Consider the following 72,089-nt stretch of genomic DNA (forward strand, 5'->3'; position numbering starts at 1 on the left):
TATTATCAGATGGTGAGATAAGGGCAAAAAAGACAAAAATAAGGTAAGGAAATCATTGGTAGAATAATAGTTGTTATATGGTATAGCCAGATTTCACAGAAAAAAAATACAAGACTCTAAACTAAATTTGATTTTCAAATAAATAATAAATATTTTTTAGTGTAAGTATGGCATATTGCATTAAAAATTCTTTGTTGTTTATGTGAAATGTAAATTCGACTGGGCATTCTATATTTTTATCTGGCACCCTCAAGAGGGGTGAGGATCTGAAAATGAAACTTTATTTTTTTCCCAGCGTTAAGTATATGTGACAGATAGAATTGTAGTATTTTTAAAGTATACAATGTGATGATTTGATATGTGTGTACTTTGTGAAATGCTTCCTACAATCAAGTTAATTAACACAAAGTCAATTCCAATACCTCATATAGTTATTATTAACTATAGTCACAATTCATGCATTAGATCCTCAGAACTTATTCATCTTACAAGTGCAAGTTTATAGATATTTTAATACAGGTCTGCCTTTTATCTTGTTTTAGTGTGGGAGTTGAGGGGTGCACTTCAGCCCTCAGGATTATTCCCTTGCTCACATGTAAGGATGTCGATACTGTGCTGTCGTCACACAGATCCAGTCCTATTTTTTCCCTTAATAGCATAAAGTGTAGAGAATGTTCCTATATTATCAGCCAACAAGCACAGAGGCCACGTCTCCCTATACTGAAAAAACAGCACGCCACTGAAAGAAACATCCATTCAAAGTTTAGTGTGAAGATTTCTATGAAGATTTTCTTTTCTTTGTCTGCAATAACATTAGTTTATGGAAGTAGCCTATTTAGAAGCCACTGCTGGTCATAACAGACTTAAAGCTACGATGTTTGGTATGTTTGAGTCGGGTGTTTCCGTGGCTTATGGATTAAACAAACTTGTAGCGAAATAAATGGATATAGCATCAACTTGGGGTTGAGTCCTGAACGCTCATCCCCCGCCCCCTACAGTCAGTTGGGTTCATGACTGCAGTGAATGCTGGAGTCCATACGCACCAAATGCCGGGGGCGGGGAAGCCCGAACAAGCTCAATCCACTGACACGTGGAATAGGACCAGATTTGCATGACCATGGCCTGAAATCTATGCTTCTGAATATGGAGAAGAAGCCAGTTGAAGAGGTTGACAGGCAGGAACTGCAATCAAATTGGCACCACTGTAGTTGGAGAGTTTGAGGGGTTTTTGTCTCCTTCCTTAATTTTCCAAGAGAAGTACTTCCATATGAATGTTTTTGACTTGAGGAGATGGAGGCTCTTTTGAGGAGGCTCTTTTGACTTGCTGGGCCTCTTGTAGGGTACAGGAGGTGGGGAGAGAGAAAGAAAAGAAAGGAGAGGGTGGAAGAGGAGGGAAGGAAAGAAGGAATGAAAGAAGAGAAATAAAAAATTGTGGAAAAAGGAAGGAATTTATTTATTATTTATAAAGAAATTACCTATGTCCCCTGTGTTAAAATATTGAAAATGAGACTGTTAATAATGTATATGAAATTGTAATTTTCTCTCCTAGTAGGGAACAGGAGGACAAGGGAGGGCAAAAGAAGAAATCAAAAGTGGTGTCTAGGGACAGGTGAGGGGAATTTCCAGGCAAAGTTTACATACTGCTTTATTTTGTTTAATATAAATAATTCCCTTTGGGAATTCAAGCATTTTATTTTTACACCAGCTTCTAGAAACTACTTCTCCATGTTACAATCTTTTTTATTTTATTTTTGAATGGAAATGAATTCTGATGGCTTTCCTTTTGAAAGGAATACATTTACATATTTTTGCCAGTGTCTCATATCTTTCCCATTTATATTCATGTATTCAGATGTTTTCAAAAAATAATTAATTTTTCCTGCCTCCTGCAATAGTCTTCTCATCATCTCTAAATTTCACCGTCGTCCTCATTCATAATTGCCATCCCCCTCCTCAGCACCCAGTCTTACTCTCAAGCCCCCATCTGCCGCAGGTCACTGTGACGGGAAGTATGTGGTGGAGCTCCTTGGCTGAGTGGATGACCCCACGGCCACTTTCTCCCCCAAGACGGGCCTTTGTATTACATCTTTCAGGCTGACCATGAGGAGACGGAATTGATCAGTTGTTACTGTTAACACATAGAAACTGGCTTTCTTCCTCAGGCTAGAACCTAGGTTGATTTCAAGAACTCTTTACAACATCACGACTTTGTGACAGGAAAGCCTGTTTTCCAGCAGCCTCTGGCCTTTACTTATTTCTTTCACTCCCACCAATTTATCTTCGCAGTTCTAGGGAATGTTGCCAAGTCCCCTCTAGATGGGGGTAAGCACTGTAAATCCCTAATTCCCAAACTAATCTTATAGCAGGGGACATGTTCTGGGCAGCCTTCCCATTCTGCTAACACCACACGTACTTTTTTCTTCCTGAAGTGTGTTCTATATCCTGCAAGCTTCCTTATCCAAAAGTTAATTATCAAATTTACTGCATATTTAAAAAAAAAAAAAACCCGGAACACCTGAACCTGGGACAGCACACATTATTTTTACTATACAAACTGAGAAATCAGCTTGAATTTTTATTTAACAAGTTCAGTCTAAGTTTCCCTAAACTGGAGACCATTGGAAAGAGTTGAGTTTAGTGTATTCGAAGACAAAAGAGTCCCCGTAGATCATTCAGCAGATCTTATGAATGGGTGCCAACCTTCAGTTATTCAGGAATAGATGATCCAGGATTTTCCCTTTTTAGAATTTTCTTCTGTGTCTAGGTGTTTTACTTTTGACCACTTGCTGTTTGTTATAGTCTCTATCAAAAAAAAAAAAAAAGGAGAAAAATAAGGTAATATTAAAATCCCAGTATGTTGCCATGTGATCTACCAGCCAGTACTTGTAGAAACAAAGAGCAAATTTTTATATAATTTGAACAAGAAGTTTAAGCAAATAATAATAATAAAGTTTAAAAGGCTGTGAAATTTTAATGGACTCTGAAAAAGTATGGTCTTATCACTATGTATATATATATTTCAAGTTTTTATGCAGAAATTGTTTTCTTTTAACTCTTTGAATATACTTTCTTTAAAATAACTTGTATAATTTAGTAAGCATTGATCACATTTGGCTGATTTTACAAATATGTTTTTAATACTGCGGTTGTCATAATGAATATTTTCTGGCATTCTACAATAGGAATTTTAATTTTTTAATTGCCATTAAGAACAACAATTAGGTTTATATTTTAGAAATTTTATTTTAAGTGGTATTTGGCAATAACATGAGGCATGTCACAATAATTTGGAAATGACACGATCTTCTGAGAATTAAACTTTAATGGACTGGAGCAGAGCTATGTAAAGTCATTTAAAGATGGAGGAAGAGAAGAGGGAGGAAAAGAGGAAGAAAAAGAAGGAAAAGGAGAAGAAGAGAACGGTTTCTGGGCTAGAGGGGCTAGAGCGATAGACAGTAACCTGCTGTCCCCGAAAAGAGGGGATGTCAATAGCAATATTGTATAGCAATAATATGCAAATAGCCTTAAGAAAATATTAAGAACAGAAGTAAACAACTAAATGGAATAAAACGTTATAGAGCTTGAACATGTACTTCCACACAAGTAAATACAAATAGTCACTAACATTTTGGAAATATTCCAATTTGACTAAAAATCAAAGAAATGCATTAAAGTAAACAATGAAATATCCTATTTTACCCATCAGATTGGAAAAAATTAATACCCAGTGATAACAAAAGTGTAGTGAAATTATGTTTATGATTCAACTATCAAAATGAGTAATGTAGTTCTATTTTATAGACATACAAAAATATGGAATGAAATAAAAATAGGTTATAAATCAGTATGTACGATATAGATGCTTTATCATAAGGTTTCTATCAGGCTTTGTATCTGTCTATCCATGTATCTGTAACACAGGTAGATAGCCATGTTTACATGCCTAGATTAGGAGGAGAAGTCTAGATAGATGGTTTTTTTCCCCTAAATTTACTTGTGTTTATTTCTCAGAGAAAGGATTTTTGTGTATTTTTATTTTCTCTTTTAACTTGTGTCTGTTGTGCAAATTTTTACATAAGCACACATTTTTCTAAAGTATGATTTTAAAATATAAATTAAAAGTAAATATACATACAGTAATACATGGGTGGAGGGTGAGGAACATGAGCCTCTTTCAAGGAGAAACTGATTTGGTGTTCTTCACTTTCTGTGAGACTCAGATTATCCCTGGATGTCATTAGTGTGAAAGAATAGTCTCCTATTCCCCAAAGTATGGTTTTATATTTGCTATTTTTTGTCATATGAGTGTCTTCTTTTGTGATGCTCTGGTCCAGGAGAAATTCTCAAATCACCCTCTTTAGAGATGGACTCCTGGTAAGCTTGAGTTAGTGAAAATTACCTTTAAAAGCTTATAAAACTTTAACTTCTATTTTAAACAAATAAAACTTAACATATGTTGGAATTAGGCTAGTTTGTTTTAGAAAAAAAAGAAATATGACATTTTTCTGAATTATTTGTTGACAATAAAGGTAACTATATGTGCAGCCATGAATTACGAATTTAGTTTCATTTTGGTAGACCAAGTCTCTTGTCTACAGATAATTGTTTGAAGGGAGAATTGCAATTAACCAAATTGACCTAATAGAATTAGTCCTACAATGCCTTCCCCAACACAAATCTGTTTTATGTGTTAGGTCAACCTTACAATGAGAGTTAATATATCTTTCATTCTTTTCTTTCTCAGGAGGAGTAGTCCAAAAACTTAAGCCACTGGAAACTCTTCCTATTGGCAGACTTTCTGTTAAGCTTCCTGGTTGCATTATTTCATCCCCACATGCTCTGAAGACTTTCTCAGGGCCCATGTTTTCTTCAGTCAGCACTCCAAGCAAGCAGGTGCTAGCCTTTTGCATCTTCCATGGGGAACAGGCTAGACAGAGCCAACCAACGGAAGAGCTCTACTGGGAAATTCATATGGCCAGCAGCTGTGGAATGGCCATCAGCTGTAATGTGCATTTTCTTTCAGCGCTGTCCTGAAGGGAGTGGTGAGTGGCCACTTTCCCAGATGGTCTGCATTCTAAGATGACACCATAGCTACATGACACCTCTGCTCTGAAGATGGGACATTTGGCCTTTGGATAAATATCATTCCCAGAACTTTGAACAGACTAAACTACTTTTTACCACATGGAATGTTTTCCTTATCTGTAGTTAGGCAAGAACAAAAGAGGCTTGACCATACTTTTTAAAGCAGCACTCACTTAAACATCCCTGTCAGAATAAACTGTTTTCAAATCATATCATTTCAAATACCGCTTCTAATATTGTGTAAGTCTGATGTAGGAGGTGGGGAGATAAAAAGGAAGCAGGGTAGGAAGCAGATAAAGAGAAGAGAATGCATTAAAAAAGAAAAGAAAAACGTTAAGAATTATATGTCGTTGTAATGTTGTGGTACTTCATATATTGAATGTCTAACATGTTCCCTTTTTTGCCAGTCCCTAATCACTCTATGTCATCCTCGAAATTCTCTAAGGATTCGAAGTCAGGACATTGGTGGTTGAAACATTGTTTTGGACTTTTGTAATTCCGTGCTTATTGCTCATTGCTTTTTGTTTTGTTTTTTTCAGGCGACTGGCCATGCTTCCCTATCAGCAGGGTCCCAGAGACGTCTCTGCTATCGGTTGGAATTCTCACCTCTATCTCAGAACTCGGCAGTTGCTACATAGTTATGGATTATAAAACTTCCCATCAAGTTCATATAAATATTACACTCAAATTCGGGTTTATATGCTATAGATTACTCAGTCCTCAAACTCCTTTACTCATTCAATAAAATTTTTTGAATACCTACCACGTGTCAGGTGGGGGACACTTGTGGGGATATAATGATGATGCTTGGTAGGGTTATCCCCTGTTCTCTTCTTAACATCTCATAAGATCTTTTTTCTCAAATTCCTGACTAGGTTGTGTGTATTTTATATTATTTTATATTATTATGTATTTTATATTATTTTCTGGGGATTTATTAGAATATGTAACTTTTTGTCCCAACCTAGTTTTTAATATTTCCGTAATGCTTAATATCTTATTAGACACACAGGAAATATTTGACAAAAACATATTAAAGAGAGAAAAGTTCTTAATTGGGTGTCATCATTGAAAATAGGTTTGTATGAAAAGTTTAAACAAGGAAGAGAAGATAAAACAATTGTCATATTGTATGTGTCTAGTGTTGAGCCAAAATCTATTTTAGCAATATTTCAGGTCTTATCTTAAAAATGAGCACAGGGGCGCCTGGGTGGCTCAGTCGTTGAGCGTCTGCCTTCGGCTCAGGTCATGGTCCCAGGGTCCTGGGATCAAGCCCCTCATCGGGATCCCTGCTCCATGGGGAGCCTGCTTCTCCCTCTGCCTCTTCCACTCCCCCTGCTTGTGTTCCCTCTCTCGCTGTGTCTCTCCCTGTCAAATAAATAAACAAAATCTTTAAAAAAAAAAAAGAGCACATATAAAGATTTATATCAGCGAAAGTCAGACATAGGGAATCAGTAAAACTTGCCCGATAACCTTTTTCTCATTTGCTCATTAATAGAAATTGGCCAAGGGCTTTCCTTGGGGAGTTTTGTCACCTATTCCAAGCTTATGTCTGTGTTTTTATAGTACCAAACATTTGGATTAAAAAGTGAGAAATTGCACAGATCTCTTGCTCAAACATTTGGGTAATTGATACTCTCAGATCATGGACTAGCCTTTTTCTTTTTCCTTTAGATTATAGGCCTCAGCTAACCTAAAAATACCTTGGGACTAGTAGGAATTGGAGGGACTTCCATGAAAATACACTCGTAGAGTGATCCCTTTTAAACTCTTGCGAGAAGAGGAAAGAGATATTTTTAGTTAGAAAATAATGTATGAATGTATAATCTAGTTTCTTAATATATAGCTCTTCAGGCAATAGAGGAAAACTAAGTTTCACTTGAGCCACTTTAATAAGACTTCTTAGCTACATATTTTGTTTCTAAACAGTCTGCTCTTTTGGGAAACATGCTTTAAAATTTTCATGAAATGGAAATTTCATTGTGATAGCGTCCTTGCCAAATTTCTAGAAAGTAATGCATACATAAAACTCTTTATTGCTGCCAAATTCTCCTGCTGAATTAGGAAAAAATATATTATTGCAAATAAAATATCCTCTTGATTATAACAACAATGGTCTATACTTGCATAAATACACCTTACTTACACTAGGCAATATGCACTATCCCTTACTTGCTATTGGCTGGTATTTTGACTTTTAAAGCAATTTCAGAGCCTCAAATAAGTGTTCGGTTTTTTCTTTCCCTAAACTGTGTAATACCCAGGATGTGACAAGGTTTCCCTTGGAAATTTGTTGAGTGTTATGTGAACTAATTTTTTTTTCTAACCAAATCTCTTTAACATGGTCCATTAACAGGATTCAAAGTGATTACTTTTGCTTTGGGTTAGTTTTTGTTTTAGGTTTATTTTGGTTTGGTAAATCTTTTGGTGGAAAACTACTTGGCAGTGAAATTCTCAAAAATGTAGCAGGAAGAAAAAAAAGAAAGTAAAAAGAAAGAGAAGGCAGGGGCCTGTTTAATTTTCAAATTTAATAATAGTCTGTGGATAATTGAGAGTTGGCAGATAAAATGTTTCCAGTCAACCTTGCCATCTAGAGAAAACGATTTCATAACTGCACCATATACAGAACACAGACGAACACTGTGCAGGGATGCTGCATGGAATTCATCTGTTTCCAGGATTTCAAAAGTACATAAATCCATAGTGTTTTGAATGGCTGTGTTTGTATTGAATTTTCCCTCCCCCCCTTTTTTTTTCTTTTTTTCTGGAGGAAAGTCAATCAACCTTATCCTTATCTTTTACTGCCACTTGTGGCTAAAGTATGAGTCAAAACAAAATTACGCACTTAAGTAATTATCTGTGATCTCAGAATATATTTATTTTAAGTTTCAAAAGAGAAAACATTAAAAATTAGAAAAAAGATAAAGTTAGAAGTGGAAAATGGAAACAGTCCCTTGTGAATAATGAAAGGCTTTCTGCTCACTGGAGATGCTTTAGATTACAACCCTTCTATGAATAATTGTTAACAATCACCCTTAACTGAGTAAATATTACTCTCATAACATTTATTCAGCAAAGAATATTGTATACCCAGCACTATGCACAGTGAGTTTGTGTTATTCTCACACTGACTTTAAACATGATAGGCATGGCAGTTGTACCTAACTTTAAAGTTCTTTAAAGGAAAAAATGAAAAAATCACTTTTGTAAATTGTTTTGCGCAGTTGCTACTTGTAGTAAAGAGCTCAATAATGTTAGTTTAAAATATCTTATAAAATCAAGAGTCTTGATTATTTTGTGCTCGTACAATAAAATTGTACTTTCAAGTAGGTCAAAGTTGCCCACTATGATCAGATTGTACATACTCTGTATGTTATTGTTCTTTTTGGGGTGTTCTATGCTGCATTTTTGATATCGCTGAATAAAAAAGAAAAATGGTTTTTAATAAATATTATATATTTGAAAACATGAAAGAAATAGTGTTATACTATAAGCATTATATCACAACAATAATTAAATTGACACACATACCTATTCATCATATTATAATATAAACAAGGTACAATGCATATTTAAATTTCCAACACGTGCATTTTTTTATGTTAACAATATGCGAATTTTGTTTTGCTTCGATACAACAAAAGCCTGATGATATCCCATAAAACAAATGGAAAAATATATTGAAAATGTTTCAAGATGCAGTTATTTTGTGTCTTTCTGTTGGTTGTTTTTTTGGTTGTTTATTAGTTTTTTAGAAGAGAGATACTTTGGTTCAGTGTCTGATTGCCAAATCAATTATCTTTGGTTAATAATTAAATATCCAAATTTCATTTTCTCAATCCCTTAAAAGAGGAATATTTAAGGTAAACCTTTATTTCTTTGGTTCTGCCTATTTTGAATTTTCAGGAATGTATTAACTGTTCCCCACCAAGAGGACTGCCTGGCCATGGTTTCTTCTTGGGTGTCTCCTCATTATCAGCTTTAGGAAGGCCTTGTTATTTTGGTTTTACTCTGAAGACATTTATCTGAGTTTTCCTTTCCATCCATACTCACATTTGGCATTTTGGATTTTGTTTTTTTATTCCTCCAGGGTAACATTGACTTACAGCTGCTTCAAATTTTTATTATGCTATTTTTAAAGTGGAAGAATGTAATTTCTTTTTCAGAGAAGAGATAAGTGCCTCTCTCACTGGCATTGAGAGAAAGTACCACTGTGAGAATCTGATTGGCAATTGGAGAAACTATCCCACAGTTCTACAGGACGCTCACCCCGTTGATGTGCAACCTTTCCATATATGGGCCCCTTCTAATGGCATTGTGTCTCAAGTGGCTTTTCCCGTAAGTGTCATGGGTGCCCCCGTAGCTTATCATACAACAGCATGGGGAACAGCAAGCACAATGCAATGCACGGGCTTTTCGTCATCCCATGATTGATTGCAGTGCTTAGAGGTCAGCATCCTAACATTTGGTACACAGCAATGCATTCAAAATATATTAGATCAATTGTAGAGCCAGCAATAACTGGATGACTAGGCATACAAACATGGTTAGAATGTCAGCACCATGATCACAACATGCTACTACTCAAACTAATAGTACACTATATGTTAACTAACCAGAATTTAACTAAAAATTTAAAAAAGAAAAAAAAAAGGCAGCACTATGAAGCTATACTATTCTCAGTTGTAATGAGTTTTATAGGCGTAGCTTTAGACATCATTTCACGTTATTTAACATTTAACTACATTTAACAGCTTAATAATTTGGAAGAGGGATTACCTGTTACGTTAAGGTGCGTAGCGCTATAATCTAAAGAGTGATTACATATCAATGTATAGAAGCCATATAACAGTAAAAGCATGTGGAATTTAGATGTGGTATGAAAAAAAAGTTACACTAAACCCTCAGGAGGAAAGATGTGAACAATTGTGAAATCTTACAGAAAGATTAGAACAAAATCATGTTTTATTTACCTTACTTTGTGTGCTCTGTAAAAGTAAATGATATGAATGAATGTTAGTTTGTGGACCATCTTGATTCTAATAAGACCATGCTAAAACGACTACAGTATTATGAGTTCATTTTTTTTTTTTAAAGAAGCAACCAGTTGATGGAACACTTGAGGAAAAACCGTGAACAATTAAGGCAATGTGACAGCACTGAAATATTAGACAAAATTCAAGCAAACAAGTTTCTTCAGGCAATCAAATATGAATTGTCAGGCCTCACAAAAAATAGATCACATTTTCCAGCAAAGAAACCAGGACCAAAATAGCAACAACACTTAGTACATCCTGTATAATTAAGCACATTTGCAAACTAAGGTTGAAACTGCTGACAAAAGTGTCTTGTGGTGCCTGTGTCTATATGCAGCTTGTTTCCTGAAGAATGACTAGGGGAAGAAATAATTGATAAACTAAATATCTAATATATAAACATATCATTTAAAATGTTTCTGCTTCCTGATTTATCAGCAAGGGTCCCAAGGAGGGGAGGGAAAGGCTAAGCTCCCATTGTTTACAGTGGACTTAAAATTACACAGTAAGAGGAAACAAAGGATAGTCTTGGAATACTCTGTTAAAAAAGTTTTCAATGAGAATTCCAGAGAAGCCATGATATTAAACAGATGTATTATTTTCCGGACTTTAAGAATGAACAACAATCATTGTACATATACACAGAATACTTTGTCTTAATATTTATTGTTTTCCCAATATAAATAGCGATAAAGCAGTGTGGTAACACTGTGTTTGAGATGATAGAATGGTCAGCGGTTTATCAAACTTTAAATCTTGAGTTCTGATTGAATTTTTCAATTCAACCTTTTTTAAAATGTCATTTTCAGAATAAATTTGGAAATGACGTTATTTTCAGAATAAATTTGGAAATGATGTCATTTTCAGAATAAATTTGGAAATGACAATTTCTAATAAATTGTTCACTAGTCAAACTAAAAGCAAATCTCCCTTCAAAATCCATTTCTTTTCATCGAGGTCATATAAGTCTCTTTGGGTTTCAATATTGTCTCTGAATTAGCTAACCTACACAGCAACCTACAGCATTGTAATTTCAAAATAGGATGAGTATGGGAGTGCAGACATCACTTTGAGATTCTGAGTTTAATTCTTTTGGATATATATATACGCAGAAATGGGATTTCTGGATCATATGGTAATTCCACTTTTAAATTTTGAGGAATCTCCGTACTGGTTTCCATGGAGGCTGCACCATTTTACAACAACCATGAAAATGTACCCTAGCCTGATTTCCCCCAGGCTGTTTGTTTTAAAGAACTGTCACATTGGCCCATTCTTCGCTCTGAGATTTGCTAACTATATTGAATAAGCATCCACCAGCTTTGATTTCGTTACTCTCAAATTCCCTTTTCCCCCATGTTGCCAGTTTTCTGATGATTTTCACGCAGTCTGTTACTTTTATGATGGTGGAAAAGGGGAGTGGCCCTGCTGTTGGGAAGGGCAGCCTGGAGAAGGGGGATTTGCATTTTAGGCCTCTGCCATGTCCTAAATGACTTGTTGCCCCCTGGGCTTGCTCTTCTTTTTATTTTGTTGACACCTTGAAAATCACTGCCAAAACCTTGCAAATTTTATCAGGGGCTGAGTTTTCTCTTTCTGGTTGCCATTTGCCTTCTCTCCCACCGCGGTGTCTACCTTCCATCCTGACTGCCATTCAATATCGTGCTCTGCGCCTGGAGGAAGCCCACCCAGTTGAACCCGTCTACAATGCAGACCTATTAAAATTCTGTTTACTGTCCTAACACCAGAGAAATGTTCCTAAAAGAATTTTTGAATTGTGGATGTGTTCATTTATTCCCTTTAACAACTTTAGACACAAAAGAGATCCAAGCTGTTGGTAGCTAGTGTTTAAATTGCCAGATAAAATAAGAACAATTAAATGAAGACAAGTAGCTTGAAATACGAAGCAAAGCCTCAGACTTACAGAAAATGCAGTTTGGCAAGGAAGGTGACTTAGGTCACCTCTGCACGTCTAAACTCAATTTTGCCACACAGTCTCAATCTGGACTCTCACTGTACATAGCAACAACACTGGAAAAAATAGTTTAGAACAAGTTACTCTTAAAGAAAACCTTTCTGTGTTTCTAAACAAATGTCTGCCTTTAGTAAGGGCTGCAAATTACCTTTTTTAAGTACATTTATTTAAAAAGATTCAGTTACAGTGTAATCCATTTCTCTCCAGCAGAAATGCAAAGTGGCCTTCTTGGTGTAGTTCTCTTTTTGTTGATTTTGTCATTTATGATCCATATGCTTGTAATGATCACCAGTTATTGTCAGGTGATTAAGTTCCACAGACAGAAATAAGATTTGCTGTTGAAAAATACCTGATTATCTATTGTGTATGGGAGATAAATAGACACATAGAGATGGTATTGCTGAGATTCATGAAAATTAAAAGATAAAATTGCTCACTTTGTAGATCTCATATTTGCCTTGAGGATGAAGCTAAATAATATTATAGGAAGAATTAATTACAAGCCTGCATAGTTAATGCTTAAGAAAACGGAAGCAATGGAAATTCTTCTGATGTATCTCATTCCATTCTCATTATTGGATTTAAAAAAAAGGAAATTAAAGTTTTACTGCTTGGTTGTTCAACTCCTCATTTTGCTTCCATACTATCCTTGAAGACCTCCAAGGACGTTGTGGTGTGACTGGAGTATGCCAATGTCAGATGCTGTGATCCTGTACTGTTTGTGATTTGGGGAATGCCTTCTACTTTTTTCCTCACACGAGGTTCTTTATATTAACCTAGGATAATAAACGTCCATGTGGCATACCCCAGTTGGAATAAGCTTTGTTTAGCTTCTATTTAAAAAAAAAAAAAATCCAAGTTCCTGTCAGAACTTTTCTTCCCATAATATACTTCCTGTAGTGTAAATAGTGTATATAACTACACAGCAATATTGGCATTTCTTATCTATCCTTCCACCACCCGAGTATTCTGAAATCTTTGGCCAGATATGTTTAGTAGGACTGTTTTGATAGCGGTTCCGCCCAGATATCTCATTTCTTTTATTCTCTTTATTCTCTGATACCTACCAAGTCTGCTTTCGTTTCAGGAATCCCATGCTGATTCACAGGGAGCTGGTTACTTTCTTATATGAATACCAACAAACACTATTAAAAATCCCCAGTGTCTCAATCAGCAACTGCTCAGCTTTTAGTCTTGAAGATACAGAGATGACAGCAACTACATGTTAATTCATGTCACTATTTCTTCCTGACCCACACAATGCAGTCCGCAGGTTGAGTGGAGGCAGCTCCTCTCAGAATATGTGCTCTGCAAGGTTGTCCAATTCAGCTACCAAGGGATGAATCCTTTCTCCATGACGGAAGCCCCCCAGAAAGAAGAGAAAAATTCCTTAGCCTGTGATTTCAAAAAGTTTTAGAAAATAAATATCTTATTCAGAGAACCTCCTTTTGTGATGACTTCTTGAACTGCATCATCTAATTTCACCCTCATCCTGGGTGGTCTGAGGTCTTGCTCTCTGACACAGGGCCCACAATAATGTGTGTCAACAGCAGCATTGAATACAGGGCTAAGCAGCTAATAATCCTTTATATTACTCAGAGCCAAAATACTTCTGCAAGGTGATTTGCAAATTTCAGATTTAAATTGTCATATTGGGACAAAAAAGTCCTTGAGCTGAACATGTAACAATGGAAAGACTACAGCTTTTCTACTTAATTGCAATAATAACTGAATATCCAAGTAATTGCTCTAATGGCATTAGAATTGGCTTCTGTTTATTCATTCACTCAATACAAGTTTGTTGAGTTCATTTTATACAATGTCATGCTGGGTTTGGAGGAGGGGGTATAAACAAGTAGAACAAGGTCTTTTTCTTCAGAGACCTAACAGTCTGGTGAGGAAGAAAGACTTAAAAAAGCAACAGTTATTATTTATAAATATTATACTAGAGCTGTTATTCTTACCCAGAAACATATGGGAGTTTCTTTTAACATTTAAAAAAAAAATACATACTTGACTATGCCCTTACGAGTTTTGAAAAGCTTCACTTTGATTCTAATATGCATGTCTGTTAGAGTCATATAAAGATGATGCTAGCATTCAGCAGTGGAGAGATGATTAACTCAGGATGGGAGGCAACTTTTGGTCTAGGGCACTCTTAATCTGGGTCTTGAGCTAACGTGGGAGTTCACTAGGTAGAGAAAATGGAAAAGGCATTGGAGTCATAGAAACAGTAGAAGAAAAGGTATATAAGAGTGTTTATGAATAGAGGAAAGATTATCATGTTTAAGGATAGCATGTCACAGCAGTGACTTCTAGAAACCTGTTGTAAGGAAAAACCCAGACTTATGTTGACCAATCACAACATAAAATGTCCTTGGAAGTCAACATGTCAACAAGAATTTGACTCAAAGCCAACAACTGTGTCTGTGTAAGAGCAAAGTTTGTTTTCTCGCAAGGACAAAACCAGTGCATATGGTTATGGGCAAGGATGACAGTGTATAAACTGGTTCCACCCTTTGAAAAAATTTTGTTTCAAAACATTTGTTCTCTAGGGAATATCCTCCTGAATGGATGTCATAGATGAAACTCTGCCTTCTCTTCATTAGCATTCTTTCCAGTTTTGAATAAACCAGAAGTGAGGTATAAATTGGTATGTGAGGTCAATGAGCCTATAAGATAGCTATATTTATGTACCACACATTTTGCTAAACATTTTTAAAATATTGCATTATTTAAACTTCTCTACTCTAGTGTTTATTAACCCCATTTTACTGATGAGAAAAGCAGGGGCTTTGATAAAGTGAAAAGCTTGTCTAAGATAACTTGGTATTCAAACCCACACAGACTCCAAAGTCTGGTTTTTTATGATTCTGCTACACAGTCTTCTTTTATAATTTAGAAACACTTTTCTCATAAGTACTCAACTTATAAGGAGGGGTATGTCAGAAAACACTTACTAATTCCATAGAACAAAGTATAGTGTACTGTATGTAAGATAGAGAAAAAGCTGTCAAACAATAATGTCTTCACCTGCAAGCATGAATTACTTTCAAGTGTCATCTTGAGAATTTAAAGGGGACTTGATAACTTCCATGACTTATTACTTAGTTTTTTCTTCAAATTGAACTTTAAGATGAAATGTACTCTATACAGGGACGCCTGGGTGGCTCAGTTGGTTAAGCGACTGCCTTCGGCTCAGGTCATGATCCTGGAGTCCCGGGATCGAGTCCCACATCGGGCTCCCTGCTCGGCAGGGAGTCTGCTTCTCCCTCTGACCCTCTTCCCTCTCATGCTCTCTATCTCTCATTCTCTCTCTCTCAAATAAATAAATAAAATCTTAAAAAAAAAAAAAAGAAATGTACTCTATACAGAAGGAAACTCTCAAATGGAACTTAAGAGGAGGAATAAGATAGTTCTTAAGTGTTTACTGCTCCTTTTTCCCCAGCTCAGAAAACTGGTCTGAAGTCCTCTTTTCTCCAATTTACAGGGTCAGACCATTTTCTTTCATGGATATGTAAATCCTTCAGTTCCACATTGGCTCAAACGTCAGCTTTATTATTCTCATCTTTCTGGGAATCTATGATTTACTGATCCCTTGTCAGTCCTCCCATTCACTGAAGGATTTGACATGACTTTTTTCTTCACCCCAGATGTCTGATATTATCAAGGTGGATTTAACATTTATTGAATCAACCAGTATGCTAGCTTTTCATTTTCTGTATTTTGAGAGTAGTAATCCTCTACTTCAATCTTGAAATCTGGACTCACATCTTTAAATTCCTAACCTCACCTCTTCAAATTTCCAACTTTCCCATTCCATTAAAAATGGAGCAATCTCCTATCACAAAGCCAGTAGGCATTACTCTGTTCTTAATTGCTTTGTTTGGCAACATCCTTATATTTGAAATGTTCTTTTCCATAAGCTTCTATGATACTATACTATCCTGGCTTTTTATTCTTTAACTTTTCTTTTTTTTTTTCCCAGTACATTGGACTTTATTTTTTTTAATTTAATTTTATTTTATTATGTTATGTTAGTCACCATACAATACATCATTAGTTTTTGATGTAGTGTTCCATGATTCATTGTTTGCATATAACACCCAGTGCTCCATTCAGTACGTGCCCTCCTTAATACCCACCACCAGGCTAACCCATCCCTAAACCCTCCCCTCTAGAACCCTCAATTTGTTTCTTGGAGTCCATAGTCTCTCATGGTTCGTCTTCCCCTGTCATTTCCCCCCCTTCATTTTTCCCTTCCTTCTCCTGATGTCCTCCACGCTATTCCTTATGTTCCACAAATAAGTGAAACCAGATGATAATTGTTTTCTCTGCTTGACTTACTATTCTTTAATTTTTCTGATTGTTCCTTTTTAATTCCTCTTCATAAGTTTATTTTCCTTTTCAGTTTTTCAATGTCAGTATTCTTTAGATATTCACCCACAATCTCTTCTTACTGTAAATACATTCTCTGAGTAATCTCATTTGTATTTATGATTTTTAAGTCCACTCCCTATCTGGATAACTGTAGCTCCCACAGACTTTGGAGATACATATCCAACCATCTGCCAGACTTTATAGTTTGGTGAAGGATTTTCAGGCAAAGAGAATCTTTGCACAGGCCGGAATAGCAGTGAATTTATGGGCTCTTAAAGTGTTTCCGTTGGAGTTAAACTGGAGAATGGCAAGTGAGACCAGAGAGAAATGACAGATATTATTTATGGAGTCCTTTATAAAACATACAAAGAGGTATGGATTTTATTTTAAGAGCAATATCAAGCAACTGAAATTTTCTAATCATGGGAATGATACTGTGATTAGAAAGATCACTGTGAAATCGGATAGAAAATGGGTGGTTTAATAAAAGCCAATGGAAAGTGGCCAGTTGGGAGACTTTTACCGTAATGTTTGTGAGAAGTTTTGGGAGCCTGAAATAAAAGAATATAAATGAAGAGAAATGTTCAATAAATGTTTACTAGAATAAAGAATCTTTTAGTAAGCACTAGATCTTCAGTTGATGTGGAATGGACTCCTTTTACATTGAAATACATTTAATGAGTACCTGAAAATTATATATGGGAATATGACCAGGGAAATATTTTAAGTGGCTATATGTAGTTGAAATTTATCAATAATAAAATAAAATATGTCAAATTGAGGGCACCTGGGTGGCTCAGTTGGTTAAGCGACTGCCTTCGGCTCAGGTCACAATCCCCAGGGTCCTGGGATCCAGTCCCACATCAGGCTCCCTGCTCAGCGGGGAGCCTGCTCCTCCCTCTGCCTCTGCCTGCCACTCCCCCTGCTTGTGCACTCTCTCTCTCTCTCTCTCTCTGTCAAATAAATAAAATCTTTAAAAAATATATGTCAAATTGATTATTCTGGAGGTTTTATTTGATCCCAATACAATTGATTGATAAATAAGAAATCTGAAAAGCAAACAAGCAAGTAAAATAAAAAGAGCAAAACCAACAACAAAAACATGGATTTACTGTCTGTACTTTGCTAAAAGAAAAAAAATTGTACTGAATAAATTAATTGAAGTTAAGTTTAAATCTGTTGGTTCAATTTTTAAAAATGAGTTTATTTGGTATTTTTAACTATCTCAATGTTAATTAAACTAATTGTTCACCTGCAAACATTTTCATTTATTTAACCAGATATGGAAAAATTATCAATCAACTTCGCTATATTTTAATTTTGTACACACATTCTCATAGGTGCTACTAGGCAAAATGTGTTTCAGAGGGCTTTTAAAGGACCATTTACATTATTATTTTTTATTTGCACTTTTACATTTTATTTACATTAAAAATTTTTTTTTGTTGTTTGTTTAGGTTACCTGGAAGAAAAATATTTTTTTTTAAAATTTCAACATATAATGTTATTATTATTTTCAGAGTAAGATATTCTGAACATAATAATAATAATTTACGTTAAATAACACTGCCATATAAATGTTCTTATTCCTTTCTGAAGTATTCTATGATCTGAATATGGACCATATTTCTCGGGTTACAGCAGTGAAAATCAGACTTTGGTTGAGTGACTTATGGAGCTGTCAGGCTGCTTATTCTAGTATACTTTAGATCACAACTATATATAGGATATTAGCTTCCTATGATTGCTGTAACAAATTACCACAACCTGAATAGCTTGAACCTGAGCAGAATAAACACAAATTTATTCACTTACGGCCTGGAGGTCAGAAGTCCTAAATGGACTTCTTAAATGGATTTCAGTGAGCTGAAATCAAGGTGTCAAATGTGTCAGGCTACCTCCAGAGGCTCTGGGAGAAAAGCCATTTGCTCACCTTTTCCAGCTTCTCCAGGACTCTGTATTCCTTGGGTTGTGGCCTCTTCTTCCTCTTCAAAGGCAGTGGCATAGGTTTTCTCTCTCTGACTCTGCTGACCTTGGCTTCCATCATATAGTCTTCTTTTCTGTCTGCAGTCAAATGGCCCTCTGTCTCCTGCTTACAAGGACTTAAAAGAATACCTTTCTGGATAATTCATAAAATCTCCCCATTTCAAGATCCTTAACTTAATCATCTGCGAAGTCCCATTAGCCATATAAATTAACATTTATTTGTTTCCAGAGATGGAGGCCTGACTACTTTTAGGGGCCATTATTAAGCCTACAACATGCAGTAAAACCACAATATCAGTATTCATTTTTTTCCCCTGGCATTTCACTACCAGCTTTCTCAGTGCTTGAGGCAGAGTAAGAGATGAGTTTTCTTTCATTTTGTATTGTTTTTGCTTGATTGCACTGCCAAGATCCATTGCATACTACATATTTTTGGAGTTGTAGCCCTGGATAGAAGAAGCAGGCAATAAAGTTGCTTTAGGAGAATGGTTCTCCAACAGGAGTCTTTTCCGTGCTGTTATTCTCATTTCTGTATCTTCTCCCTAACAGTATGTTCAATATGGTGGGTTTGTTTCTCTCAGCTGAGGAGATGAGGTAGAAAAATGGCAGCTCTGGTAACTGGATTATATGTCCCCTAATGGGGAACAAAAAAAGGATTCTCTTCTCTCTTTTCCCAAGAAGACATGTTCTCTTCGTTTTATGGCTTTAACTGAGAGAATAGAGCTCTGTAAGGCACACAGAATCAATATTTATGGTGGAGGCGCCTGGAGGGAGGATGTTCTGATCATCCTATTATACGTGCCAATGTTTGTGATCTTTGAAAAATCTAAGGCACTTTGCTCAGGAGGCATATTTTTAACCCTGGTGGCCTTAACCACAAATTCCAACTACTTAATTACATTCCGCCTAGAGTGTCCTTCCATGTGTTCCAGAACTCATGGTGGTTTTCATTTCCTATCCTAAGCTGCTCGGTTGTTGTGCTATTGTTATTATTTAACATTCCTGAGAGCAGACAGATGCACTGTTTGAAACAAAAATATATATTTCCTATTGAATGAGCTAATAATCTAAAATCTGGTTGCCATATTCCGTCTCCAAAGTTGAATAAAAGAAATGCATTAAAGGAAACATAATGAAAGGAAACAGTGAAAGAAAATACAAGACAAGGCATCAGTCCTGGTTAAAACCCAAACCAGCTGATGTGGAGAATAGACCACTCTGTGACTTCGGGTCTGGCTAATGTTCTCAACCGAGCAAAAACAATAAGACACTTGTGCTAGTGTTGTAAATGGACAGGGTTATTATTTTTCTAACAAAATGACTTACATTTGTTTGAAGGGAGGATCACAGGACGACTGGAAATTTCTCACAGTGACGGCATTCCATTTAAAATCACTGTTGTACCTTATAGGCTCAGCGGAGAAGCAGTGTAGCGGTGATTGATTATTACTCGCCCTGGCCCTGCTCTTCTATTTCAATGGAAAGGCTCTGTCCTTTTCAAACAAATCCCTTCAATTGTGCTTTGAGGTTGGGTACTACCTCCGCCTTGGGCAATTACAACCTCCTGATCCGCTTTCTTTAGTCTGACTTCTGTCTCCTCCTATCTACCTGCCTTTTACTCTTGGTATATAAACACGCAAGTCCCTTTCAGGTAGAATGATAGCAATATTTTGGAAAAGAGACAAATATTCTTTTCTGTTTTGCATTTCCTGAATAGAACATCCCCCCCACCCCAGTTTTGCCAGAGCCATCTGTTTGCCTTGGGGAGAACTGGAATTGTGGAAGCTAGACGGAACTGAGTCAGAGGCGGCCGCTGTGCAGCTTCTGACATCCAGAATAAAATATTTGACTTGACTGCAAGACCAAAGATTTGAAAGCCAGGCTTGGTTGGGAGAAAAAAAAATATATTATTTTTTAAACCCTCTAGCTTCCACTAACGTACCAATGTATTGAGTATTTGGCTTGTCACCCTAGAACATAGATAGTTTCCTTTTACCAAGGATAAAGAAGTCAGAATTTGTTATGAAGAAAGTCCACCATAAAGGCGAGTAGGGAAGCCTTTCCACTGGTGTCGCTAGATCAGAGGTGGGTGAAGTCTATGTTGAAGCCCGTCTTTCCTGATGGTCCCTTTTAAGCCATGGTTTCAAATGTGACACAGGTTATGAAGTCTGAAGAAAAGCCACAAGTGCAGCAGAGTTGATACCACAAAGTTCCTGTTTAGAACACTGGGAGTAAGCACACATACATTTTCCTTCCATATCAAAGACCATTCTAGGCTCCCTCCATGGGAAAGCAACATGGAGATGGGCAGGAGGCGTAAGGGACACATTTGCCCAAATCCATGAAGGACATGTTTTCCTCCAGCCCGCATACCATCTTGGCAAGGAGGAAGGGAATGTGAAGAATAGTTCTGATGGGAAATTGTACTTTTGATTCTTTAGCCACTAGATTGTTTCATATAAAAAGAAACGATTTAAAACCACATAAAGGTGAAGTGCATTTTTCTAACAACTTTAAGTAAATTTGTGCCTCCACTAACCAGAGGGGTGAAGGAATAGATATTTCTGAGATATTTTTAAATGCCAAACATTCATGAAACACCCTTCTTATGTTTGAAGTTTGCCCCTTTTGAGTACAGCCTCTGCTATGGAGAAGCCAGAATTTATTCTCCCAGTTGTCCTGTGACTGATGTGCAGAATCTTGTAAGATGTGATCAGATAAAACTTTGATTCAAAAGTGAGCCAAATACCACAAACAGGAACAGCAAAAGTATCTGACTTCTGACATCAGGCCCTGCTTTTATTAGCATGAGCTGGGTCCCCAAAACATTAGTGCAAACTGCATTATCATCATCAATGCTTAGTAAAAATGGCAGAGTATTTTCACTGGAGTAACCCCATTTTGTAGTTGTTCTTGGGTGCATGGTTTACACGCTTGACCTCAGAGATTCTGGGAGCTACCTATCATGCTTTATTAAATTCATTTTCTGCTCAAACTAGTCTCTGATCCCTAGGAACCATAACTAATAAGAGTTAAATTTCTTCAGTGTTGACTATGGACTGTACACTAACTTAAGCACTTTGCATGTTTTATTTATCTCATGTAATTCCTCTCAAACGGATACTATTATCTACATTTTACAGATGGGGTGACTTAGATAGAGGGAGACACAGCAACATGCCCAAGGCAGGTTAACCAGTAAGTGGTAGACCTGGGATTCAGACTCAGGATATCCAGCCTCATAGCCTATATTTTTACCAGTATGCTTTAGACCCTAAAATATATTTTGTAATATTTATACATTATATATTTTTTATCTTCATATATTTTTTATATTATAAAGATTTATGTAACTTTATCTCTTTCTCTGTCTACACATACACACCTTTTTTTTTTTTTTTTGGTCTATTTATATAAGGCATGAGTAAATCACTAAGATTTCTTGAGAAATCTTCCACCTATGTCATTACTGCTTATAAACACTGCTCTACTTCCTATTTTTGTCATTATCAGATGTGTTGAGAACATGGTTTACTCTTACTTTTCCTCCCTTATTCCCTATTTTCCATTCCTCAATCCACGAAATACAGCTCCCTCTCTTATTGCTTCATGAAACTGCTCTTGGTCAAGAGCGAAGCCATTATCAATAGTCTCTTTTTGGATCTTTATCCTTACTCTAGCTCTCTATGGCATTTGGTACATGAATGCTTACTTCCTTCTCAGTCTCTAACCATGTGGTTAATGTGATATTTTTGTGGCCTAGTTTTTTATTCTAGAATGTAGGCCAGTATTTCTCAGGACCCTTCCTGGGCTCTGTCTCCTCTGACACACATGAAATCTAATTTTAAGTTCTCAATCTTATTTTATTTTCCCTGGATGAACTATAGATATTCCACATATAGAAACATTGATGAATCTCTACTATATCTTAAGATCTGTAATTCCATATTATGTTGTCTGCTGGAAATCCCCCCCAGAAGACATCTTAAGTTCAAACTTAAAATTCCCCAATTAAACTCATCTTCTCTTTCCTCCCCACATTTCTCCTCCAGCTCCATTCCCATTATCAGATAAGGGAACAACCATCAAGGCTATCAAAAAGCCCACAAGTCATCTACTCCTTCTTTTTTATCCTCATGCCCTTTCTCCAATTAGCCCTGATGAACTGGATTCACTGCCTTCTTAATAGCTCACATCCATCCCATCCTTAACATCTCTACCAGCCCTGTTTTTATCTTTCTGTCTTTCTTACTGCAACAGCTCCTTAAATCCATCTGATGGGATTTCCTCTGTATTTTTCCACCTCTAGCAGAATAAGCTCTAAAAAGCAAAATGGTAATTTTTTTTTTTTTTTACTTCTCATTTAACATCTTTCAGTTGCTCCCCATTACTCAGGATGTAGTCTGAGCTTCTAAGCCAGTACTTATTTGATCAGGCCTGTGCTTATCTAGATACTTTATTATCACACAACTCTCTGTCTACATACCACATTCCATCCAACTGATTTATTTGCAGTTCCCCCAAATATACATGCTCTCTCATGCACCTGTTTGCATTTGCTATTAAATTCATCTGACACAGTTGGCTTACTCCCACTCATCCATCAGAACTCTGCTCAGACTTTACGCCTCACATGTCTTTCTGTGTGCTCCTCTTAATGATAACAGAGTTAATGCTGTGATGTTGTCTTACTCGTTGACCAAACTTTCAGAAGGTATTCACTATGTCTTCTATCTCAGAATATTGAGGCCTTCCATAATGACTGGGTTACTGTAGAACTAAATATTATTTTGTCAAATGAAATAGCAACAAAATTACACATTTATTTTAAAGTTGAGCAAATTAATGCTCAGAGAGTTTATTTTTTAATTTTTATTATTTTTTTAAGATTTTATTTATTTATTTGAGAGGGAAAGAGAGCATAAGCAGTGGGGAGGGGCAATGGGAGAGGAAGAAGCAGACTCCTCTCTGAGCAGGGAACCCTTTGATCCCAGGACCCCAGACCATGACCTGGGCTGGAGGCAGACACTTAACCAACTGAGCCAGCCAGGTGCCCCAGGCTCAGAGACTTTAAGGACTTGTCCAATGTCATACTGCTAGTAACTGACAAAGGTGTAACTCCTCAATAATCTTTGATTTACATTATTAGAATGTAACAAAAAGCTTAAAGTACAGAAGAAACTCAATATATTTTTGTTGAATGAATGAATGTAAAAGGAAAAGGAAAAAAATCTTATTTTCTATAACAAAAATGTTCAAAAGAAGTGAATTTCAAAATAGTGCAGAGGAATGAAGCTAAAATATATCACTTTTGTATTAAAAATGTTCTTAATAAGTGGTAATATTTGAAACAAATATTTTCAGCTTGGTCTCCTGATTCTGTAGGGGCCCAAATTATATTTGTAATTTTCATTCTCTAAATATGATGTAGTTGGTCATATTGAATATTATCATATTAAAATTAAAGGTAGTAATACATTTCATGTGAAAAAGCAAGTAAACATCACCCAGATTTATTTAGTAATATTTTGAATGCTAAAATAGTTTCTAAATAAGAGTGTTTTTCTAAATTAGTAAAACAATACATATTACCATACATGGGAGGCAGATTTCAAAGACTGCACTAGAGATCTCCATCTTCTGGTGTTAAACCCTATATAATCCCCTTCCCCTTGAGTGTAGGTAGGATCTGTGTTTTCTTAATAAGACAACAGAATATGGAAAAGGTGATGGATGTCACTCTCATGATTGCACTATGTTATATAAGACTTTCTTTTAGCTGACTAGAGTGAGTTGTCTTTGCTGTTGGCTTTGAAGAAAAAGAGCACCACACTGTGAGAGGGTCACCTACCAGGACACCATGGTGGCCTCTGGGAGCTGAGAGCAACCCTCCGATCCCCCTTCCTCCCCGGCCCCCCATTGATAACACCAAGAAAACAGGGAACTGAGCTCTACACAGGGAATTGAATATGAGCTGGGATAGGTCAGAAGGGATGGTAGCCCAGCCTACACCTTGATTTTTTTCATCTTTGTCAAAGGACCCAGTTAAGGTATGTCTGAGCTCCTGACCCATGATAACTATGAGATAATAAATGTGCTCTTTTAAGTTGCTAAGTTTGTGGTAATTTGTTATGTATGAGTTTAAAACTAATTGACTACAGGTTACTCCTCAATATATTTAGTATAACATTACCTTCAAATTTCAAGAAAAAACAAACATGTTAATGAAAAGCAAAGTTTCAAAGCATTAAGGGAAAAGAAAAAGTAATGATATCTTAATTAAATAATTCAGGTTTCAAAACACGACAGACAAGCTGTTATGAGAAAAATCCATGATAAATCAATTGAGAATGAATAGTAATGTCATGCATCCATTTTAATGATGTAGAAAAGAAAGGGAAGCCCAACCATATTCTTCTCCTAGGTTTAAATCAATATTTATCCAGTACTTTTTGTTGTAAAGTATTCTGTGGCTATTACTATTTTGCACACTATGGCAGTTCAATCTCTGTTCTATTTAGGAAAACAAAACTATGTCACAAATACGTAAAAATTATACAAAATAAGTAATAATTTTCAGTAAAAATAATGCAAATTCCAAGAAGTTCTAAGATTATTTATCAGTAAATATCAGCAATTTACTTCTCTGAAATAATTGTGTCTCATAAGCTGGTCTTTCCCAAACTCATTTCCTTCCTTCACAGGGTCTAAAACATGTGATTTGGTCACTATCAAAAATAACTTCTAAGTATTTTCACCTTACATTTTAAGAAGATAGAAGATAAAACTTAAAAAAAAATAAATAAATGTTTAAAGAACCAAACATTTAGTAGTTTTAATTCCTGGTCTCCAAAACTAATGTGGGGAAGAAATACAAAGGACCTATGTGTATCTTAGATTGTTACGTGCGGTTTAAAAATTCAGCAAATGAAGGAAACTTAATTTGAAAATTTGATAGCTAGCATCTGCCAGGGTTTTTTACAACATGGACAGAAGACCCAGACATTGTTATTAGGCTTTGGACTTTGAGTAATCTATTAAAAAAAAAAAATGTGGAGAATGTAAATGCTTAAAATTTGCTATTTTAAAATACATGAAACTCAGGTATTGACTTTTATGGCTGCTTACTACCTCTCATTTGTAATTTAAAATATTAAAATTAAGAATCTAAGAAATAAATGATACTCTAAAAAATTCCCTTCCAACTGTGTGAAAAATACCATAGTTTTATGTTACAGTAACATGCCCTATTTTGTTAAGTCTTAGCATAGACTTTCCTATTTTCAAATTCTTTAATGTTCTGAGTTTTAATGGCATTATCATTGTGTATTTGTGATAGGATGACTAGCCTTAGGTAGAAATTGTTACTCATTTCTTGCTTCATAATGTTCTGGGTACAATATGTCCCAACAATTTTTTCTCTATTTTCCTTCCTGCAGCTGATCTGATATTAAAGTGCTGGCTTTAATAAGCTTCCACTTTAGTCTAAAAGAGATAATTTAAGAAATCAGAAAGTAGAGGCTGCCAAAGCTCACTGTTGCCTAAAATCAGATTGCTATTTTACTTCTTCCATTGTGAGAAAACCCAGACTTCCAGAACCTGCCCCACCTCTTCCTCAAAGTAAATCGCTCTGTGATCCAGTAACTTCACTAAGGAAGTGCTCTGTGTTAAAGGCTATCATCCAATTTCACTTCTTGTTTTATTGTTTGTTTCTTTGTTTAAATTTTATTTCTTTTACATCTGGATTGTGCAGCTTTCATGTGGTATTAAAACTATGTGTCCAAAAATGTGTCCCAGATGAACATCCTGTTTGCCTTTTGATTTAAATTTCTGTTTAGTAAACCTTTGTGGTTTGGATACAGTGAGGAGTATTTTCAGCAGAACTCCCTAACCACTTCCTCAAAAATAATAACTCCCTATCTATCTCTCCCTTTCTCACCTCTCTTTTGCTAAATTAATACTGTCTATCAGACACAGTCTTAAGGATATTTGAGAACATTACCTCATTTCTCACAATGATACCATCTATGTCTTTAGCATGCTGTTCTAGAAGTTATTTCCACAAAAAGGCTTTTTTTGCATGCCATGCTATTAGCAAATATGAAAATGTTTCCATCAGGCCCTGGTAGAAAAATAACCAATTTTTGAATTATGAGATACTTGCTTTGGAGAAACATAAATAACTCCTTTTTCAAAAATAGTTTAGCAACTGTATTTTTTTGGTCAAAACCAGAAAAAAAAATATGGTTAAAGTATTTTTAAGGTCTTTCCTTCAAATTGGCCATAGAAATTCTATCACTGATGAATAGATTTACTTGACATATTACATAAAATTATTTTTTAAAATAACTATTGTTTAAGCCAATTTTTTTTGAAGCAAAGAAATTTGGTTGTTCTTGGCATTTCTTAATTTGCTTACTTGGGGGTATGTTCTCCCCAAATCCACACATATAATTTCCATTGCCTCTAAAAGGGGTTATGAACACACATCTAAAGGAGAATTGACCACTTGGTTTTTGATGTTCTAAAGCCAACTAAAGCATGAACCTCTTGCTTCCTTTCTGATCCCAGCCCTTTTCAATGAGAACAATGCTTATGCAAGATTTCCTAGGGGGATTTTGTGGCTTGAGGTTTTAATAATCTAGGCTAAAATTCAAATAGGAACCACAGCTGCTTGGATAAGACTCTTAGACCTCTTTATTTGAACTGCAGTGAACTTACCAGAATTTTAAAATATTCTGAGCAATATTTGATATGTAAGAGTGACCTGTGCTAGCTTTATTTTAGATATAAGAATATCTATGTACTTGCAAACTGTATGGACATAAAATAAAATGACATGTATTTTCTTTAACCATTTGCAAGTACACTTAAAAACAGATTTGACTTCTTTAAAAAGTAATGAACATTGTTCTGATGTACTGTTCTGATTCAATAAGGGAAACTTACCAAGAATACTTTATATTTTGTATCTTTTTGTTGGAATTCTCACTTTGTTCATGTATTGCTCTTTTGACCTCTGCATCTTTGTTATCTTTATGGTTAGTTTGAACTCTCTATCAGGTTAATCACTATCTCCATTTCATTAGGACCTATTTCTGGAGATTTATCTCATTCTTTGTTTGGAATATAGTCCTCTGTTTCTTCATTTGCCTTGACCCCCTGATTGGTTTTCTCCACATTAGACAAAATAGCCATCTCTCCCAGTTTTGACAGTGGACTCACATAGGAGATGCATCTTATTAGTCAGCCAGGCCTGAGCTCCTAGATGTCTCTCTAACTTGTGAAGATTGTTCAAGTTCCTTCTTTGTTCTTAGTGCCTTCTGGTAGTTGCAGGAATACCAATACCTGGCAGTATCCTATTGAAGTCAGCGACTAGATGCAGGCTGATTAGAAACTGGACCCTGAGTCAGCAACTGGGAAAGTATGTAGTTAAACCCCTTCCAGGAGGAAACCAGGAGATGGGTGATTTTACCTGTTTCCTCCAAGTAGGCTCTGGGTGTATAGCTGTTGAAGGATTTGCTGCTGTGCTCATTAAGAACTCTTTCTTTGTGAACTATGAAGAAAAAAAGAGATAAACCGAAAAACAGACTCTAAACTACGGAGAACAAACTAATGGTTACCAGAGGGGAGACAGAGGGATGGAACGGATGAAATAGATGAAGGGAATTAACAATATACTTTTCACAATGAGCATTGACTAATGTATAGAATTGTTGAATCACTATATTGTACACCTGAAATTGCTATAACATTCTATGTTAATTATCCTGGATTTACACTTTTAAAAGAAATTTAAAAAGTTAAAAAATTAAACTACTTCTTTGTTTCCTATAGGATTTGGGAATGTAAGCACCTTTGGCTATTAAAGCCAGGTAATCTGGGGACCTGTTCCTCATGTGGCTACTGCAAACCTGGGGGCCAGATCTGTGTACCAGCTCTTTTCAGGGAGGTACTAGGATTGGAAGGAGAAGGCAGAGTGTTGTCCTGGGCTTCCCTGATCTCTGAGGCAAATCCAGCCAGCCCCTAGTGCCTGCTAAATTAGCTGCTGCTGCTTCTGCTGCTTCTTCTTCTTCTTCTTCTTCTTCTTCTTCTTCTTCTTCTTCTTTTCTTCTTCTTCCATTGAAGTATAGTTGGCATACAATATCCTATTAGTTTCAGGTGTACCTCAGAGTGAACCAATATTTTTATACATTATAAAACGATCTTCATGATAAGTATAGTTAGCACCTGTCACCATACAAAGTTATTACAATATTACTGACTGTATTCCTTCTGTCATACATTACATCCCCATAACTTATAGGTAAAGGAGATTAAAGGGTACAAACTTCCAGTCATACAAAAGAATCACTTCTTTGTTTACTATAGTCTTATGGGTTAAGTGGTCACAAGCTGCACTGGCTTTCAGAGCTAGGTGTTTAGGGAACCCTTCCCTTCAGTGGGAGTCTTAAAAGTTGGGGCACTAGATGTAGGGGTCCAAACTTATTCACCCTCAGAGAGAAGCTGGGAGGTGGGGATCCCCTGCCGTTTGTATGGCTCTTTGCTACCGATGGGGTTTATGATGAGAGTGTGTTTAGCTTCTTCTACCTGTTTCAATGGGGGTGCCTTCTCATTTGTCTGATGTATAGGAGTCAGTCAGCTGGTTTCAGAACCTCGCTCAGAGAGCATTGCTCCACATGTACCTGTCCATCCAGTGCATCTGTGGGAGGAGGGGAACTCAGGAAGCTTTTGTATCAGCATTTTTATTTCATCCATCATTGTACTTTCCTTTGCTTTTGGTCTGCCCAGGTGGGAAACAAGTTTCAGTCTCCTGAAAATACTTTAAAAAATAGATTTTTGGGACCACCGAAGTAGAATCTGATTTTTTCTGGAATAATAAGCTGTCTTCATGATATTACCCTTCAGCGATACTTTTTAAAAAATAATTTTTGTATACTTCTAAAATAGAATTGTGTTTAAAAAGTAAGTACTGGGGTGCCTGGGTGGCTCAATTGGTTAAGCAGCTGCCTTCGGCTCAGGTCATGATCCCAGGGTCCTAGGATCAAGTCCCACGTCGGGCTCCCTGCCCAGGGGAGAGTCTGCTTTTCTCTCAACCTCTGCCTGCCTCTCTGCCTACATGAGGCCCTAATAGTCATATAAAAGGCAGAAATTTCAGACTCTATCACAGGGTTATATTGTTATTTAAATGTTTATTTAACACTTACATTAAATGATCACATACTAAAGGATTTGCAAGGACAGAATATAATGGAGCAGAACATCTATAAATGATCCAGCACTAACTTTAGGCCTAGTACCTATTCCAGGGAAAGGGAACTTTTCAAGTTAGACCTCAGATAGCTTTGAGACTTGCCCAGGAAGGGTACCTGACTGGAAGAGCTCTGCTCTTGCTGGGTGTCAGCGGTGGGCCCTTGCGTGCAATCAATCACACTTGGTGGCTCTCACCTAATCCTGTTGTTTCCAAAGTTCTCTAGAATCCTGTGAATTTACAGGGCTATCTAATGGACTTCCAGAAGGAGAGAGGTGCTTCCTGTTGAGAACAAGTGGACTCTGACTACTTTCTTCAACTTCTGCGAGAGCTAGTCCATATTCATCTGTTTTATATTAACATTCTAGTTAAGATTTAGTTTAAACCCATTTGATAAAGGGGTGGGGGGGAGAAATTAATCCCCTGTATTGTATAGGAAATAAAGAGTCTCAGTATATTAAACTTTTCCTGTGACCTCTAACTCACTGAATGTGTGGTCAAAGGATTGCCTATGCGGCACATCCCAAGGCCAAGTCCATGATGCTGAGATAAGCATCTTCCAACATTTCAGAATTGGGTGTTGACACTAAACTGATGGCAAGTAGATACTAAAGGAAAATTCAGTTGATAACAGGTACAAATGATAAATGGCTTCCCAAAAAGAAATTAACTAAAATATCAGAAGATTTAGGATCCTGGTCTACAGATAAAATCAAAGCATACCTTTTGTAAATTTGGTCATATTTAGGCTCTCTGCTTCCTTCTCTCTGCTGGTTTACTAGGCTTACTCACCATTCAAAGCCTAGGTAGAACATTTACTGAGAATTCAGTATAACACTTTTTATAAGAGAACATGAAATCAGTTGTTTCATATTCTGGGCAGAATTCCTAGAGATGAGCAGAAGTCTCTATTTCCCCTGAAATGTGCTTCTTAGAATGACAGGAATTGATGACATTATTCTCACCATTCTCCAGTTTGTGAATCCAGAAACAAATGAAGAACAGCACTTTCTAGAAACTGAACGTCTCTGAGGGATAGTTTTGAGAACTGTAAAAACTCTCAGCAGGAACATTCCATCCAAACTCCTCCACTAAGAGACTTGTGCAAACTTTAACAAGGCTTCTAGCAGCCTAGAGCCCAGCTCCTAGGAAGACTCAGCCTCCTTAAGTTCCTGTCTAGCTCCTGAGAAAGGTATGAGGAACACTCTGTGAGGAAACTGAAGCTTAGCATTGAGGGGACATGGGTTCTCAGGAGCTTGCTAGCAGAGCTGGGGAGTAGTTCAGCAAGTAGTGGGGGCACCATATGTGATAAGATTCCAAGGAATGTGCGACTTGATTCAGAGCCTAGAGGCATAGAATCGAACAACAAAAGAAAGGAGGCTGAGTGGAAGATGAGTTAATAATGAAAAATAAGTCATTCCTCCATTTCTATAAGGACAAATTACTTTGAGAATTGTTCAGACAGTTCAGCTCTATTTTGCCCATTTGATGAGAGTTCAAAGCCCCAGAGGGAGAGGAGACCTCACTTTCTAAGTAGCTCTGAAAGCATTAATCCTGGAAATCCTCTGTGGGGTAAGCTAGAAGAATCAAGTTACAGAATCCACCATTCAGTCAACATAAGGAATGGCATCATTGCATGAAAATCTCTGAAAAACAATTGTGGATAAAACTTAACAAAATTATAATAAAGGATAGGATGTCAAGCATATTTTAATAAAAAAAAGAAAAGAGAAGAGGATTATTAAATATCTAAACCAGCAATATCTATTGAGAAAAAAGAAAAGAAAATATCTGTCAGATACAGTGTCCAATGTCCAATAGATAAGAACATGTGAACTTTCCCTCAAGTGTTAGGCAAATATAATTGATACTTTTGAAAAGTTTGTTCTAGAAAATCACAACCAATATTGTACTTCTTTTAATAAATTGTTACAGCGTGAATTATGGAAAATGTAATGTTAAACACTGGATACATGAAGTATGAATAATATTTCTTTGATGGATAAATAGTGCCAATGGGATTTTACCAGATTGGTACTGAACATATGTAATTTTACAGTTATTACAATGGTTTAGAAAAGGTGGATGGGATGCAGCCACAAACTTTGTAGCAAAAGCTACAGAGAAGCAAAATTTGTGGCTAAATTTCAGAATAATTTAATAAGACTATATAAATAGGTAAAAATAATATGATGACCAGATACCTAAAGTAAGTAAAAGATCGTATTTCATTTACATATATATAATTAAAATTATATGATTGTATATCCTACCTTAATATATATTATATATAAATATATGAGATAAATTTTTATATAATTTACATATGTGTGTGTGCTTGTGTGTGGTAATTGTAATTGAATGTTGCAAAATGGAAAAGAATTAGTCTTATTTTGCCAAATCTGTGATGTGAGAAGGGACATTACTAAGTACAAATAAACATTTTGAGCCCAAATGGAGAAAACAGTTTTTAGCCAGGACCCCAAAACTTACAAGAATGCTCAAGGCAGAGGGTGGAGTTGGCCAGCACCGTAATTTGGGAAAGTCCAAGATTAAGTCATTAACGACCTCAGTCGTATTTTCCTCAATTTCCTTGCAGCTTTCAATATTTCCTTTCCTGCAACTCTCCTTTTTCTTGTTTATTATGGGACAGTGTTTGTGTGGTTGTCTTTTTCTTTCAAATCATTAGGCCCCATTGTTTTGCTGACTCCCCTTTTTTCCCATTCCTCAAAATTGCCTGTGCCCTGAGGTTCTAGTTTCAGTTCACTTCTTCCACTAGAGCCTTTCTTTTAGGAATTTTATTAAAATTAATAATTATTAAGTTAATTTATATGAATTAAAATTAATAATTTCATTAAATTCATTCAAAGCTCTGGCACTGTCCCCAGCACTGGTGTCACCAATTGGATGGTAGCTGTGTTCTCTCTCTGATATTTCTTCTATTAGTATCATGACCACAACAGCTGCTACCGCTATCCACTATCAACCTGTCTCAGCACCTGTGCAAGTGAGCAGGTGTAATATCTACTTCATAGGATTGGCTTGAAGATTAAATGACTTAATGCATAAGAAGTGGCATACCAGTTTGCTTAGACTAGACCAGGTTTCCAAATAATTTATTCCCTTTCTACATTTATTTCTTTTTTTAACCTCTAACATGAAGATGATTCTTAGATTTTTCACCATTCTAAATTTTTCTTACTTTTTTCTTTCTTTCTCTTCCTTCCTTCCTCTTTCTTTCTTTTTCTTTCTTTTTCTTTCTTTCTTTGTTTCTTTCTTAAGGTCTAAATTGCTGTTGCACATGTATAATTTAAGTTTATTCTTAAAAAAACTGAAACATTCTCATGGGTAGTCATATGATAAAATTATTTCTATTTCTATATGCTAAAAATATTCCACAATAGAAAGGGATATAAAAAACAAACATAAGACTGCATTATCTTTCCACTTACATCAGTACCTTCTCTTGACTTCTCTTTTTCTTTTGGGAGTCCTATCATCTTTTGTGCTGGCAAGGATTGATAGCTCCGATTCCTATTTTTTAAATGACATTAATTTTTCTTGTTATAAAACAATATACACTTCAAGATTTTCAATGATGAATTCTTGTGGCTACCAGCCTATTTGGTCGAGGCATGACATTGGGTGGGTGAACATTGCCTTCAAGTACCACATGCCTGAGGATTCGAACACCTACCTGGATCAGGTGGCCTGAGCAGGCTGGTTTGGCACCAAGGGCTTGGCCATCATATTTGTGTAAGATGAAAATGATACCAAGGTCCTCAATGATATGCAGGATCGCTTTGAGCTGCACAGACATGGTAGAGGACTCACCCATCCATTTTGGAATGTGACACTCTGTTCAGGAGATGACAGCAGGCATGGGGGTGAAGGAGACACTACTGCCACTTACCCCTGGCAACCCCCAACTCCTATCCCATGGCTTCCCCCTTTTGCATCACCATCACTCCTACACCCCCATTTCCTGATTTGTCAGAATTTTTTAAACAGCATCAAAATGAAATGTGCACGCAAAGAAAACCCCCAAAACCAATATACATTTCATTATAGAACATAAAATTTATAAAATATGGCTAATGAAAAAGTCTATAAAAAAAACTCCTGAAATTTCATTTGCCTGAGATATTTTCATGGCTATCCTATAGATGCATCTGGTCTATCTCTATGCTGAATATATTGTTTTATAAATGCCTTAGTTTCACTTAAGACATATAAGAAATACTACCTGCATCATTATTTTTTTTTACCATATCATTGAATAGGCTTCTAAAATGTTTGTGTAATTAATTATAAATCCATATTAACTTTTCCTTTATTACAATGAACTATCTTATAACAAAGTTTATTAGCGTCTTTCTGACCTTTATAAATCTTTCTCTACCATATCCTAGTTTGTTTCATTTGCGATTTTTCTCACAACTATATTTTCTTTGCTATTCCTACTACTATCCTCTAATTCATCCCTTTTACTTATGGTGTCAGACTACTAAAATAGAGTAGTGAAATTGAGCTCATTTATTGAGAAACCAACTCTAGGCCAGGTATTATGTACAGAAAAAAGAAAAAGAAAAGAATCTTTATGTACTGGTAAAAAAGATAAAAATGGAACTTTTAATGCAGTGTGATGTATGCATTAAGAAGGTCTTTCACAAAGCAATCATTATGGGAAAATGAATAGAATTTCCACTCAGAAAAATTATTTTATAAATTATGTATTTTATAAGTCATATAAAATTATAAGAATTGTGGTTTGCTATTGGTATATTTTAACCACCATAATTAAATATTAAATATTATTATTTAAAATTATTAAATGTTAAAGATCCCAATAAATTAAATTTGAGTAATTATTGTTGCTATTAATGAAGCACATCTAGTCATAAAGGGAAGTTTTCTGGAATTTATTTTTAAATAGGAGGAGAATTAAGTCTGCACATAATGGACACAAAGGGGCACAACCTAGACTGAGATGAGGCGGGCCTGGGGGGATGGAAGACTTAGGCAAAACACCAAATATGAGCCAGCTGGCTTCTCTGAAATTCAAACTTAACTGCATGTTCTGTATTTTCATTTGCTATATCTGACAACCTGAGGTCTGGCAAGTCCCTGAAAGGGAAAATTCTGCCCTGAGACCTGCAGGACGAGAATGACCATGGGAAAAGCAAGAGGAGTGCAGGGAACTTCGAGTGAAAAGACCTCACTGCAGAAAGGAGCGTGGCTTCCTCCACAAAGAAGTGGGTGGACTTTGGAGCAGCATGAACGAGATCATGCTGGAGAAAGTGAGAAATTCACTCAGACCACAAGCAAGGGGGCATAACACAGAAGGTGTGGTAGTCCTTTTTGTCAAATTCTTGGGACGTGTTGAAGAAAATAAATTAATATATTTCAAATGGGTAAAATAACCAGAATCATATTGCAGAAAGCGCACTCTGGCAGCCATGCCTAAGACAGATTGGAAGTAATTGATAAAGAGAGCAGTTAGTTCCAATTAGCTCTGGAAGGAAATGATAAGAATCTGGACCAACAAAAACAAAAAGACCAAAATACTATCCATCTCTGAAGGCAGTAGGTTTCATAGTAACCTGTACCATTGTAATTATGGTGCATAGAATTCAAATGATAAAAACATTTAAAAAACCCTATGTTAATAGGTGTATAACATATATAAGTTATATAGATATATGAAGTTGGAATGTGGCATCATTAACATAGAGTGGAGAGTGGAGCTGTAAAGGAGTAGTTTTTGTATGAGATTAAAATTAATTTGTTATCAGTTTAAAATAGGATACTATAATTTAAGATGTTTCATATAATAACCACAATGATAATGATAAAGAAAACAGCTACAGGATATGTACATAAGAAAATGGGAAGGGAATCAATGCACATCACTATAAAAACAAAACACAAAGAGAGGCAGTAGGGGAGAAAAAGAGGGACAAAAAAGCAAGACATAAAGAAAAAATGAACAAAATGTTAGTAGTCCTTTCCTATCATTAATTATTTGAAATGAAAAGTGATTAAACTCCCCTGTCAAAAGACATAGGTTGGTTGAATGGATTGAAAAAAATAGGATCCAACTACCCATAAGAGACACTTTACATCCATGGACACACAGGCTGAAAGTGAAAAGGTGGAAAAAGATATTCTATGCAAATAGTAGCTGAAAGAGCAGCAGTGGCTATGCTAATCTCAGGCAGAATAGACTTTAAATCAAAAGCTATCATAAGAAACAAAGGACATGATGTAATAAAAAGACCAATTCACCAAGAAGATATAACAATCATAAATATTTATGCACCAACCTCACTGCTTCACTGTACACCTAAAAATGGTTATGATGGTACATTTTATGTTATGTGTTTTTTTACCACAATAATAAAAAGAACCAAGTCATTTCCTGTATTATCTCATACCAAATTGTATCTTTCACCTCTCTGCATATCTTATGGCAGTCATCACATCCCCTTTTCTACCATAATGAATTTGGTAATTTGCTAATCTCCTAAATATCTTAGATAGACAAAAGAAGGCAGAAGTATTAACGTAGTATCTGTGATGTACAGAACATTCCTTCAATACTACCATTTACTGATGTTGGGACACATAGTCTAATTTGCTTCTCAAAACAACCCTATCAAGTATTTTCGTTACTTTTTAAGAAAAATAAGAAAACAAAGGTCCAGCAAGATAAGTAACCTGTAGAAAATCTCATAGTTTTTGATTTTTGAAGCCAGGATTACAGCTCATGCTTCTCAAAAATCCATATAAAAACCATATTCCCATATTCTTTCTACTCCACTGTATTTTAGGGGCCAACCCTTATCTGCCTCCAAATTTGGTATTAAGGAGACTTTAATGAGGATAGAAAAGGACATATTATCTCTTCATAGTAATTTCCAAATTGGTGATAAACCTGATGTCCCATTAAACCTGGGGGAAAACATTTTTAGGAAAGTATCTGTAGAGAGGATATTTAACTAGTGTCATTATTAGAAACTTAATTTTTTAAAGGGTTTATTATTTTTTAGACTAAATTCTCATTGCTTTAGATATGCTATTTTATTTCATGTGGGGTATCATGCCTGTCTGAAGATCGGAATGACTGACTGAGGGAGTATGGAAAATAATGTGGTATTTTTCTATAAACTACCCTTTCTCCCTTCCATCCAGTTGGTCTGTGACTCCCATTCCTTCAGCCCTTCCAATGATATTGTAAACATCCAATTTCCTGTATTAAGTCCTTCGCTTTTTGAAATGCCTATAATATTTCCTCTTTCACACAACTGGGTTTGACTGATAAGTAAAAGAAGGCATCATACTTTATCAGTGAAAAGTAAATCACTATGAAACCAAATCACCAACTCTAACCTTTGGTAAACACCAAGCTTTGACCTGTGCTAAATATGCCTTTATAACTTTTAATCTGTTTTCCCTAAGTTTTCTCAGCCTAGGTAGACTTGTTCATTAGATTTATAAGTTCTAGGTACTAGATATCCAAGAGCAAAGAAATTTCTTGAAATACAGAATAATTGGGTACCATCTTCAGAAACTAACAGTATTGAGAAATGGAAGTAGAAGACCCTTGATGCAAACAGGCTAGTAATTTCTCAATCCAAAATTTCCATTTTGTAGTATATGTAAGTAAATTTCATTGATGATAAACATAAATCTAAAGATACTTTTTTGTTTGTACAAAAATTTAAGTCTCATTTTCCTTGGAATATTTTGGATATAATTTTAACTACTGCATATCAAGAGACCCATGATAATGATATAAATTGTCTATAAAGATAAAAAGATTGATGGATGGAGTTTTATATAAACAGGTCAAAACACTAAAACCTCTGGAAAAAAATGAAGAGTGAACTAGATATGATGGAACATCACAAGTTAACATGGCGCCTGCACTGAGTACATGTATTTACTTACTATTATTCTTTAAAAAGTAATAAAGAGCCAATACTAACCTCTCCCCACAACTGGAACACTACATCAAGAGAGTAATGTGGAGGTTTTACTGCGGAAAAAAAATATTATACATCTTTGTAAGTTACTAATCTCAATCAAAAATATTTATCAATATATATCAATACATATCTATCTATCTATCTTTTGTCAGCATCTCCCCAAATGACCCTTATGTTTTTATACAAGTTTGTGAACAAAAAAATAATCTCTATTAAGTAAATGTGCATGTGATTTTTAGGAGAATCGATATTTATATGTTCCACATATTGAATCAATTTTCCAACTTCAAATTTTTAAAGTGCTTTTGGAGTAGAATACATCCTAAGCATACCCTTTTAGTCCAGGTTCTTGCTGGAGCTCTACTAATGACATTCACACAGTAAAACAACTCACCTTCCTAAAAATAACCTGTTTTAAGTTTGAAAAAATGACCAGGAGTGGTCAAAATACAACCCGATGAATGATTCAGTTATTATCTAATTCAGTTTCAGTCTTTCAAAGTCAAGTGATAGAAAATGGTTGCGGAACCAAGGAAGGTAGCTGAGATTTTACAGTTTGTTCAGCTTCAAATTTTCTATTGAGTGGAAAATAAAGACTACATGCTTTTATACCTTTAAAAAAGGTTGAGGGGCACCTGGGTGGCTCAGTCAGTTAAGCGTCCAACTCTTGGTCTCAGGGTCTTGAATTCAAGCCCTGCAATTGCGCTCCATGCTGGGCGTGGAACCTACTTAAAAAAAGAAAAAAAAGATTTTAAAATGACATTTAATGACATTCTTTAGGAAGATCTGTAAGTGCCCGGAATGCATTGGAAAATAAACTTTAATTGCTTTTGTTGCACACATCCTTTTTGCAATTAAGTATGAATTCCAACTTTTAAAATCCAGATGGGCAGCACATGACAAGTAGGGGTAACCTCAGCCAATGAAACAAAGTATTTGCTTCCACCCTATTTAATGTGTTACTTCCTCCAAAGAACAATAGAAAACTAAGAGTTTTTTTTTAAAGGAATAAAATACAGAAAAAAATGTGATTATGTTCATCAGTATTATATCATCATCATCATACTTAAAGGCATTCCGGAACCAGATAGATTTAAATTTTCTAACTGAAATTATTGTCATCTTAATGTACCATTCTGATTCCAGGAAAACATGAATAAATGTATCTCACAGAAAATTCTTAAGTTTATTTAACTTTATTTTTGTCACTTTGCTTCCAAGATTTAACAAGAGTTGCTAAATGTATAACTGATGTGGAAGAGGTGAATTCAGATGCCAGCAGGAATGCAGAGGATAAGTGATGGAATCACAGAATCTATTAGCTTAAAAATAATTTTAAAAAATACAAGTAAAAAGAGGATATGTGACCAAATCCATTTGATGTTATAGTATTGCTTTATTGCCATAATGGAGTCACCTCTCTGAACTTCTCTTCTTTTTTTTTTTTGGTTGCATAAATGGCATTTTATTATGGACAACAATCTAATTTACAAATCTTTGACATTTTACAGCAAACATTCAAGCATCATAAACATAAAAATTTCAATATGCAAAATTCAAATTTACAGCAAAAAACTCAAAAACTTATTTTTAGTCAGTGTGGTTATTGCTACACTATCTTTGTCATTTCTTACCCAGAGTCCAAAAACGTAGGCAAGCCCAAAAGATGCAGCAGAAGCGTTTTTGGCACACTGGTATACATAATCTAGTTTGTATGGAAATGTTTCTGCAAGATTCATAGAGTACTCTTTGGAAGAAAGAGGCGAGGCCTGGTTATTTGGTCATCCTTAGGAAATACAAGCTTTTTAGGAGTCCAGAAATAGCCACAATGCAAGCAGAGTATAATGAGACACAGCTCTGGCTGGGGAAAAAATGTGCCTTTCATCAGAAAAGGATCTCAAATTCCTGGGGGATATCCAACTTCCATCTTCTAAGTGTATGTCATTTCCAGCAATCACATTTTTGATTTCCAACAGTTCTTTGTTATCTCTTAAGTGTTTTCTATTCAACTCACCTGTTGTGTATCATCGATGAAATAGCTTTCCTTATATAGCTGATGATATTAATCATACATTTTTAAAGTATTTTTTTCTACTTTAATTTTCTCTTTTTTCCTTCTGTTCATCTGTTTATTTTTGCTTCTCTTTTATGTTGCAGGATTTTCTCAAATGACATTTTGTTATTCATTAATATTAAACAAGGAGCTCTAGAAAACGATTGGACCTTATGTAATTGGGTGGGCCTGTAAATGGGGTTCTTTCTTAAAAATAGGATAATCAGACAGTAAACTGACTTTTTCTTGGGGGATTTTTAAAGATTTAATTAATTAATTAACAGCGAGAGTATGAGCAGGTGGAGGGGCAGAGGGAGAGGGAGAAAGAGAATCTCAAGCAGACTCCCCACTGAGTTCAGAGCCTGACACCGGGCTTGATCCCAGGACCCTGAGATCATGACCTGAGCCAAAATCAAGAGTCAAATGCTCAACTGACTGAGCCACCCAGGCGCCCCTCTTGGGAGATTTTTTTTTTATTATTATTTAATTTTATTTATTTATTTGAGAGAGAGAGAGAGAATGAGTTGGGGAAGGAGCAGAGGCAGAGGGAGAAGCAGACTCCCTGCTGAGCAGGGAGCCTGACACAGGTCTCAATTCCAGGACCATGAGATCATGACCCGAGCCGAAGGCAGATGCTTAACAGACTGAGCCACCCAGGCACCCTCCTGGGAGATTTTTAAATTTCAATATCTAGACCTCATTTTTCTGCAACCCTGATATTTCTCCAGAGAACGATCAGCTCTTCTTCTGCCTGGAGTGATTTTCCTCAGCAGTTCACATCTGAGAGAAGGGTTGAGGAAGATGGATGGAGGTCCTGGCATTAACTTAGAGTTTTTCTCATAATTTCCCATCATTATGGTACAACAGCACCATTTTTCTCTATGCCTGCTGCCCATAAGTTTGGAAACTTCTGGTTCAATTTTTCCACATACTAGACCCATAATCTCCTGAGGTCATGACCAGAGGGGAGGTGCAATGTGTGTGCGTGTTGCCGTGGGGAAGATGGGTGCTAAGAGAGGACAGTCAGGGAGCTCTCTACACGGGGAAATGTGACGGATGTGTGCGTGGGAAGGGTGGCAGATGTTCCAGACAGATTTTTCAAAGCAGTCCCCATTTTCAAATTTGTACCTTATCTTGTGTTCATTGACAATTTATTAAATCTAAGCCCAGAATTCTTTAGTATAAAATAATCTCCTTTCTTTTTGACATTCCTCTCTGCAGGCACTTGGTTTGTAACTTCTCTTCTAAGATAACTGCCGTTCCACATGCTTTCCATCTTTCAAAAAATACTTAAGTAGTTGATACTGTTGGTCTATGTCTGACCCCACTCCTGCTGTCTCCTGTCTCTCTCTCCTTTTCCATTCTCTCTTCTTCATTCTTACCTCTTTCCCTTACCCCCTTCCTTTTCACTCTCTTTCTCTGTCTCTGCAAACTTAGTAGGATCTGAGAAGGGAAAAGTGATAAATGCACATGGCTGCTTTGATGTTTAACCAACCACTCAGACTGAGGATCCCAATATACTCCCTGCTCTGTGCAAAAGAATTGGCTTCAGACTAGGCAGTCTTGAGGCTGGAGGTTAAAGGCCTGAATGATTACAGCTGAACAGCCTGAGTGCAGTAGGGGCTGACATTTCCACTCAATTGCTTGATTAAATACTGCCCTTTTATTAAAAAAAAAAAATCATAATTTTTTTTTGTTTGTTTGAGTCATACCATTGATGTAACTGTGGGTTTTCCATTTCTTTGGCAGTACATTTTCTGGTCTCTATGAATTAGTTGATTTCAGCTTCTATTTTAAATCTATTGGTATTTATCATGTTAAAGAAACATAGAGGTAGACATATCCTTCCTGCAAATCCCTTCCAGACTTTTCTCTGGTTTACATCATAGACTTATTCTGCTTTGTCCTACTGCTTCAAGTACAAATACCTCTCTACATTTCTTCTGTATGCTTTTCAAGGCTTTCTATTTTGCAACCCCAAACAATCAACATCATATTCTGTCAGTCTCTAGAGCTCTTGGTCTGGCCAGTGAATCTTGAGTATGTCCACCAAAACCGAAGTTCTTCTATCCATTACACCATGGAATTGTGACCCATCACCTCCAGAACTCGTGTTCCCAGATTCAACCGGTGCCCCTACTAGGCACCACACTCATTACTACCTTTGCTTTACCTGGACCGTTCACTTCACTACTGTCCATCTTCTAAAACCTTATCTCATCCTCAACCTTCAACTCAATTTCCCACTTTCTTAAACAACTTAAGCACTTCTTGTTTTGTTTTGTTTTGTTTTTTGTCTTGTTCCGGTCACTGTTTCCTCCAAGATCATTTTATCCCCCAGAGACAGATTTTAAACTCTAAGAACAGGAGCCACATTTTATTTCACTCCAAGCCTTACAGTACAAATCTTTTTTTCTGAGCCCATATCAGTTGATTGGCCAATCTCAAAAGGTTGTCTTTTTCAGTCTGTTACTGTTAAATGAGTGATTTTATAGGTCAGTTTTATTTCCTGATGATCCATTATATAAGCTAGATTCTGAGAATTGGGAAGTTTAAAAGTCTTCTTTAGTTGGATCAGCTGAAAGAAAGAGGGTGGTCTTAGTCTCCGCTTATGGTGTGTTATGTTGGTACATTTTGGAGTGTGAAAACCAGCTGGACTTACTATTGCTTACTTCAATTTTTTAAGTTTGTTAGTAGGAGGATAAATTAGCTAATGATATCATCTACCCCATTTTTGAATCCTCATTTACATAAAAATTCTCCATTTCTCTTTTCATTTCTTTCTCAAGTATTCCCAAGTTTTTAAAAATTATTTTTGGTATCTTCATAGCAATTTTGGGTTTTGACTTTTGTTTTGTGTTGTTTTATATTTCCATCTGCTAAATTTAATAAAAGACCATAAAGTAATTTTCTTAAAGTTTGTTCTTAATTTATCCCATGTTTAGTTAGACTAAGTGCCAAGCTATGTTTGGCAAACTTGAGAAGGTAACTGCTAATTAAGCAAAGTTTATTTAATGATAAAAAGAAAGCAAGAGCACTCCTTTAAACTAGGTGTGAGAAACTGATTTGAGCATGTTGAGTGCTGCCAAAGTGTTGCAGAATCCTCAGTTAATGATTTAATTAGCAGCAAACTGTCATCAGCCTAAGTAAATGTCTTAACACCTATTTCTTTTAGTCAGTCCCGAGTGACTTAGACCTGTAACTTCTAAGTCATTAATGTTTCGCTGTTATTAGAGTATGTTAACATAAGACTTCATTTGGTTGATTTTAGAATATCTATAAAAGTAAGCTCTTTTCCTCTCTTTACTTCTAATTACCTAAACATCACATATTTATATGAGTTTCCTTGCCACTGGTGGAAAAATATACTGCTTCACTTATAAAGATAAATATTATTATAATGTATTTTAATATTTTGGCCACCCAATACCACAATTTAATTTGCAGATGGGCCTCTCCTCATTGAAAGTCCTCCTAGAGGAACATGAAATTCATGTGCCTGCCCTCATCTTCAAAAGCTGCCTTCAGATCACTGGAAATTCCTTCGCCCTCTCCCTACACTTGCAATGCCAAGGACTTTGAAGCTTGATCATTGTGGAAGCAAAGCTGAAAGAACAAGTTGGACTTCATCCGTTTCCCAGGAGGATTGTCAAGCAAGCCTTGCTACCAAGACTAGTTCAACTAGGACAGTTTAGAAGCTGTTCATCTTCAACCTTCTCTCTAATCCTGTGAACACACTCATGTCCTTCAAATGGAGTCACTCTTTGTTGTTTTTGTTTGTTGTTTTTTTGTTTTTGTTTTTAGAGAGAGAATGCGAGTACATGCCCACGGTGGGGGGAGGGGCAAAGGGAGAGAGAGAATCCCAAGCAGGCTCCACGCCCAGGGGAGAGCCTGTGGGGCTGATCTCAGGACCCTGAGACTATTACCTGAGCCCAAATCAAGAGTCAGACACTTAGGGCGCCTGGGTGGCTCAGTGATTAAGCGTCTGCCTTAGGCTCAGGTCACGATCCCAGAGTCCTGGGATCGAGCCCCACATTGGGCTCCCCGCTCAGCGGGAAGCCTGCTTCTCCCTCTCCCACTCCCCCTGCTTGTGTTCCCTCTCTCCCTATGTCTCTCTCTCTCTGTCAAATAAGTAAATAAATAAAATCTTTAAAAAAAAAAAAAAAACCCAGACACTTAACCGACTGAGACACCCAGATACCCCTGGAGTCAGTCTTTGTAAAGTCAACCTAAAGTCATTTTGTTGTTGTTGTTGCTTGCAAACAAAATGCTGTAATGCATTCACCATTATTGTTATTGTCTCTTTTTGTATCAGCCAATATATAGCTACAGAAAAAAAGCTGCTTCATAATACATTTTATTATTAATTAGATTTTTTTTCTTATTATTATTTAACATGTATTAAGTACTAAAACAACTCACCAAAAAATTCTTTAATATTATGCCATGTATCCTGGTATCTGGAAAGCCTGAGTTGGGTGAACATTAAGTGCTCAGAATGCCGAAATAGCTAGGAGCAAGAAAAAGATGAGTGACCATGAAAATAATCTCCCACATTCTGAGAATGCGAAAGTAATGGAACAGTGAGAAAGAGAAGGAATATGAGGTACTTTGGTTTTGAATTACATGCATACTGCTTTGATAGGAATATATTCAGATTATTGATTATACTGTGCATTTGGAAGAGTGACTAGAAATATAAATAAAAATACCATTTAACTAACTCAATTTATAAAAAAAAGAGACAAAAGAAAAAACTAAAATTTTGTTCATATCTTTAGGAAAAAAATGGTGTGTATTTGATGGAGTTATAAAAAAGTTTTTGATGAATAAAACAAATTATAGTCTGAGACAAATCATATAATGTGAAGGGGTCTCAGAGATCATTTATTAGAGTGTCCCCAAGTCACTGATCATGTTTGATAGTACTTTAAGTCTAATAGAGTTGATCGACGAGTCAAAAAAACCAGTGTCACATACCAGTCCCAGTAGTTTGGGTTATCTGTTTCTACTAAGCCTAACTCTAAATCTTGACCACTCCCTACCTCCTCAGTGACCAACAATGACAGGTCATCTCTCATTACCCAGATAATGTCTACTTCCACAACTCTAACTCTTCCCTCATAGAACTTTAAAGATTTTGAGAAGTTAAAAATAGATCCTCTTCTGGGGGAAGTGAGTGAATCTTCATCTAATCTGATCTCATTTCACAGATGAAACTAAGGATTTAAAGGAATTATATTAGCATCTTCTTTTGCTTAAAAATAATCTATTAAAAATGCCATAGAAACCAGGTTATTTGTATACACCATAATTACACTGAAATTCTACCATATGAGATATCTGAGTCCCAGAACTAATTTAGAAATTTTAATACAGTTTTTGAGGCAATTATAGGGCTTAAAGTGAGAAGTTCAGTTGAACGTATTTCATAATTAACTCTACTCAATGACTTCTTCTCATTCCTACCTTCTGTCTCTGGGAAAAACGTTAATACATAACACTAATTTGATTTAATTGTCTTTCATGGTGTTAACTGAACTTGGGGTGTTTAGCTTCAAATTTTGGTTTGTTTGTTTTGATCAGCATTTTGGAAAGGAAATTTCCCTCAGAAAAGTATGTAACCCATGTACTCATAAAATTGTTTCTATACTTGGTACTTCATTGTTTTCCCTGTTTTACAGCCAAACCCGGTGAAAAATTTCCTAATATATTTCACTTAGTTTTCAATGAAAACAGGATATTATTAATTTCTTTAGATATTATTTCTTGGAAATATATTTTCCATGTGCAGTCTGCCATGAGGAAAAATAAAGCACCATCTAAAAGTATTATGACTAAAAAGAAAAGGATGACAGATTTATCCTTAACATAAAATCAATCAGTCAAGTTATTGCAGAAGCTCTTTGTTTCGATCATTACGACTCATAGTACTATTGTATACATGTTGCTTCTTTTATTTTATTTTTTAAAAGATTTTTATTTATTTATTTGACAGAGAGAGAGAGAGAGAGAGAGAGAGAGAGAGAGAGAGAGACAGCGAGAGAGGGAACACAAGTAGGGGGAGTGGGAGAGGGAGACGCAGCCCTCCCGCTGAGCAGGGAGCCTGATGCGGGGCTCGATCCCAGGACTCTGGGATCATGACCTGAGCTGAAGACAGATGCTTAACATCTGAGCCACCCGGGCACCCCCATGTTGCTTCTTTTAAGACAACACACAAGAGATATAAAATGGCACGTCAGCTAAGGTGAAATAAAAAGTGAGAAATTTAGCTCATGATGTGTTAGATTTTCATACAGATCATTGTGGTTAGGGCAATCGTAGATTTATGAGTAAGCATTCCATTGGGAAAGTGTATTTGTAATGTTTAATATCCTGATATTTCAACAAGAAATTATGCATCATAGAGCTACTTCCTTGCCAAAGATGTTACAAACACATATAGCCACCCACACACAAAATGCACTAATTTAGAATGTCCAAATACAAGGTGTCAAGTATAACTTAGATGACCTAGAAGATAGTTAACACTGAATGGAAGTCCTCAAACCCAAATGAGTGTTTTTAGAAGGTAAGGGAGGAAAGCAAAATCAACAGAGTGAAATGAACATAAGAGAAAACAACTATCAGCTGGTGAGATAATCTTTCCTACCCAGTCAACTCTCATTTCTCCCTCCGTCTTTTATATGCTGGCTAATTAGTCCAAGAGACAAAAGTTGTAGACCATTATTTGATTCAATAAAGGATCAAATCCAAAACAAAAAAATTAGGTAATTATAATCTCTTTTAATTTATTTCAAAGTTCTGCATGAAATGGGTTCTAGAGGCTTCTATTTTGTAATAAATGTACCCATATGGATATTAGTTGTTGCTTTCAAATGCCCTGGGTTTTTGGTGATTTTTAATTGTATATTAATAGTTGTCCCTTTCCAACTGGCTGAAAGGATGCTTTACATTTTCAGTCAAGATAGATCTTTTTCTTGGAAAATTTGTGTGAAAAACTAAGAAATACTTTGGATAGTTCAAATATAATGCATAGCATAAAATATAGAGATGTTGAATCATTATGTTGTACACCTGAAACTAAGGTAACACGGTGTGTTAACTATACTCAAAGAAAAAAAAAATTAATGTAATGCAAAGATTTGGACTGAGAAAAAGGTTGAATCTTACTACCAGGTGGAAAATTGACTGCAGAAATAAGGAAGTAGGACACAGAGATAGACTTCTGCCTCTAAGACTGGTACTTTTTTTTTTTTAATTTATTCGTTGCTTTAAAAAAAATGAAAAAAAAAAGTAGCTGAATAACTTCTGGTTGGCTGGATGCCGGTATTATTTTTATTGGCAAAAGCCACTGAGTGGCTGAAAGGTGGCCATTAACACTCTGACAGAAAGTGCTGACAGGGTGATTATAAGATTAACACCCTGTGTTATATTAAGAGTGTCAAAACCTCACTCTTACCTGTCAGTGGAAAATAACAGCATGAGCAGAAACATTACAGAAACAGAACTATTTCTAATGTTAAAGTACCATGCTTTGGTGTCTTTAAACTTTTTTAAATGCCATGTTAGCTACTGAATTTAGCTGATGGTTGGAGACATTCTTTTTTACTCAAGTTGATTTCAGGAGCAAGAGATGTACGAGAACTGTACATTCTAGTCATCCTCCTTTGGAATGGAAAGTCTCACATATGATTTAGCCAGATTAAACTAATTATGAACATGATTTTTTTTTAAGATTTTATTTATTTATTTGAGAGAGAGAGAGTACAAGGGGAGGACGGGCAGAGGCAGAGGGAGAAGCAGGCTCCCCGCTGAGCAGGGAGCCCGATGTGGGGCTCAATCCCAGGACCCTGGGATCATGACCCGAGCCGAAGGCAGACGCTTAACCGACTGAGCCACCCAGGCACCCCTGAACATGATCTCTTTTATAAAGCCAAATTGTTTTTTCCAGCAATTCTTTACTTCAATTATGAAGAAACATTTAACAAACAAGCTATTTTCTAAATCTCCTCTATAAGGCTTGGTAGTCCAAAGATGACAAATCCCCAATCCTCTGGCCCAGCAATCACATAATCAGGGCATTTCTCTTCAACAAGATACTTATTTGTTTGCTCATTTTTCTTAAGATTTTATTTACTTATTTATTTATTGGAGCGCGAGAGAGAGAATGCTTGTGCAATTGTGCAAGTTGGGGGCGGGGGAAGGAAAAGGAAGACAGAGGAAAGGAGAGGGACAAGCAGACTCCACACTGAGCGGGAGCCCGACTTGATCCCATGACCCTGTGATCATGAGCTAAGCCAAAAATCAAGAGTCCTACACTTAACCTACCGAGCCACCCAAGCACCCCTGATCAGAAGGGATCAGAGAATTCGTCCTCTGCATCACAGCAAGATTCCACTAAAAATGTATGTAAATGTAAAGAATCAGCATCAATTAAACCTTAAAAACCTTTAATATTTTTTTTTGTCAGGGAATGGCTGTTCAACATGTAGAGTTGATTATTCTTTTGACAAGGTTCTGCAATGGGAAAAACATTAAAATTAAGAATTGCTGGACAAGGAGCAGTTTAGGGAGATGCTTAACTTGGAGGTGCTGGTCAGAGATGAGGTTGAGGAAAGAAAATCATCTTTCCCAGATCCCTGGGAAACTTAACAAGGTCAATCCCATTTGGGGTTCTATTAGATCTAGACACCATCCAGAAGTCCTGGGCTCAGCCTCAGTTTCCACCTACCCTGCCTTAGGAGATCCACCTATAGAATCAAGTTACATCTAGGACAGAGCCCAGGACTCCGGAAGCCTCAAGGATATAAGAGCAATCCTCAGGGTTGAGGTGGGGGAATTTGGGGGAAAGACAGGAGGTTATTGGCCTAGTTTGATTTACAACCTTAAAATATTTAGATATAGGACACATCAACCTCCATATGTAGTCTTGCCCTGTGATTGTGCCCCACAAAGTTAGGGATGTGTCTGGCAGGAGACTATTACTATCCAAATGTTTCTTTTTTCTCACCCATGTAAAGAATTGTCAAATAGCTTTACATTATGAATTCAATCTATTAGTCATATATTTAATAGGTAGGATATTTATTCATGATATTTTTCCATAAATGTTAGTAACTTCCAATTCAATTATTGGATTAGCTAAAATAATCAATAGGCCCAAGAAAGCTCCTGAATTTGTTACTGCCTTGGTGATCAGGGAAAGTCTAAGCTGTTTTGTATGGACATCATAGAACTTCATTGAAGGCAATGAAATTATTTGCATGATTTTTTCTAAAACTCATCACAGGATCATTCAACATGGATGGATGGTTTCCCAAACAAACAATAAAAACGTGGTTTTGAAGACAATAATGGAAGAAGCCTTAAACTCAGAATCAGGACACTGAATTCTAATGCCAGCTCTGCCTTCAACTATGTCTGTGAAAAACTTATACTCTCTGAACTTCAGTTTTCTCAGTTGTAAATTGAGAAAGGTTGAATATACTAGTGGAGTCCTGATGGCCCCAGTAACCTCTCAGGACCTTTATGGCGATAGGGTGAATAGTCCTTAGGGACTCCCACCCTAACTCAATGCAACAACTTCTTTGAAATGCATATATATATGAAATATATATATGACATTTATGTAAGATATATAGTATATATGAAATATATAGCATAGTATATGAATATATATGAAACACATAGATGTAAGATATGTCTTTAATAATAATTCTGCTGTGAAAACAGCAATGGTTTTCAAACCACAGACTAGACAATACCAAAAGTCCATTCTAGTTGAAACAAAACAAAACAAAGAACTCTATGGTTTTATTTCTATAGAAAAACAAAGAAAGGCTTTGGGTAATCAAACCTAGGTGAAACTTTCTTTCTCTGACATTAAAATAAAAAAAAAATCTAATAATTTCCTGTAGGACATTTACTGATTTTCCCTCTTTAATCCCAATCTGGTTGAGACACTCGATTTTTAGCCTTGAAGTTCAGAAGGGCTGATTTTCCTCAATGCACATTCTCTGTTGGATTTATAAGTATTCCCACTTGAATAAACCACTTTGGTGAGGACGAATAGACAGGAGGTTTTGGTCACTGAGGAACTAAAGGCCAAAAGTGAGAGAATGACTTTTATGAAAATAAGGATGAGAAATTGCTGAGAGATTTTTAGAGAGGAGCACAACATGGGCTGAAATGATGAGGAATGAAGATAATATGAGCAGGAAAGTATTAGGTTGAGTGGAGAGGAGAAATACAGCAGGCAAGGATTGTGGGAAGGAAAGGTAACGGTAGTCCAGCTGTGAATTGACCAGGACCCCTCTTTGGCACAGGGGAGGAGGGGAGAGGGAGGACCTGCGTAAAACTTGCCAAAGAAGACAAGTCAAGTAAGTGTCAGAATGGGAAAGGAGCCAGTATCCCTAGGCATCCCATCTACAATATCCGTTCACTCGAACACAGTTTCTCTTTTGGGAAAGTTAACCTTTGTCCTTTATCCTAAGTACTTTCTAATCATCCACATCCTACTATAAGGTTACATTTTAATGGAAGTCAACTTGGAGACTTCTCCAGTGACATGAAACTGTTTTCTTTCACTCTGTGGTTTAACAGTTTCTCCACAGTAACAGGGCAGTCTTTTTATTACCAGAAACATGGACCTTATTTGTGGTCTTTAGCCATGGCAAAACTCCCATTAAAGCCAAAGGGAGTTGTGGCTAAGTAAACCTTGGTGAATAATATTCATTTTTTACAAGGTTTGGAATCTGAAGCAATGAGAATTGTTATTTGCTTATTATGCGTTGCCTTTGGTTCCCATGAAAGCATTACCACAAATAGGATGTAGGATTATGTCTGCCTTTAGGTACACAATACAAATCTTGAAATCTTGAACAAAAAGCATACAGTCTTCAGGAAGGAAATACATGTAATTTTAACTAGCTCTTGATTATTGATTTATAAATTCTTTGTCCGGTTCAGTTTAATGCTTGAAAGTATTTTTACAGTATGCTGTTTCTAGAAAAGGAGTCAATTTTTTCATTCTTTTACTATTCCTAGCAAATTCTCCGAGTTCTATTCCACCATAAAAAAATAAGTGGGGAGATCCTAGTTTCAGAAAAAAAAGCAGTATCATTTAGGGAAGGTTTCAGAAAAATATGATATATTTCCTAAATAATTTTCTAAGAGTTTATATCAAATAATCAATAATGCCGTTTGTACTGGAAATTTTCTTATTGCAGCTCTGTGATGTGATGTGAGAAAGAATCACAAAACTGATACAAGCCAATTGAGCCTTACCATACCAATATCTGATGACTCTGTAGTGACAAGCACAGCAGCATTCCATCATGCTAAACATTTGCACACTACCCCTTCTTTTCATCATCCTAATTTTGATGTTGTGTGGTAAATACTGGAGGGAAATCACTACAGTCATCCATTAATTGAACACAACCAAGAGTACTACTTTAATTTTTTTTTTTCTATTTTGGATTATGTCAGAAAATATGACATCAGTTTGACTGGACTGACTGAATCATTCACTCCCTAATGGAGTTACTCGGGCAGTCCTAAAACACAGGGCACTTGTGACCAATTCTTCCTCCTGAAAATTCTCTCTTTCCTTTTCTATGACCCAACTTTATGCTGATTAATTTCCTACATGTCTGACTACTCTTTCCCAGTGTCTTTAATTATCTCCTCTTTCTCAGCCTTCTACCAAAAAATTCATGTTTCTCTCCTTAGTTGTTGTCGTTGCTGTTGTTTTCCTGGGTAAACTTGGCCATATCCACACCTTCAAGTATCACCTCAACTACAGGTCCCTGAGCTGGCCACTTATTTTGACAAATTAACTTATATTGAAATACAGCCACACTCGTTCGTTGTTATGGCTGCTTTCTCACTGCCATGGCATAACTGAGTAGCAATGACAGAGAATTTACATTTACTATGTGGTCCTTTAGCAGAAAGTTTGCCAACACCTGATGTGGTTGACTCTCCATAAAGTTGCAGCAGGAGGATGAAAATTTAACAAGTTCAAAGCAAAATTAATTTAATGCCATTGTTATCTACTTATTTTGTTTCATTGAATACTTTAAAAGTATCTTTATTTACCTTTCTCCACCATTCTCCTCATAGTTCCTGCAGTCCTAACAGTGTGCTGGTCTCTCTCAAGGCTGAACTCTTACCACCTGTTTTACTTATTGATCTTATTCATCTCTTGCCTGAATATTTTTGTATCTAATCTCACTTTTAACATCCATCTCTCTAAATGTATCATACAGTGTTGCCAATTATCTTAAATTCCATCTGTTTATGCATTTACTGGTTAAGTTCCTTTGGCATCACCTATTACCTCATGATAAAGTTCAAATCCTTAACATGTCATTCAAGTCCACTTACTGTACATTCCCATCTCCTACTGCTACCAGTGCTGTTTTCAAGACACTATTTCCCAAGCACTTGATATCCTTTCAATCTCATGCATGTCTTTATTATTGTCTCTCTGCTTGAAATGCTTTCCTAATTTTTCTTCTCTGATTCTACTCATTTTGTTTCTCAGGCTCAACTCAAATATCAAATTCTCTGTAAAAGCCTTTCTCAGCAGGCAAAATTAAATGCGACTTCATTCTCTCTATTTGGCTTAGAATGTATTCATCTTCCCTCTATCTGTAGCAAACTCTCAAAATAAGCATGGTAATTTTTCCTGTTGAATCTACATGTGATCTTAGAGTCCTTTTCAGGCAGTTACCATGAAACAACAGAAGGTGTTCTGAGAGATTAAATCTATGTCATAGTATGTGGCAAACTTTGTATTCTTTATAAGCCGGGATGGTAACTTCTTCACATTTTTATTCCAAGAATTCAGAACAGGAAAAGGCCCTTTAAATCATTTAACCTGCTGAGTTAATGTGAACTGATTTAAACTGAGATGGAAATGCCAGTGTAGTTTTCTGAATTAGCTGTTGAGGAATCACTGCAATTTCAAGTATGTCTTAAGCTTACTTAGAGACAAATACCTAATTTCTGATTTGAGTAGTTGGCCTATGTTCAGCTGTTGACAAGATGAAATTCCTGTCAGCATAGTAATAAAATGAAAAGATTGATAATAATTATCATTTATAGATCATTTTCTAGTTATCAGGATCTTTATATTTTACCTCATTTAATTCTAAAACAATCTTCTTCCTGCTCCTCTTCCCCCACCTCTCCTTCTTCCACCTCTTCCTCTTCCGCTCCCCCTCCTCCTCCTTCTTTTTCTTCTTCCTCTTCTTCCTATTATTATTTTCATCATCATCATCTTCATCATCATCTTCCCGTCACCATCCCATGTTATAGATAAAGAAACCAAATGTAGAGACTTTCAGTCATTTCCTCTAGGTTAAACGGGATTAAATGAAAGTTCGTTCTGCCTAACTCCAAAGACTTGGGTCTTAACAAATAAAAGATATTGGTCCTACTATTTTTATGAGGGGATAAATGGGTGAATGATTCTTGTTTCAAACAGTACACAGAGAATAATTGATTACAACACAGAAACCTTCCAGAAGTACTTTACAGTGGGGTAGATTTGGAATGTCTTCTGTTCATTGTTGCAGGGACATTTCAAAGGAAATCTGTCTCAGTCTTCTGACACAAGATGATGTGCTAAGTGGCATCAAGCTCCCAAATGACTATCTTTAATGGGTTTTATTGGAAATATCCACTAAAACTTGAGAATTAAGACAATGATGACATTTCAGAAAGATGTTTTCTTTGCCTTCGTCTTTCAAGTTGCTTAATGTAGGAACCATTTTCTTCATGTTATCAGTTATATTCATTCTCTTAAATCTCTGTTTGGGGCTCTATATCATCTAGCTATAAGACATTCTCTTTTTATGCCCTGCTGTATATGTGCTATATGTCCTATGCTTATGAACACATTATCTGTGATACATTATTATGCATTATACCTTATACTTCACATTAAAGACTTTAACTCCTGTTTTCCTTTTAACTCAAACCTTTGCAATCATCCCAGGAAATTTCAATATTCTAAGGAGCAGCACATCCAACCGTTGGTTTATTTACCTTCTTAGCCATGAACTCTCAAAACCAAAGGCAGGAAATTGTCATCACCTGAAATTATTTCTCTCACAAAATCCACAAAGCAGAGGTCTACTGTCAGGAAACAAGTCTCCGTGGTTGTCTCACACTTCTGTACATCTTGAAAGTGAGGTACTGGGGAGCCTGGGCGGCTCAATTCGTTAAGCATCTGACTTTTGATTTTGGCTCAGGTCGTGATCTCAGGCTCCTGGGATCGAGCCCACCCAGTGTAGGGCTCTGTGCTCAGCAGGGAGTCTGCTTCCCTCCCTCTCTTTCTACCCCCCGCCCCGCTCTCTCTTTCTCTCTCAAATAAATAAATAAGTCTTAAGAAAAAAAAAAAAAAGACAGTGAGGTATGGATTGCCCTTTGTTCTGAAGTATCTTTAAAAGAAAGGATATATAGAAAATTGCTTCACAGATAGAAACACTCCCTCCAGAACAAGGGGCATGTTTGCTTACAACCTTGAAAGATAGATGGCATGTCCAGAGCAAAGGACAGTTGTTTCTACTATCCAGTGTAATAAATATAATATCTTCTACAGAGCAAAATGTAGGCATGCTCACTGACCATTACACATAATGTGGGTTCCCTAAACTCGTTTCCTTTCCTGTAATCAATCCACTGCAGGTGTAGCTGTCATCTGGCCCTTTGTGTTGCCCTGTGGAAATTGGGACCTGGAGAGCCAGTGCAAAAACAATTTCTATTCTTGCTAATTTTGTTCCTATGAATAATCAACCATCATTTGCCTCTGAACTAAGAGTGTGTCTTCTACCTACATCCATGAAATGTGGCAAGTCAATTGATTACCTTGCACATAAGGTAAAATCTCAAGCCTTCACAGTTCTTGACATCCATGCACTGAATACAATCTCTTGAATATTCTTCCATTTTGCCTGCTTGCCTGCCTGCCACCTTCTACTTTTCTTGGCCATTCAATTTGCCTCAAGTGCAGAAGCCCTCTCTTTATCAATTTCTGGTCAGTATCCTGCACAACATTGCCAGTACATCTTTTTATTAACTTCACCTGGAAAAATTCTAATTTTTGTGATTCCAACTATCTACTTTCTCTCTTCTTAAATGCAGCCTGCTGAGCACCTCCAAGGGAAAATATAGCAGACAGAAGATCGGTACCAGTGTAATTTAATGATCACCTAGTTTCTCACTGTTTTTCTAGTCATGTCTCTCCTAATTTTGGAGAGTACCTTTTAAATTCATCCTGTTCTCTTCAACTTTAGCACTATGTCTAAAATTATTTTGATTAATTTTCTTAGCAAATTATCTTCCTTGCTACTTCATAAGGAAAAGAACAGCCATAAAATGATATCCACCTAAACTTTCTATCACCAAATGTATAAATTTATGCTCTTTTTACATAAAATATCATTTATGAATATTTGTCCTTGGCAAGAACATGTAAGTCACAAGTTTGATTTAAAATGCATTGACCAAGATGCCCTTCAACAGACGAATGGATAAAGAAGATGTGGTCCATATATACAATGGAATATTATTCAGCCATCAGAAAGGATGAATACCCAAATTTTACATCAACATGGATGGAACTGGAGGAGATTATGTTAAGTGAAATAAGTCAAGCAGAGAAAGTCAATTATCCTATGTTTCACTTATTTGTGGAGGACATCAGGAGAAGGAAGGGAAAAATGAAGAGGGGAAATTAGAGGGGGAGGTGAACCATGAGAGACTACGGACTCCAGGAATCAAACTGAGGGTTTTAGAGGGGAGCGGGGTGGGGGGATGGGTTAGCCCGGTGATGGGTATTAAAGAGGGCACGTTCTGCATGGAGCACTGAGTGTTATACCCAAACAATGAATCATGGAACACTCCATCAAAAACTAATGATGTACTGTGTGGTGACTAACATAACATAATAAAAAAATAAAAAATAAATAAAAAGAGTGGGATGCTTAACCAACTGAACCACCTAGGCACCCCTAACAAGTTAGTTTTTAAACAAAACATAATATGGTGTGCAAATTGTGCTATCTAAAGGGCAACTAAAGTATTTATAAAAACATTACTTCAAAATATACTTGATGATGGGACACAAGTTTCAAGGCTGATAAGGGGCGCCTGGGTGCCTCAGTCATTAAGTGTCTGCCTTCGGCTCAGGTCATGATCCCAGCGTCCTGGGATAGAGCATCCTGGGATCGAGAGCCCCACATCTGACTCCCTGCTCACAGGCGGGCCTGCTTCCTGCTTCTCCGTCTCCAGCTCCTCCGTGCTTGTGTTCCCTCTCTCGCTCTCTCTCTCTCTCTCTCTGTCAAATAAATAAATAAATAAAATCTATAAAGTTGCTGATAAATAAAAATAAGATACATTGAAACTAATAAATGAATCCCAAACATATCTAGCACAATTGTTTATTCCTGCTGTTTATTAAATTTTGTCTTCTTAAGCAAGATAAACCTGTTGATCCAATAATGGCTGTTTTCTCTGCTTCCCTGAGTGCGAAATGAGTCGATAAGAATGGAGCTTTTGTTTCTAATATAACACACTTGGGAGAGATGGAGCTATTGGAAAGCATAACTTGCTCTAAAGTGCATGAGCTTGCAGGAGAAAGGGAGGATGAGAACTTTACAAAAGTACTACTGTAGTCCATCCATATCCATGGTTTCACTTCCCAGGGTTTCACTTACCTGCGTTCAACACCATCTGGAAGCAGATGATCTTCCTTCTGACATAAGTCAGAAGGTCGGTAGTACTTAATACTGTGTCACAATGCCTACATTATTCACCTCATTTCATTTCATCACGTAGATGTTTTATCATGTCACATCATCACAAGAAGGGTGAGGACAGTACAATAAGATATTTTGAGAGAGAGAAAGAGACAACACTCACATAACTTTTATTATAGTATATTGTAATAATTGTTCTTTTTTATTAGTAGTTATTCTTGTTCATCTCTTACCGTGATTAATTTATTTTTTTAAATATTTTATTTATTTATTTGACAGACAGACACAGCGAGAGAGGGAACACAAGCAGGGGGAGTGGGAGAGGGAGAAGCAAGCTCCCCGCTGAGCAGGGAGCCCGACGTGTGGCTCGATCCCAGGACCCCAGGATCATGACCTAAGCCAAGGGCAGACACTTAACGACTGAGCCACCCAGATGCCCCTTACTGTGATTAATTTATAAATTAAACTTAACCATAGGTATGTATGTATAGAAAAAAAACTGTAGTATATATAGGGTTCAAGGCTATCTACAGTTTCAGGCACCCACTGGGGGCCCTGGGACACATTCCTTATGGATAAGGGGAACTATTGTATAATACAATGAGACTGCTAGAGTTGGTATTTTTTTCTTGTTTGAACAATACCCTCTGATCCAACCTGACCGTTGTGAATTTTGCTGAGCAGAAGCTTGGCAAAAAACAAACAAACAAAACAAAACAAAACAAAAACCAAAAAACAAAAGTGTGGTGAAGTCAAGTTTCAAGATAATTAACTACCATGGCATCTTACTTTAGGCAAAACAACCGGGGAAGGAATTCCCAAACTATTAAAACATCCTGCACTGGAACCAGCGTAGGAAAATAAGAGGCATGGATAGTGGTGCCACATCATTTTTGCCTCAAAAATGGGTTGGTGCCCTCTTTGTTAAAAAAACATGGTCTTGATGTTAACAATGCTCTTGATTATATCTAGACATGTGAGTGGATTAGAGAGGGTTAAAGAAAGCGCTTCTTAATCCCTCTAGAAGCAATTTTGCCAAAACTCTCCTATCTAAGACTAATCTTGTTTTGTGTGCTTTGGACCACATCCTGTTGTGCCATTAAGCAATCTTGCACATGGCACTATCTTTTCTGAATCTCCACACTTCCCTCTGAAAACTTAGCATCACAATGTAAATATACTTAAGATGATTGCACACTGTTACATCCAGCAGCTTCCTTCCAGTTTGTCTTACCTAATCTCATTGCATTTTTAACATAGTGGATCACTCATCTTTCTCATATAATTTTTCCCTGGCTTTTGTAAATTGCATTTTCCCCATATTTTCTCTCCTGCATCCTTTTCTCCTTAGTTTTTGTCTTTTCTCTGGGTCCTGCTCTTCAAATAACAATTAAATGCTGGAGCTCCTCAGGACTAGTTTCTAGTTACTTTTCTTCTTCCTTAATATACTGTGTCTAATTAGGTGATTTCATCTGCTTTGAGAACTCCAAAATGAGACTGTCTGCCAACAACTCCAAAATATGAATTTCTAGCATGAGACTTCTCTTCCAATTTTTAGAACCTCATAGCCTACAACCTACTGATTTTATCTGTAAGCATCACAAATAAAAATGTACAAATGAATCTGATAATCCTCCCCTTCTTACTCTCTGCAACCCACTCCAACACTTGTACATAAAGTTTGTATTTAAAATTTTTCTTCGCAAATTAAATATTTGCAAAGGATGTAGTTTTTAGAATGTTATAAAGAGTGACATGTTAAAGCATTACTCTTGATTTCTGTTTGCATCCAGGAGGGAGTAACATGTATCCACTTACCCTTGAGCAAAGAACTATAAATTTGGATAAAATATATGAAGCAACTGTTTTTAAGCATTGGACCCCAAATAGAACAGGGCTGTGATCCTTGAAAGAAAGGAAACATAGGAAGTGACCTCCAAGTTCACCCTGGCTTTCTGCCTGAGGGCACTTTCCAAGCCACAGCAGAAGTAATTAGAGGACAGAGAGTGGTGGTCCTCGTGGGCAAAGACTGAATGGCATTTGAGTTTACTGAAGTGGTTGGAGTTATCATTTGACTTATTATTATAAATACAATAACATACAAACAAAACAACATTATTATAAGATTTTATATATGATATTAAACAAAATATTATTAGAAATGTATTTCTAAATGAGATGAAATACTTCTTTTTTCAATCATTTACTGACCTATTGATGTATATTACCTATAGGTAGAAGCGTTCTAGTTTTAAGTTTTATGAACAGTAAGTAACAACAACAAAAAGGCCACCTAACTTAAACAATAAGAATATAGAATTGGAAGTTGGTTTTTAAATTTCAATGTCATTCATTTTAATCTATATTCTAGATATTACATAGCCATCCATCACAAAAATATTTATTAATCATCTCGGTTGATGACTAGTATGTGGAAAACCAACGATTTTTATGTATTAATCTTATATCCATCCACTTTTCTAAACTTTCCTATTATTTCTAATAATTTATCTATAGTTTATTTGGATTTTCTATGTAAAAAATTATATCATCTACCAGTTACAACAATTTTATTTTCTCCTTTTCATTCATTAGATAATAATACTCTTGTCTTCTGTATTTTGAGCTAAAATACAATTTTGAATAGAACTGATGATAGGGAGTAACTTGTTTGCTCTAATTTTAAATGGAATGCTTCTTAAATTTCCCCATTTGGAATCATATTTGCAGTAAGTTTTTCATAAATGGTTTTATTAGGTTGAAGAAGTTGCCTCATTCTTAATTTATAAAAAATTATTTCAAATTTTAGGTACACTTTTACATTATTATCAAATGCTTTTCTGTATTTGTTGGTATGATGCAATCTACTAATGCTAATATGGAGCTATCTTTACATACCTGAGACAAACTGAACTTAACCATAATGTGTGTTTGTTTGTTTTTTTTTTACTATGCTGCTATATTAATAGCAAGAAATTATTAGGTTTGCTAATATTTTCTTTAGGAGTTTTGCATCTATAATCATCAGATAAATAGGTCTGTGAAGTTCCCTTTTTGTATTATCATTTCCTGAGTGTTTTAAAGATTATACTGACATCTTAGAATAAGGTGAGGGGTGTTCCTTCTTCTACCATTTATGAAAGAGTTTACGTATGTATCAAAACACCAGACCATCACTCCATATCTCTAACCAAAAAGCTTAATTTATGCCTTCTTTAACTAATGGAGAACTACAATGATCAGGTATAGTCACACTGAAAACAAATAGCTGATGACCTACGGCTTTTGGGGAAAGATCTGCGTTGGGTTATGATGGATATAGGTCCAGGAGAAGGGTGATAACGTTACAGAAGCGTGGTTTGTGTTGGTTACAGAGGTGGGAGTGGGATAATAATGGTCTTAGAAGCATAATTTGGAGTGAGGGCACTAAAAATTGGCTGTTTTCAAAGGTGTGTTCACAGAAATTGCATTGATTAATTAAACAGGTTTAAAACCACTTCTTATACCGATTCTCTGACACCAACTGGATGCCCTAAACTCAATTCAATTCTGACACTAATTACTCAGAGTTACCACAAGATCCAACAGGTTAAAGATCTCAGTCCCACAAGACTGCTCCCGCTTCAGACATCAGTTGAAAGCCCTAGGTCCTTAGGCTACCTGTACTCCTGTCTGACTTTCTACACATTTTGGAGATACCACAATCCTCTTGCCTCCTGAATTTGATACTTTTCTAGGAAAACTCACAGAACTCAAGAAAGCACTATACTTGAGATTGCAGTTTTATTTTAAGGATACAACTCAGGAGTTTCCAAATGGAAGAGAATCACAGGACAAGGCTGGATAGGGGGAGGCAGGGGAAGAATTTTCATGCTTTCTGCTCCTGGAATACAGACACACCACCCTCCCCAAGCATCAATGTGTTCACCAACCTGGAAGCTCTTTGAACCTCCTTGTTCAAGAGTTTTTATTCAGGCCTCATTACATAAGTATGGATTAAACTATTGGCCATGTAATTAAATTGAATCTCTAGCTCCTTGTCTCTCCCTAGAGGTTGGGAGGTAGGCCTGAAAGTTTCAACCCTCTTATTCTGTTTGGCCAGCCCCTTTGTTGAGACTTTCTGTGGGCCCAACATGAGTCACCTTGCTAGCATAAACTCATTGTCAAGATGGGCTTGTTATGAGTTAGTAAAGACACTTCCATCATTCAGAAAACTCCAAAGGGTTTTGAAGCTCTGTGCCAGGAACACAGGGCAAAACGAAATATACACATTTTATTATGCTACTATACACCTGGCTATAGAACAATCAGCAGTTTCTTAGTAGAATGGGAGCTTATAAAATTCTCAGGGTCCCCTTTTTGTTTTTCCATCAACCAAAGCTGCCTATGAGACCAGCAAGGACTCCAGCTTTCCACTACTTTTACTAATTCCTCTTGAAAAATGCTCTTTTGTTTGCAGAAGTCGGATTTTCCATTGAGTTTCAGTCAGCATGATTTTATCCTGTTTTTGGCTTTGAATCATTTGTTGTATCGTCTATTGGGACAAAGGTTATGTAGAATCATTTAATATGCTGGACAACAGTTATCAGATGACTCTGAGGAAACAGGTATGTATAATTAATATATTATAAAAAGGGGTTGGAAGGCTCTCTGGAAGATTTCCCAGGCCTGGTCAAGGAAATAAAGTTACAGATGAGGCATTAATTGGACATATCCTTTTCTATCCTAGAAAAGATGTCTTTTTAGTGTTTGTTTACTAAAAAAGTCCAATGTGTCCCAAATATGATGGGTTGCCTCATGGAAGAGTTTGTCAAGTGCCAATTTGGAACTATCTAGTGTTATCTTAATCTCATGCATTTTACAACTTGATTGTTTCCACTGTCTCTTTTCAGAATTTGGAGCCAAATCCTGAATATCTCCATGGATTTGTTTTTCTGCTCTATGAGAAGTCTTTGCTTTAAGACTTCAGTCATTACAGCCTATTAAGATTAATGATCTGCTAGCATGTTTTTCCTAGCTCCCCTATGAAGCACTCTCTTATATGTTCAACATAAGACAATCCAGGGCAAAATAAAAACACATGAGACTAGACTTTGTACGAAGAGTCAAACAAAAGGGAAGAAAAGGATAATCAGCTTAACTGAAAAAAAAATTTATCGAATGTTGCAATAAAAAATCTAATGACTTTGTACAAAGGCCTATATCTAATTTTCTTTACCATATGATGTCCCTCCAAACCAAAAGGTCTAATAGTCATATACAATGATTTGGACCTAATTGCCTTATATAAAGACCTATTGGCTATAAATGCTAGTTTTTAAAAAAATGTTAGGAACAACAATGCTACAAAAAGAGTGTTCATTTTTAATCAGGCTCATCTGGCAGCAAATTTGAAGGACAAGGTATTTAAGCACAGGGTATCTGGTCAACATGCTTATTGGTTTGAGGGTTCCATAGAATATTACAAACTGAAGGGCTATGAGAGTCATGTATACTCTCATCAAGAAAAGTAAACTGCTGCTTACGTAAGATTTTGGCAAAGAGTTTGTTTTGTGTTGTGTTGGGCATAGGAGCAGAAGTGAGTTGTCATTCTCAGAGCAAAGTTTATATTGGTTACAGAGACAGGAATGGATTGCTATTAACCTTTGAAGTGTTTTCTGTTGGCTACCTAAGTGTGTTTTGTTGTTGTTGATCACACAAGTAGAAGTAGATTAATGTGAGTTTTAGAAGCATGACTTATAGTGAGTTTGCTGCCAATTGACTGAATTTCAAAGTGTAAGGCAGTCGCTTATTGGTTGACTTTCTGACACAGGTTGACTGGATATGGGCCAACTAAATATGGTTAAAGCCCCTTTTGGTGTTTACTTGTTCTCTGGCTATACAAGGCACTTTTATTCTAGGAGTATGGTCTTAGAAAATTTCTAAGTTAGTGATTATCCATTTTTTGAAAGTTTAATAAAATAGCCAATGAGACTATTTGTGCCTTAAGTTTTACTTGGAGGATACTTTTGTTTAACTACTACTTTCATTCTTTTGGATTTCCAAGACCATTTAAGCTTTTAGTTTCTTCTTAAAAAAATTATTTACTTGACAGAGAGAGAGACACAGCGAGAGAGGGAACACAAGCAGGGGGAGTGGGAGAGGGAGAAACAGGCTCCCTGCTCAGCGGGATTCCATCTCAGGACTCCAGGATCATGACCTGAGCCGAAGGCAGATGCTTAACGACTGACCCACCCAGGTGCCCCAGCTTTTAATTTCTTCTTGAATCTGATGTGGTAAGTTACAGTTTTCAAAGTATTTGTCTACTTGAAATAAATTTTCAAAATTGATATCCTGTATTTGTTGAGGAATTGGTCTGTGTATTACTGTCTAATTATTTTCTCTGTGGGAAGAAGGAAAGTCTGAGGATTCTTGCTCTGCCATCTTGCTCACATCACCACTACTCGATTATATTTTTGATACCGTGTTGTATCTTTAGTTTCAATTTTATAATTTATGCTGTTTTCCTTTTCTTTTTCTTTTTACTCTATTTATGCATAGTTACTCATTTTCTGAATTGATGTTAGACATTTAGCTCATTCATTTATAGCATTTCTTATTTTTTAATCTATACATTTGAAAGAATAATATTCCCTTAAATCATGGCTTATGCAGCCCTATACATCTTGACATGTAGTGTTTATTATCATATACTTCTAGCTCTTTTAAATTTTCCATTTTGATTTCTTTCTAACTTCTGAGTTATTTGGCAATTCAAAAAAAATTTCCAAGTATAAGTTAATTTTATTTATATTTTTTATTATTAACTTCTAAATTTATTGCTTTGTGGTCAGAGCATATGTTCTCTATCATATCTGGAAAATAGAATAGAAAAAAAGTAGAAGAGAGGTTTCAGTTCCAATTTCTACCAAAATGCTGAGCCAGCAGGGACGACAGGATCCTCCTCCCTTCTCCCTTATGCATTTCCAGATAGATTAACCAATAACCCCAGGGGAATATGATCTCACAGGCACACAGAGAAAGGGACAGAGGGAGAAAAAGATTTTCAGAGCACAACTATTTCAAAACTGCAAATAAATTAGGATTCATATTCCAGTGAAAGCAGAGAAAGTAGAATAAATGATTAAATAATATAATTTAGAAATATAACTAGAAGAGATAAGAAAAGTTATTTAAAATATGCAACATGGTTAAGAAACATTAAGAAGAACCAAGCAGAAATATGTGTGAAAGGTGTAATAGATTAAATAAATAATACAATAGTTGGTATAAATAAATAATCCATAAAGTACAGAACTGGAAGTTTAGTTTAAGGAACATTCCAGAAGGAATCAGAAAAGGATAAATAAATAGAAAACTTAAAGAAGAGTTGACTGATATGTGGGAGAAAAACATAAATGAAACATCCTAAATGGGTATTTTTGGAAAGAAAGACAAAAATCAAGAGGAGGAAACACTTGAAGAAATAATAAAGAAACATTGCTCAGAATTGATAAAAGAGTAAAAACCTCAGATTGAAAGGGTATATAATATGCCAAAGAGGAAAGATAAGGAAGAAAACCTATGTCTGGATACAGTATAGTGAAATTTACGATTATCAAAGAAAAAAAGAAAATTCTCAAAGCTTAGAAGAGAAAATGTAGCATATAAAAAGGAGCTAGAATATAGTTTACACTAAATCCAGGAACTCCAGAGCTTGCAGAAACCTTGCAGCTGAGCCTTCAAAATATTTAGAACTCCATTAAGAGTAGAAGTAAGAAGGGGTAATAACTTTTCAGGGAACTTGGAAAAGAGAGGTTTGTATCTGTATCTGTAACTAAGCAACTTAGATAAAGTTAAGCTCTTGAAATTATAGTCACTTTAATAAATATAATGCAACTACTGGTATGGTTTGCTGGTGAGTTGGCCCAAACCTTTCCAATTTGCCAGAGATTCCCACAATACCCTACTTTAGACTTCAGACTTTGTCAGTCCAATTCAACTCCTGTTATTACCTGCCTGGCCTCTCTAGGCCTTTCCATTTAAACTCCTATAATGATTAAGATCACAGATTCTGAAGTCAGGGGCCTGGATACTAATCCACGTTATGTCACTCACTGATTGTGTTTAGGATGAATTACTTAACTCCCCTTATGCTTCAGTCTTTATATCCATAAAATGAAACAATTATAGTACCTGCTTCTTGACGTTGTTAGGAGAAGGTGGCGATGAGTGCACATGAAGCACATTGAACAGTTCCTGGCATATAGTTAAGCAACTACTAGTTGCTTATTGGCTAATAGTTGATACAGGCTACTAGTACTATTGGCTATATATTGGCTACTAGTATTATTGGACACTAGTACTATTATTATTGATATTAGACCATCGGATAAAGATTAAATTGTTGTATTCTACTGCAGACAAAAGACAATGGCAAAAACCAGAGTCAGAGTATTTTGTTCTGATGCCAAAGAGTGACCTCAGATCTTTAATGGCATTCGAAACCAGCAGCAGTGATACCCTGATGAAATCTCCTCAGAAGTTGTGCCACACTCTGCATGGTGCTGCCCCCACCCTAGAGCACATCTTTCTGAGGTTCCGTCAGAGAGTGATGTGTGATTCTTGTTCAGCTTGGCTCGCTCTCCTTTCATCTTGTCCCAGGGTAAAGAGCTTCCACAGGCTACTGCTTTGAGTCCTTTCTCTGATGTGCTCTCCCATGAGCTTTATTCATCTCAGCCTCCCTATACTGCTGAAAACCAAGCAGAACAGACATCTGAGCAACCTCTTTGAACATAATAAATTCGCTTCCAAGTGAGTGGTAAAAGATTTAGCATGGTAAAAACAATATGGCACAAATTGAACTTTGAAATGTCGTTTGAAATGTTTGAAACTTTGGCTTCTTACCATCTTCTCTTGTTTTTCATTATAGGACTATCAAGAAAGGGCCTGAGGGAAAAACAAATTCTGCTGAATTGCTGAATCTTTAAGTCTGGATTGTTACTTCAAAAAATTTCCTATTGATAGATAAACATGGTAGTGAATGTAGACGGTGCCCAGAAATGAACTGAATGTGTGTGCGAGGGGAGAAAAAGAATGGTGGTTGACTACTAGATTCTTAATTCAGCAACCAGATGAAATGAATGGTAGTGCTACTTAATAAGATGGTATACACTTGGGAAGGTACTGGCCAGGGCCTGGATAATGATTATCCTAAGCGAGTAGACAAATGCCTAAGTTTATTAGTTTAGTGACCAATACAAGCATGGAGTGTTCGTTCTCTATTGTAGTATCAGTGAAATTCATTTCAAGAAATATTGATGTTTACTGCAGCATTATTTACAATAACCAAGATATGGAAGCAACACAAGTGTCCATCCAAAGATGAATGGATAAAGAGGATGTGTGTGTGTGTGTGTGTGTGCATGCGCGCACGCACGCATGGATATGTGTGTGTGTGTAATTCTACTTAATGGAATATTACGCAGCCAGGAAAAAGAATGAGCTCTTGCCATTTGCAACAACATGGATGAAACTAGAGGGCATAATGCTATGTGAAATAAGTCAGAAAAAGACAAGTACTGTATGATTTTACTCATATCTGGAATTTAAGAGACAAATCAAATGAACAAACAAAGAAAAAAAAAAGACAAACAAACAAACAAAAAGCCCGAGCCTTAAATACAGAGAACAAACTAGTGGTTGCTAGAGGGGAGGTGGGTGGGGAACGGGTAAAACAGGTGAAGGGAATTAAGAGTACACTTATCTTGATGGGCACTGAGCAATGTATAGAACTGTTGAATCATTATATTATACACCTGCAACTAATATAACACTCTATTAATTGTACTTCAATTAAAAAATAAGGTAAAGAGCTGCCTGGGTGGCTCAGTCATTAAGCATCTGCCTTTGGCGCAGGTCATGATCCCAGGGTCCTGGGATGCAGCCCTGCCTCGGGTTCCCTGCTCCGCGGGAAGCCTGCTTGTCCCCCTCCCACTCCCCCTGCTTGTGTTCCCTCTTTCACTGTCTCTCTGTCAAATAAATCAATAAAATCTTAAAAAAATAAAATAAAATAAAAATAAATAAATAAATAAGGTATGAAAAAATATTGAAAATAGAACTGGGCCTGAATCTGTAACTGTCTCCTCTTAAATCTAATAATAGCAAATTAATTTATGTGAAACATCTCCCACGTCAAATTAAATTAATGATGTCCATTTATATAATGATGGTTTTATAGTTATATAGCACTAAAATTCTTTTCACTTTTATAATTTTATGAAAGTATATAAACAGAAATGTCTATTTTAATTTGCTATTTGTATATAATTTTTTCTTTATAGTTAACACTTAGTAGCCTATTAAACAAACTGTTGCCTACAAGGTGACTTATAAGGTCACTAAGATGTCTTCCTCTGTTTTTCTCTAAAACAGCACTGTCCGACAAAATTTTCTGTGATGATTAAAATGTCCTATTTCTGCACCATCCAATATCGTAGTTACTAGCCACATATGCTTATGCTCAGCACTTGAAATGTGACTAGTATGACTTAGGAATTGATTTTGCAAATTGTTTTTCAAGAATCAATGGCTCATAGCTATTATATGGGACAGCACCACTCTAAAAACTAAGTTTTCTTTTTCACATTTACATCTTTTGTACACCTGGCATTGACTTTTTGTGTGTGACATGAAGTAAAGCTCAGAAGCCTAAATGAATATTATCCCCAATACCTGCCACCCCGGTCTTAATCAGCGGTGGAAGAACGGTCTCAGAACTGTTTGTGTCAGTGGGCCATTTAAGTTTAATAGTAAAAGACTGGTTAATGATAACAATGCATTGTAAAACCTTCAGAAGGAAAGGAGAATGTTTTGTGGACCATTTGTTTGTGTGTGTGTGTGTGTGTGTGTGTGTGTGTGTGTGTGGCAGTTTTAAATTATTAGTTTTTAAAATCAGTATTTTTTAATGGAAACAACTTGACCAAAAATCTGCCACAGAATTTTGAGACCCATTAAAACAGAAGTTTAATGAGAGAAAAAAAAATGTCAAGGTACTTTTTCTGTATATAAATATGCAGTTGGTGAAGCACATTTTTTATAAGACCTTATGTTTTCCTACCCGCTTGCTACAGAGTTGTTTTTGTTAAAAAGCAGAGGACTTTAATATGTGGGCTCTTATAGATTCTCTATTTCGTTTCTGCTAACACTCATGGTTCTTTTTATAGTCAGTAAGGATTTTATGAAGATAAATTTCATGGTAGTTCTTACTATAAACAGTCAGTTTTTACCAGCACACATTCCATTTTGTCATATTTCTGATTGATTCAAATACTTTATTACATCGTATTTTCAATGTTAACTTGATCAGGAAGGATAGAAATAATAAAAAGTCTGGGATATAAGCAATGTCCTTCAGAAAATGACAGCATTAATGTCATTAAGAAAGAATATCATTAATAAAATGACATCTTTTGCTCAGGATTACAGAATTATTTTGGTATGGGGAAAAGAGATATAAGACTGGGTAGATAAAATCACTAGTAAAAAGCAGAGATTGGAAGCTATGGTAATCTTAGAAATCTTCAACTTGACATGGCGATTGTAGGTACCAATGATTATGAAATGAGAACATTTATTTCTTTAAATATTGAATTAAATGCTCTGAAAATATTTAGTTGTGATACCACCTGGTCAGAAAAGTCCATTTTTACCTTTTGAAATGAAACCTCTGTGTAAGGGAAAGTTTGAAACAATAGTCTCTATTAAGTTAAACTGCATAGAGAAGGCAAGTAAAACCCTAAGTTACCGGCAAAAGTACAAATTACTGATGATCTGGACTCCAGTGAACCTTTTGCCATTTTTATTGTTTTGTTGTTGGCTATTGTCTTTTGGAGAGAAGTGTGAGGAATTAGATTGTTTCATTAAATAAATGTCATTTTGGAAAAGAGCTCTTTTCAGCAGACTGATTTCCTTTTGGGGACAGACGTTATACTTGTGTGAGAAAGTTTTATGAATTAGATCCTATACTTGATAAATACTGAATAGAAATGACAACAATGTACATTCTAGGGACCAAGTTCTGATATGTCATTATTGAAATATGCATCAATATTTTCCACTTGTAACTAATAGCAATATTGTTTTAATGGGTGCTATTAGAGTAGACATAATAAGAACATGACTATATTCTCTTTACAAATTAATTTCTGCTTTAACATATCTTACTCATATCCAGTGTGGAGGTTTTGTAATGTTCTTTAGCAAATAAGCCAGTAAGTACTCTCACGATGCACAGCAGTAAGTCATATGTCCATTTGTTTAGGTCACGATTCTCACTTTTGGAAAGTCTTAATTGATTTAAAAACATAAATATAACTTTTTTTTTTTTTTTTTTACTTTGACTTAATGAGTTCTCATCACGTTTCTGGTTTAATTGCAAAAGAGGCAAAATGCTTACACCATAGATTAAAAATAACCCACACAGTATCCATTTCTATGAAGTGCCACGCAGGATTCGTGTGCCTTTTTACTTGGGTTTTTAAACATGCTGTGCTGGGGAAAATACAGGAGAAGGAAGCACGAGGCCTGGGTTTCTCTCTGTGGAGCTAGTATAAATTTGACACCAAAACACTTGAGTAAACAAATGCCACCTTCGTCTACTTCTCTAAATCAAATTAAGGGTGCTGTACGCTTTTCTACCCGTCCAAATATTGGATGGTCTGATCTTAGTCATTATCAGGGCCTACCCAGTGCCAAACCCAGGGAAGAACTCTGTCCCTGTGCCCTCAGGGCCACCACGTGTAACTTGCCCAGGTAATTCCTCCCAGGCAACTGCACCCCTTCTCTCCTACCAGGATAACAGCTGCACATTTTTTTTCCCTAAAAAAACACTTAACCTCTAGATAAAGTCTAGAAAACCAACTTCTGTTTGTCTGTCTGTCTGTTTGTTTGTTTGTTTTTCTTGTGTGAGCCTGGGTGGGAGGGCAGGTGAGAATATGACCCTTCCTTTTTAAGTTTCCCCTGAGGTCCCATATATTACCTATCAATGTGTGAGATGAATATGCATATGAAAATTCTCATAAGAAATAACCAAGAACCTGACTACTGACCCTCTTTACCTACTAGAAAATAGAAGGAAGTCCAGAGGATGGAGAAAAAGAGAACTCCCAGGAGTGAGACAGAAAGAACTCTGAAGGATCCATCTCTTGTTCAGGAAATCCAGAACAATCGAACAGCTGACAAACTGCTTGGGTGGTGGGGGGAGCCTAGGTGTAGGGGAAACCTACATACCCAGAGTTGATTTGGTTTCGCTGTGCAAGCAATTCCAAAGTGTCTCCTCTATCCAGAAGTGGGCCATGCAAGACCGAGGGGTAATTTGGGGTCTTGTTCCATAAGGCTGGAAGAGGGAAGAAATCTCAGGAGAAAGAGACTGGCTGGTTACTTCTAGAAACCCAAGGATGAGAAAAGAGTCCCAGTAGACCAGTCAGAGGAAATAGACGCGTCTTCCAGTATCCTGCTAGATTCAGAATAAGAGTCTGGAGAAGAGAGAGAATCCTTTTTAATATTTTGCCAAGTCTAGAAAATAGGAAGTCTTCACTGTGAAGTGAGAAGTGTCCTACTACTACCCTTATCTACCTCTCCACCTCCTGACCACTTTAGATCCTGGTAGGAGTGAAACAGCACACTGGAGTGACAGAGGAGGGGAGGTACGAGCATTTAGAAGCAGGCCTGTGGCCTCGTCTTTGTTGGCTTCTAGCCCAAGGCTGGTTTCAGCTGCAAAAAAATTAAATGCTAGGTTAAACTTGGAGTGGCACTATTTACTAAACTGTACTTGCCCCTTGTGGCCATAAGGCATCTTATTAACTAAACATCAGCAGAAAAGTCTTGCAACTAACTGAAGTTTTCACTCCGGGATAGAGAAGCATTATTCCCCACAGAATAAAAGTGAAGGATCAGAGTGAGACCAAAGTATATTGAGGGACGCCTGGGTGGATCAGTTGGTTAAGTGTCTGCATTCAGCTCAGGTCAGAATCCCAGGGTCCTGGGATCAAGTCCCACATTGGGCTCCTTGCTCAGCGGGGAGCCTGTCGCTCCCCCTGCTTGTGCTCTTGCTCTCTCTCTGACAAATAAATAAATAAAATCTTAAAAACAAAAAAATATATTGAGTATTCCAGTCACACAGATAATAATATCTCCCTGCCTGTTTTGTATGATTATTATTTGTTAAGTCTTTTTAAAAAAAATACCAAGCTCACTATAAATTTGCTACCATTTAGAATGATTATTTGGGCCTCATTAAAAAGATTACCTTATTGAACACTTATAATATGCAAGGTAGTGACCAGTTTTAGTTTGTAGAGCTCAAAGACTGTATGGGAGGGAAAAAGAAAATAAAACTCTATTAGCAAGTTGGACAAGAACAAGAGGAACCTTGGAACACCGGGATGGCTCAGTCGGTTAAGCATTTGACTCTTGGTTTTGGCTCAGGTCATGATCTCGGGGTTGTGAGATTGCACGTCAAGTCGGGCTCCACACTGGGCGTGGAGTCTGCTTGGGATTTTCTCTCTCTCCCTCCCCCTCTGCCCTTCCCCTCACTTGTATGTTCTTTCTCTCTCTTTGACTCAGATAAATAAATAAATAAATAAATAAATAAATAAATAAATAAATAAATAAAATCTTGAAAAATATATATCTTAAAAAAAAAGAATGAGAGGAAACTTAAGTATGATACCCAATGTAAGGAAAGAAATAGGGACTGAACTCAGAAATAACATGATTAGAACTGTGCTTTAAGAAGATTATTCTGACAACAATTTGTACAATTAATTGGAGCAAGGGAGATCTCAGAAAATTACTTTACATTTAAGGTTTACCTTTTTTTGAAACTTTTTCTGATCTTTACCCCATGTAGCAATTATTGATTTTTTTCCTTCATTATGTTATATTAGTGGTTTAATATACACATTTTTGCATTGTACTGTAACTGGCTGTTGTCCAGTTTTCATTTGTAAGTTTTATAGAACTCTCTGTGAGTTTCGTCTTCAAAGAAGTTTGAAATAATATATACTAGATCCATCTGTTGAAGAATCCCCATACATAATAAATGTTCTCAACCTTCTTAGAAGTGTACTTAAGAAAACCATTTAACTCATTTTTATTCAAAGTTACCCAAATTTATCTAACTCTAAACTTTTTTTTATAGACTCATCTATTTTTTCACAGAATCTGAGACCAGTGAAGATTGAGGCTAAATTTTATTTAATCTATATACCAGTTAAATAGTATAAGGTAAAACTGCAACTTAATTCACAGTTATATTCTAGAAAGAGTAGATAATATTAGAGGATAGATGGCATTGTTCATCAGAGAATCCTCGAAGGTTGGGATAAGGAAAGGTAAACGTCAGACTGAGTTTGAAATAAGATCTTGGCAAGAGTTGAATTGTTCTAATAGAGTGATGGGTAATTGGGCTTTCCAGTGACAACTCATAAAGAATGGTTGGAAGGAGGGGTGAAAAATAAGCAGGGAAGCCAAAGCCTATGTGGGCAGAAGTAGAAAAGGAAACTTTTAAGAGAAGGGAT

At 36.2% G+C, this 72,089-nt stretch overlaps 1 long non-coding RNA gene across 1 annotated transcript; it reads right to left on the reverse strand.

Annotated features, from left to right (window-relative positions):
• Nucleotides 1-2,566: 2,566 nt before the first annotated feature.
• On the reverse strand, nucleotides 2,567-37,753 carry LOC112825772 (uncharacterized). Its single transcript, XR_003208796.2, has 5 exons — nucleotides 37,702-37,753; nucleotides 33,163-33,244; nucleotides 29,050-29,161; nucleotides 27,935-28,015; nucleotides 2,567-2,802 (listed from the first exon to the last, which is right to left on the reverse strand). It is a non-coding gene; the product is annotated as an uncharacterized lncRNA (long non-coding RNA).
• Nucleotides 37,754-72,089: the final 34,336 nt, after the last annotated feature.

This window comes from Callorhinus ursinus, unplaced genomic scaffold (genome assembly GCF_003265705.2).
Source record: "Callorhinus ursinus isolate GAN/ISIS: 27379988/994484 unplaced genomic scaffold, GSC_fseal_2.0 scaffold4, whole genome shotgun sequence".
NCBI lineage: Eukaryota > Metazoa > Chordata > Mammalia > Carnivora > Otariidae > Callorhinus > Callorhinus ursinus.